Source organism: Pleurodeles waltl, chromosome 3_1 (assembly GCF_031143425.1).
Source record: "Pleurodeles waltl isolate 20211129_DDA chromosome 3_1, aPleWal1.hap1.20221129, whole genome shotgun sequence".
NCBI classification, from domain to species: domain Eukaryota; kingdom Metazoa; phylum Chordata; class Amphibia; order Caudata; family Salamandridae; genus Pleurodeles; species Pleurodeles waltl.
This window is the reverse complement of record NC_090440.1, coordinates 723,508,120-723,580,208: the sequence shown is the minus strand read 5'-3', so window position 1 is coordinate 723,580,208 and position 72,089 is coordinate 723,508,120.

The window sequence follows — 72,089 nt, the reverse complement described above, 5'->3', positions numbered from 1 at the left end:
TCTGGAAGCAACAATGACTGCTGCATCTGGGGAAAGGTCCCCTGCCTTCAATGCTCAGGAGTTGGAAAAACTAGTAGACGGGGTCCTCCACCAGTACACGCTACCCTACGGTCCTCCAGACCAACAGGTAAGTACACAGGGAACACGTTGTATGGGCTAGGCCTGGGTGGAGAGGGCTGGTTGTAAGAGGGAAGGGGGCTGAGTTCAGGGAACATGAATGCATGTGAATGCATGTGCCACATGGCAAGGGTAGGGAGGGGGGACACTTACATTGACGGTGAAGTTGGTAATGACTTCTCTTCTTCCCTTGTGCATGTCATGTAGGTCAGCGCCCACCAGAAGAAGGACATTTGGCGTGCCATCGCCAAGGAAGTCCGGACCCTGGGGGCCCACCAGAGACGGGGCACCCACTGCCAGAAGGGATGGGAGGACATTCGTCATGACACACCATGACACACACAAATGCAATAATCATGCACTTATGCCCCTGCGGGATCACGAAAGACCGTCACCACACCGGAGGGTCCAGAAAACTCCACTCCACCCACAGAAGAGGCCCACAGTGACGATAGCAGCTCTGCCCTACTGGATCCTGATGACCAGCCCGGACCATCGTGGGCCTCGGGACAGTCGGTTCCCCTTGCACAGGCACAGCCCAACACTGACCTTCCCCCCTCTGGTAACACCAGCACAGCACCCACCCAGCGGGCCCATACCTCCGTACCCAAGACATGTCAATCAGCGGTGTGTCCACCACTACAGGGAACCCAGGATAACCCACCACCCCAACAACAACAGGGACCTGGGGGCAGTGGTAGTGGGCACACGGTCCAGGGGACAGAGGCACAGGAACACAGGGGAACTGGGAGGGCTGCAGTGCGACAGGGGGCAGACAGGCCAAGGGAACCCACTCTCCACGAGGCCCTATCCTCCATCATGGGAGCATACCACCACTCCCAGGAGACGATGGCAACGGTCCTGGCCAAGTTTCAGGAGACCCAGCGCCTGCAGGACGAGCAGTATGTGGGGTTCAGGGAGGAGGTCAGGACCATCAGCTCCGCCTTGGGCACCATCGTAGGGGTGCTGAAGGACATACAAAAGACCTTGAGGGACACTGTGGCACTCCAAGGGGCCCCTGACACTAGCATGGACGATGAACTGCCCACCACCTCCACCGGCGCTAGTGGACAGGACGCCCCACCACAGGACCACCACACCGGCACCCCACCCCCTGCAGACGGACAACCACCACGCAAGCGGTCCTGGAGATCCAGGAACAGGACAGAGCAAGATGGCAAGACCCCCGCCAGGAAATGAGACCACTCTGATTGTCCTCCCACTGTCCCACTTTGTTACCCTGTCCATACTTTAACTGCCCCAGCTCCACTTCCTATGCCCATATGGGCAGTGCACCTGTGTGACCAATGGACTGGACTCTGCCATGGACATTTCTCCACTGTCCCCCATCACCATAGTACAACCCCCCTCCATTTTTGAGCACTTCAATAAACACCCTTGAACCACAAAAAAATCTGTAGTCAGTCTGTGATTTGGTAAAATGTATTATCAATGACAGTGTCAAAATGTGTTTCTAGTTGTAAAGCCAACATACCTATGTCACACATCACAAGTCCTTGAAGGATGCAAGCAGATAACACATGTTGGTAACCACACCTGTGAAACCGTAATGGAAAGGTACAACTCAGTTACCAAATAATGCTATGAATTTACACACAGGATAGAGGAAGACGTGTGACAGTGAATGTAATGGTAAAAATGGAAATGTTCTCACCTGTGTGTCACTGGAAATATTGCTGTATGACTGACTCCCTGTTGTCGTTGTCTTCATCCTCAGCTTCCTCCTCATCACTGTCCACAGGCTCCACAGCTGCCACAACACCGTCATCTGGACCATCCTCCTGCAGAAAAGGCACCTGGCATTGCAAAGCAAGATTGTGAAGCATCGAGCAGGAGATGATGATCTGGCACACCTTCTTCGGTGAGTAAAATAGGGAACCACCTGTCATATGGAGGCACCTGAACCTGGCCTTAAGGAGGCCGAAGGTGCGTTCGATCACCCTCCTCATCCGCCCATGGGCCTCATTGTAGCGTTCCCCTGCCCTGGTCCTGGGATTCCTCACTGGGGTCAGTAGCCAGGACAGGTTGGGGTAACCAGAGTCCCCCAATAGCCACACCCGGTGCCTCTGGAGTTGACCCATCATATAAGGGATGCTGCTATTCCGCAGGATGTAGGCGTCATGCACTGAGCCAGGGAACATAGCATTTACCTGGGAGATGTACTGGTCTGCCAAACATACCATCAGTACATTCATGGAATGATAACTCTTCCGGTTTCTGTACACCTGTTCACTCCTGTGGGGGGGGACCAGAGCTACATGGGTCCCATCAATAGCACCTATGATGTTGGGGATATGTCCAAGGGCATAGAAGTCACCTTTCACTGTAGCCAAATCCTCCACCTCAGGGAAAATTATGTATCTCCTTACGTGTTTCAGCAGGGCAGCCAACACTCTGGACAACACGTTGAAAAACATAGGCTGGGACATCCCAGATGCCATGGCCACTGTCATCTGAAAAGACCCACTTGCAAGGAAATGGAGCACTGACAGCACCTGAACGTCAGTCATTGCCCAGGAGGGCCCAAGTATCATCACTGGTCAGGAGACCACCACTGGAGTCATTGCCCAGGAGGGCACAAGTATCGTCACTGGTCAGGAGACCACCGCCAGAGCCGGAGTCATTGCCCAGGAGGGCCCAAGTATCGTCACTGGTCAGGAGACCACCGCCGGAGTCATTGCCCAGGAGGGCACAAGTATAGTCATTGCCCAGGAGGGCACAAGTATCATCATTGGTCAGGAGACCACCGCCAGAGTCATTGCCCAGGAGGGCGCAAATATCGTCACTGGTCAGGAGACCACCGCCATTGGCATTGGCCAGGAGGGCCCCGGCAGTCACAGCCCCGCTGGGCAATGAGGGATCGTCATGCCACACACCAATGCCCAGTCCAGAGACCGCCATGGCAAAGCACTGCTGAACAGTCCAGGAACCGCCATGGCAAAGCACCGCTGAACAGTCCAGAGACCGCCATGGCAAAGCACCGCTGAACAGTCCAGGAACCGCCATGGCAAAGCACCGCTGAACAGTCCAGAGACCGCCATGGCAAAGCACAGCTCAACAGTCCAGAGACCGCCATGGCAAAGCACTGCTGCATAGTCCAGGAACCGCCATGGCAAAGCACTGCTGAACAGGGCATGCACCGCTGAACAGGGTAAGCACTGCTGAAGAAGGAAAAGACCGCAACATCAAGCATCGTTATCCCATGTGTAGCTGGGACAGTGACGGGACAGGAACTGTCACGGGGAGACTAATCCAGTCTGGGCACCATTCCCCCTCCAGAACCAGTGGAGAGATCCATCCACTCCATCTGTCCTTCACAGGATGAAGCACTCTGGGCACCAGTCCCCCTCCAGAACCAGTGGAGGCTGTTATCTACTTGTGAGACTGGCTTTGTACTCCCCAGGATTGGTCAGTGGGCAACCCACCCATTGTAAAGACTTGTGAGACTCTGGCTTTGCACTCCCCAGGATTGGTCAGTGGGCAACCCACCCACTGTAAGGACTTGTGAGACTGTGGCTTTGCACTCCCCAGGATTGGTCAGTGGGCAATCCACCCACTGTAATGACTTGTGAGACTGTGGCTTTGCACTCCCCAGGATACATCAATGGGCATGGAGCCCTGTCGTGGATGTGGCGTGGTGCTGTAATCCAGCTGAGGTGGCCCCCCTTACCTTCCCCCTGAGGTGCCTTTTGTTTTTCTCTCTGATGCCCCGGCAGTGTTCTTTCCGTTTGTGGACAGGTATCTTGTGTGGGCCTCGCCCATGCATTTTTGGACTTGTGGTGCATGGACATTGAGATGTGCATATCTGCACTGCTTCTCGTAATGTATATACCTTTGTATGAGCCTATATATATCTGTATATATTTAACACATGTATATTGATACATTACAATGTTTGAACTGATTTCGTTTTGTCTTTGCATTCTTCCATGGGGGTTGTGGGTTGTTACTGTGATGTTTGTAAATGCATTGGTGTGTGTGTTGTAACATGCGAGGGTGGGGGTGTTTTGTGTGTGTCCCCCTAACTTTTGCCTCCCCCCTCCCCTATGTCGTAGGTGCAGTACTCACCGTTGTCTTCACCGCCGCCGGTCTTCGTAGATGAGTAGGAAGAGAAGGGCAGGTAGGATTTGTAATTCCGGCTCCATGTTGTCCTCCTTCCTCGTGGGATGTGTTAAGGTGAGCGTTTTCCCATTGCTGGTACTGTTTCCGCGTGTTTTTATTCACGGTGAATCCGCCCCGGAAAAGGTGGCGGATTGGCGGGTTGTGATATTATGGGCGGTACATTGTCTTCCGCCTGTCTGTTGGTGGTCACCGCCGCGCTGCTTGTCTGTACCGCCGTGGCGGGCGGAGTGTTAAAGTGGCTGTCTTTGTTGCCGGTTTCCGCCAGGGTCATGATTCCCTTTTTTGTCCGCCGGCCTGTTTGCACGCACATTTAACAACGTCCGCCAGGGTTGTAATGACCCCCTATGTGTTTAGGTTGGTATATGTTGTCCTCCATGTGTCCCATCTTATAAGGGGGATGGGGGGTTGATGTTTAGAGTGTTTAGTTAAATTTGATAAGTAAGTTTAGCTTAGGTTAGTTAGGGCCTGTTGTGGGTAATGTGTAGTTAGGATAGGTTAGTTAAGGTTTTTCCCCCAGGTTGTGTCTTCCTTTTTACTTTTTTACTGTTAAAAAAATATTTAGGTACTTCTTTACAGTATGTGTCAAATGCTTGGGGATCAGGGCCTTGCCATGGCTGAACAGTGTCTCTTTAGTATTTGCATTTGTGTCCCATCCTGCAACCAATTCCCAATTGAGCTGTTACACTGGCAGCTACACCAGAACTACTTTACTAAGAATCTGACATTCATTGCACCAACCACTCAAAGTTACTATGGATACCAATGTGTTGTTAATTTTTGATGTATGTTTTCAATCTCACATACTTTGGGACCAGATTTGGTATTGAGGACACTTTGGTACGTCTGCCTGCAGCTTGATGTTCAAGTGAAGCCTTATAAGGTGAGTGGTGGTATGATCTCATGTAGAATGGTATACATAACTCACACCTATCATTTGTTACATTGTACAGCCAGGTTACTTATTCCATTCCTGCTGTATGGTGTGTGTGAGGAAAAATTTTGGTCAAATGTCACATACATAAAGATTGTATTGAAGAAAATTTGAAGACAATAATTTTTGGCTTAGACATCCCTTGAGGAAGACTTATTCTGTCCAACACAGCATTATACTGTATAGTTTCTATTTACCTCAGAATTAACCTTCAGGAAGGGCAGATGATTGTACAATCTAGACCACAGTGCACAGTTATCAGCCCACATTCTTTCAGGGCAGTTGTATTGACATTCTGTATTCATTGACATGAGGCAAACCTCACTGATCTCCCTCACGGTTGATGTGTCACATTACACAGAGACAAAGTGGTTGTGTAAGTGCTATTTATTATAGAGTGCTGTAGTGCTATATTTATATTGTCCATGATTGTGAGTCCATTAATGTGACACCTTCCATTGTGATCCTACACAAGTGCAAAAGGACATGTCACTGGACATGCTGGTGTGAAGTGTCAGACAGTGCAGAGGGACATGATTTGCCAATGAGTTAGTGAGCGACAACACAGGGCAGAGTGACAAGATAAACAGTGGGCTGGAGAACAGTGCTTGAGAGAAGCTGTTGCAAGGCTGGCATGTTACAAAGCACAGGACCTTGGTTATAAGTGGCCATGTGGCTGGGACTAGTGCTAGTGATCTGTTCCACGTCTTCATCTTCTGATGTGTGTGTTGTCTCCTCTGCCCTTGGTGGTGGTGGTTGTGAAGGGGCAACACACACCTCAATGTTTGAAGACCTGGAGTCAGACATCCCGGTAGCTGCCAACGGTGGGGCTATTAAGGGCAGTACTGCAGCAAGGAGGAGCTGCTGGTTCTTAAGAATAGTAGCCACATCACTGTGGTAGGCAGCCTGGTCGGCCCTGAGAGGGTCAATATTGCATTCATGCATGTGTTGAAAAGTTTGTTGTTGGAGGTGTTGTGTCAACTCTCTTACAGCTGTACTGGTTTCCTTCACACTTTTTTCAAGTTCTTGCAAGATTGATGTTCGCCCTTGCAAGGCTGCTGCCTGTTCTGCAGTTGACATCATGCACAAACCCACCCCCTCTAGGCTGGCTGCCATATTTTCCATTCTTACCCGCACCTCCTTGGCCAGCTCCCGCTGTACTCCAACTACAGTTCTCTCAAAGCTGGTGCCAGTGTCGTCAGAGTCCTCAGCTGGGTTGGAGCTGGCAGGTCGTACAATGGGGTGGTGGGTGGGTCCTCTGTGATGGCTGTTGTATCTGTGCTCCTCCTTGCAACTAAAGGTGGGGTCTGGAGGGTTCCAAGGACATCTTGGAGGGTCTGCTGGCTGATGTTTGTCAGCTCATCATCCATGTCATCAGGGAAGTCCAGGACAGGCATATCCACAGGAGAGCCATCGCCCTCTGCAATGAGATATTGTACAATTAGTGTGTCTGTGTTGTTGGATTTGTAATGTGACAGGCCTGCCTTCCTATTTGTTGCACATTGTGATCTTGGTTCCTCTTCATTGTTCCTGTCTATAATATTAGCATTCTCCCAGGCCTATGCCCCACCTGCATGTCACATGTAGTGTGCTCAGTTTGGGGACTTGTCAGCATCACATCCTCCAGGTGTTGGTTCTGGCCAAATTGTATATTGCCACCTTCTTGTCCTACTCAACCCTCCGTCTACTACCACTCTCATGGTGAGGCCTTGCACCACTGGCTGTGGGTGTTCTGATGGCACTTACACCACACTTAACAATCTGGAACTGAGCCAGTCTCAGATATTTTACATCCATTATATGTTGCTGAGACCTAGCATATACTATGTATAGCATTGGCATGACACACTACAGATGTCAGCATTGGTAGTGTATAATGTTGATGTTGGGGAATGTGTGCTACATTGGATTGCACTGATGGTCCTAGCAGTGTTCCATTTCCTCTTCTGACTGTGAGGGTGAATTTCACTAGCCAGTGACATATGTCATCCCCTTCAACGCTGTTGTCTGAGAAGTATGACATTTTGGATGTTGCATGGAGTCATTGGAGCTATTGTGACCCAGGCACAGGGTGGACCCTGACATATGCAGCATGGGTTTGACAATAGTGCTGTGTACCTCAGAATGTTTATGGCAATGGCTGCTGTTTGTAGCAACTATGGACATTCACATTTGACAGGATTAGAACATTTTTATTGATTACAGGGGACTTATAACGTTGTTATCCTGAACCCTCTAATTTGGGTGTGTTGGATCCATGGTGACGTTACTGCCATTAGCTACTTGACCTGCACACACAGCAGAGGTGGTAGTGGCAACTGTTCTCAATGTTAAATTCCACTTGCAGATATGGCGTGAGACTGTTAGTTGAGCCCTCGTTCATGTAGGGAGAATAACAGCTGGAGTGTGACAGCAGGCCAGTTTTCCGTTGTACCCCACCCTCCTGGACTGGCTTTACCTTTCCAACATCCTTGGCATGGCAGCATACCCCCATGCAAAGGTTGTTGGTGTAGTGTAGTACTGTGCCCCAGGTTTCCTCTGAACAGCCCATGACCCTGTGCCGTGCCCCTTTACCAATACCACTCCCTGAATATTATGACTTACATGCATTGGGTAGTAGGTATGCCCCCCCCCTGCTTGCAGTTAACATTTGCGCATTTATTTTAATTCCCCATGCCACCTACCCTGCATCTGTGTTGTCTCCTGGTAGTCTGCGCTGACCTGTCCTTGAATCCCTGTGATGATATCCTCAGGGATGATGGCTGCCACCATCTCCTCCATGTGGTCTAGGGCCTCCTGCGGTGCTGGACTCCCACCTCCAGTCTGCAGTGCTGCCTTCCTGTTCCTGGCCATCTTTTCCTTGGTCCTGCGCTTGCAGTCATGCCAGCGTTTCTTGCACTCAATGACTGTTCTCCGTACTTCTGCCACACTGTTTATCGTGTCAACAATTTGTTGCCATATTGCCTCTCTCCTACTAATTGGCAACTTTGAGGTGACAAAAAGTTGGTGCTGGTGTTCCGTCACCTCTTTCACCAGAATGTCCTGCTCCTCTGCACTGAAGAGACACTTTCTTTTCTTCTTCTCCCTCTCCTGAGTCTTGTGTAGGTCCTCCTGGCTGGTTCCTGTTCTGTTGTCATCTTCCTGGGGTCTGTCCAAGCATCTGGGATCCATTTTGGCTCTCCTTAGCACATTTTGCTCTGTTCGAACCGCTTTTTGACACTATTGCGTCAAAAAAAGGCGTGTGTCCGGTTTGCAACATTATAAACCGGCTCACAGTCATTTTCGCTGTGTTAACGTCGTTGTTCTTTACGACGTGACGCATTGGTTTGAGTAAAGAAAAATGACTCACACCTGTGGTTTTCGCCGCCGTACATCAAAGTACAAATTTTACACCTGAGCGCTGCAAATAAATGGCATTAGCCGGCATTAATTTTTTTGACGCAAAACTGCGTTGGCGCAGTTTTGCGTCAAAAAGTATAAATATGGCCCACAATTTGCCAAAACTCCTTGAGCTGTTTTGAAGTTGTGCATGACATATCAGGAAAGACCTTGATAATCTGTCCTTCCCTGAATTTAATGCCTCTCTGTTTGACAGCACAGTTCAACACTTTCTCTTGCACCCTGTAATCCTCAAACACAATGCACCTGTATTATCATAAGGTCCTCCGTGTTTCTTGGTAGAAGATGGGTGCAAATCAAGTCCTCAATAAACACAATTGCCGAGGCTGCCTTTCTCTCCTCCCTAGTTTCCCAAAAGACATGCGATTATACCTTCTTGAACAGTTTTTTTTATCCTTTAGCTATTGCTTCAAAGAGGCAAGTTCTTTTTGTAAACTTGAGTTTGTTTTACCAAACACATTTTGGGTATCTCAGATCTAAAATTAGAGCAGTCCTTCCTTCTAGCAATGTCCCCAGGGGTTCATTTTTTTTCCATCTCTGGCATCAAGACGCCCAAAGTGTGTGCCAAAGAATTTTGAGAAATTTGTACTTCCTGCACCTCTGACAGAATCTTCAACAATAATGATTCAGTCGTAGTTTCAGCTGAGCAACATTCAGCACCCTCATACACCAGCCGCAGTAGATGAGAGAGGCGTTTTAGAGGAGGGCCGGATACTACAGCGATTTCCACATCCAAGCTGCTTCCTACATTCTCAAGTTTTGGAGACTGTGTAACTGATTTGACTGCGTTTCCCCAATTACTGAGCTACTGCCTTCTTTAGTCACCGGTATTACATCAGTATTGGATGTAGACAGAAGCCGTGGAAGATTTGCCTGCCTTACTAAAAACTGGGAAAAGTGTTTTGCCTCCAACAGAAGTTTGCTTTGATGGACCGAGAGCAAAAGATAACATCAGTGACCCTGTTGCTCTCCGGCAGGCTACACCGCATCTGGCAGGTCCCTCAATCCCTTATTTTTGTCTGTTCTCCTGGGTTTCCTCTACATTTCTACCTTCCAGGCATCCCGCAGTTAGGGGGAGCCTCCCAATTGAATTTGCTGAACTGGGAGTGAAGAATTCACATTGCTCTGCACAGGGTGCAACTCTTAACTCTCCTCCATGCCCAGCTCCAGATTGTGATAAATTAATGAAGGAGCTGAACGTTCAGGGGCCAAAGAAGGACTGCCAAGAATCGCAGCTGGTATCGCAGCCATTTCTTTTCTACTTTCACTCTTATTAGAAAGGTTTAGCATTTCTGATTAAACTGGAAGGGTGTGCTTCTTTCCCGAAAGAGGTCGGAGCTCCTTCTTAACAAGTTGGTCCAAAAGTTTCCATGGTATAACCCCGGAATTAAATGCAGACTTAAGCCTCGACATACTCAAAGGGTTTGTGAACCAAAGTGCTGGTACAGAAGTAAATACCTAAAATAGAAAACAGCCGTAGTCTGATATTGTGTCTTACCTGAGTAGTCCATCAGGGTCTCCCAGCTCCCCAGGGGACCTCAGCTGTTTCCGCCAAGCAGATTACTTAGTATCAGGCAGCATCTCCTCAGCTCAAGTCCTCGCAAGACCCTTTGCCCTCCAGAATCCAAGCCGGCTCCTGTCTTTCTACACAGATGCTGTAGTAATTTACTAGGTGTTTCCCCAAGGATAGAGAATCCAGAGTGAAGAAGCGTCAGGCTGCACTTCCATCTTAAGGAGAAAGAAGGGAAAAACTTAAAATTGTCCGATCTCCATTCACCCCTGATAACGCGTCCAGCCCTTATAAATTACCTGTACCTGGACACGTTGGAGGTCGGTGAATCTTTTAACCGAGTCGGGCTCTCCTCATCCTAAAATAGTTGAGTCACTCAGATCAATAATCAATAACTATTGTAGTCGGTAATCAATACTCAATTAATAGATCAATATAGCACATCAGAAATCAATAACAGTTGGTATTTCGGCGCACCATGACCTTTCAGTCATGAATAACCACACCAGTTTATTAAAAGTTAGTGAATTTATTTCCCTATATTAACAAAGCTAGCACGATGTATATATGTCTCAAAACCAATTGATATATGTATATGAACATTACTAGCTGTCCATAACGGCGGAAGAAACGCAATCTACGTAAAATCTGAATAATGATACACTCTGTTATCGCAATGCAAATCACCAATATGACTAACTGTATTTGACTAATTGCATACATTGGTCAGCATAACAAGATTTCAATTTAGCATGGTACATTGAATGAATACCTCGACTAACCTCTAATTAGCATCGGCATGTGGGGCTTCATGCAAAACAAATTTAGTCAACACAAATTTGGAAAACTTCTAGCTAGGACCCTATCAAAATTAGCAGTTGGTACCTAAAAGGAAAAACACAATGCATAATACATTTATCCTTTCATATTTACCAAATACAATCAGCATTCAAGAAAAGTCTTCGTCCTTCAGGTACCGGTTGATCAGCATGGGGCAAATTTCAAAGGGGCAAAGTTAAGGGCAAGCTTCCTTGCAGCGGCAAGGAGAATGGGGCAAAGTTACTGCATAGGGTGAGAATTCTTAAAGTCTCTTTCTCTCAGATAGAGAAAAGGGCATCAGGGTGTCGTCCAAAATGGAGTCTGGCATCAGGCTTCAAACTGGCATCGAGGAAAATGGCTGACTTCTCTTTGTCCGGTGGGTTTAAGTAAGAAACATTCCAAATTCTGCAGGGTCTTCCATTGGAGGGTTCATAGGTTGGCTTCAAATTGTCCAATCAAAATTGTCTTTTACTAGCACTCATTTATGCATACACTGTCCTTGGAGCCTTGGAACACAAATTGTAACATGGTTTGCCAATTATTTTACTATCTGTACCTTCATTGTCCGCACCTGCAGAGACTGACCTTGTATCAAAGGGGATGAAACCGGCCTAGTACGAAACCTTGGAGATAAGTGTATCAGTCAGCTCTACTGGAAAAATACAACTTCAAGCAAGAATATATGTTTCATTAGTTCAAGGAAAAAAAAAACACGCAGTTAGAATTTGAAACCAGGCAACTAGGCCAAATCCTGTACTAAATTTAAGCTAAGCAAAACAGTTCTCAAACAAGAAATCATGGCATACATTTGCAATAATGACGGATTACTACATTTTCAATACATCATGATTAATAAAGCTCGTTTACAATGATGGCGAACTACACCGAGGGCACAATTTCCCTCGTACATTTTTTCTTTACTAAAATCACGCTACATTATATGCTTTTGATTACATATGTATGAATATATGTTGGACCCTCTTTTCTGCGTCATCAATCCCTCCTCTGATGACTAATTATGTCATCACATCAAATCTACCCACAAATTTTATTCCATTAAAATTCTGTATAGTAATTTGGCACTTCAGTCAATTCCCTTTTTCTTTTAGTCCCTTTTGATTTTTCTCTATATATTTCTACCATTTTGGCTTGTTCTTTTTCTTCTCTTCTCCTTTCGCGTCTTGTTTTCCATATTTTGATACCTTTCCATATTCCCCAAGAGCCTAATAAACAAATGAATATTATCAATATTCCCTTCACTATTTTTAGTAACAATCTGTTCCAAACGTTGCTGAGCCAATTTCCCACAGAAGCAAATCCTTTTCCAACTTTCTCCCAAACTCCTGGTTCTTTCAATTCCTTTAAATCTACACTTTCTTTAGTTAAATTTGTAAGCATCGTTCTAATTTTCCCACTGCTGTCTGGTATATATGTACAACAGTGACGTGTACCAAGCATTTTGCAAACGCCGCCATCCTTTGCTAAAAGAATGTCTAAGGCAAGCCGATTTTGAAGAGTCATAGCTCTTTCTGCAGCAAGTTCAGCATCCATCAGGATTATAGCTCCTGAAAACTTAGTCAGCATGTTATCCACAATAGTAGACAACTTTCGTATTTTGATTGAATTCAATATGACTCCTACTGAAGGAATCAATGCTCCAAATATATCTCCTACCACACCAGAAGCTGTCTCTCTTTTCTGAACATGATGTGATTCAGACAGCTTTGGAAATTTCGTTAAGTCGTCCAGTTGGTAAATCTTTGGGAACACTATTCCCAAATAACATCTCCCATACCATCCTTTAGGAAGACGGTAATAGGCGTTAAGTCCACAAATATAATATATTCCAGGAAAAACTGGGTCTTGTCCATTCAGCATGAACGTCCACTTGGGTTGAAACAAAAACGTATGTTTGCATTCACTCGTTCCCACAAAAACTGTCATAGTATGATTTATGTCTATGTATACAAAATCTCCCTACGTGTAATGTATCTAAAGCTATTTTCCCTTGTGTCTTTATTGCGGCAAAAGCATAGTTATCTACGGATGTTCTTTTGTGTAATTCCCTTTCTAATTCCTCCTTCATTTCTTTCCTCCTATCATCAGTGCGGTCTAAGAAATTTATTTCTACTGGTGAAAGCAGGCATGTAAGGTTCTCTCTATGTGCGTGAGCTGTGTGAAAAGGTGACATTGGTTCGAATAATTCCCTCATTAATTTGGCATAATAATCTCTAGCTATTTTTCTTAGGTGCCCTATTATGGGGACATATGCAAAAGTAACATCATAATTAGTGTAAAAATAATAAATGTACGTTTGACCATAAAATCTGAAAGCTATTATACTACATGTAATTCCATACGTAAGAGGCATGCTGTGATACGTTACCCCTTCCACTACTGAGGTAGGTATTTGTGTACACACATAACAATCTTTCGCATCCATGGTCTCAACATACTCACTCAGTAAGCAATAGAAAATGTTAGATGAAAGTTCCTTCTTATCATGCAAGTGTCTCTCGTCTTGCTCGAGTCTCTTCAGAGCTGTTAGTTCAGTAACGATAATAAGTTTAGAAGTAGAAGCATCATTCGTCTCACTCTCATTTTTACCATGCATTCCAAGAACTATTGCTACAATGATTAGTATGCATGCGGTTATTAAACCTATACACATGTATTTACAACACTTCATTTTACGCCCCGTGTAGTGAAGCTAGTCATGATCTGTATATAATCAGAAGGTTGAAGACACTTTATCAAAGCAGATTTGCAGATATTTACAAAGCTGAACGAGTTCAATGTTCACACAGTTTTCTTTAGCAGCTTAGTCTCTTATCGGTTAGCAGAGTTGTCTCAAAATCGGTTTCAAAGTCAATCAAGTTAGCAATGTCTTAGCCGGTTGAAAAGTAAATCAGGTGATCAATGTCTTCAATCAACAGAGTCCATAAAGTTTTTATTTCCAAAATGAAGTTCTGCCTCTTCGTTCTCAAGACTGAGGGATACGAATTCGTCTGACCAATCGTTATTGGCTACGTATGCCCACTCCGGACCGGAATACCTCCTGCTCGGTATCCTTTTTCTTTTCAATTTTGCATCTCTCTTTGATTCTTTCTCACTGGTACTTTCCTCTTTGGCCAAGTCCTTTTCTTCACTTGGTGTTGGTACTACGACAGACACTTCCTTTCTTTTCTCTTTCACTCTTGGCCCTTCACTGTCGTTCAACGTTTCTCTAATTCTTAATTTTACTGGCGATATGCTTGGTCTTCTTTTTGCACTGTGTCCACTTGATGGACCTGCAATCTCTTCTGAAGGAGTTTGAGCAGTTTCGTTCTGTTCTGTCTTGTCCCCTCCTTCTGGGGAATCAATCAGATTTTCCTTTTCTTTTCCTGTATCGTCTGCTTCTGGGAAAGCCCTCCTCTGATCAGACTCTCCTGCTTCTTCACCTGTTTCAAGCTCTTTGTCACCGTTACTTTCTTCAGGCTCTTTGTTACTTTCAGCTGTTTCAGGCTCTTTGTCACCTTCCGGACCTTCGTCACTCTCCGAGGCTCTTCCTTGGTCTTCCCCAAATGAATCATTTGCTTCGTCCTCAGAGAATATTTCTCCTTCCTCTATTTCTACCTGTTCGCTTCTAGTTCTTTTTCGCTCTGTCTCAGCGCTTGGTACTTTGTTATCAGGTACTGGCAACTTCAGCGCTTCAACTTCCTCGTCTGTAGGACACAATACCCTCTTTGTGTGACTGGCGTGAATCCAGTTGGGAACTCCCGCACACTTCACAGCGGTGGTAGTCGTCAAAATCACTTGAAAAGGTCCTTTCCAACGGGGTTCCAAACACGACTTCCTCACGTGCTTCTTTATCACTGCCCAGTCACCTGCTTTCAGGGCGTGTCCTGGACCTTGGATCGGTGGCACGGTGGTTGCCTCCACCTGGTGAGAAAAAGAGCGAACCACATCAGCTAGACCTTTGCAGTAGTCTAACACCATATCATCTGTAATATTCAAAAGCGCATTTGCAGGAACTGCTGGAAGTCTCATAGCTCTGCCCATGAGAATCTCGTGTGGGGACAGTCCAGTCTTTCTGTCAGGGGTGTTTCTCATTGACATTAGTACCAAAGGCAATGCGTCAGGCCATTTCAAGTTTGTTGATGCGCATATTTTCGCCATTCTTGATTTCAATGTGCCATTCATTTGCTCCACTAGACCTGATGCTTCAGGGCGGTAGCTACAATGCAGCTTTTGCTCAATGTTCAGTGCTGCACAAAGCAATTTTATTACTTCATTATTGAAGTGACTTCCCCTATCTGATTCTAAAGAGATCGGGAATCCAAAACGTGGTATTAACTCTCTCAAGAGTAGTTTTGCAACTGTGAGACTGTCATTTCTGCGTGTAGGGTATGCTTCAATCCAGTGACTAAAAATGCACACAACCACCAACACATACTTCAATCCTCCATGCACAGGCATCTCAATGAAGTCCATTTGCATCCTGCTGAATGGACCCCCTGCTCTTCCAATGTGGCTCAAATTTACTACGGTTCCCTTCCCTACGTTCATCTGTTGGCAAATGACGCAACGGTGGCAAACTGCTTCAGCAACTTGACGGAATTTGGGGTTAAACCAATCAGTTTTAAACAATCTAATCATGGCATCCCTCCCAAGATGAGCTTGTCCATGGTAAAATCTGGCTATCTGTGTCAAAAGGCTGTTTGGAAGAACGAATTTCCCTTCACTTGAAACCCATAATTCATCTAGTCTCTTTACACATTGTGATTTGGTCCACGAGAGTTTCTCATCCTCACTGACATCATTCTGTAAGGATTTCAATTCGTCCATCGTATCTACCACCTTTAGAGCAAATATTTTGCTTGGTTCGAGTTCTGGTTCACTTATCAAATTCCATTCATCCCTAAGCAATATACAGTTCAATGCGCAAAACCTTGCGACTTGATCCACATATCCATTTCCCAGAGAAACATAATCTTGTCCCTTCGAGTGTGCACTGCATTTTACCACTGCTACTTCTCCTGGCAGTTGGATGGCATGTAAAAATTCTCTTATTCTTTCACCATTTTTCACTGGTGATCCTGAAGAGGTCATGAAGCCTCTCTGTGACCACAATTGTCCGAAATCATGCACAATTCCAAACCCGTACTGGCTATCAGTGTAAATGGTAACTTTCATTAATGCAGAGAGTTGGCAAGCTCTAGTAAGGGCTACCAATTCTGCTACCTGTGCAGAGTAAACTCCTGGAAGCCAAGATGCTTCCAAAACACCTGTTACTGTACATACAGCGTACCCTGCTTTCAATATACCCAGTGCATCTCTTAAACATGAACCATCAACAAAAATAATTTGATCATTTTCTTCCAATCGGGTATCTTTGATATCAGGTCTTGGTATGGTGCAAAATTCAGTCACTTGAAGACAGTCGTGCTCGATGTCTTCAGCGTTCTCAATTTCGGCATTTTCACTGGGAAACAAGGTTGCTGGATTCAACGTAGTGCACCTTTTCAGCTGCACATTAGGTGATCCCAGAATTATTGTTCCATACCTTGTGAGCCTAGCACCAGTCATGTGCTGTGCTCGGGAACGTGTCAAAAGTATCTCGACTGAGTGAGGGACCATGACTGTTAAAGGGTGTCCCATCACTATTCCTTCACTCTGAGTGAGGCTGATACCAACTGCGGCTACGGCGCGCAAGCACCCTGGCAGTGCTGCTGCGACCGGATCTAAAGTAGCTGAAAAATATGCTACTGGTCTGTTTACGCCACCATGGGCTTGGGTCAAGACAGACAAGGAACATGCATCACGTTCATGACAAAACAATGTGAAAGGCTTTGTGTAATCAGGCATACCTAAAGCTGGAGCCCTGCACATGCATTCTTTCAATTCAATAAAAGCATCCATCTCATCTCCTTTCAGTTCAATTTCATCCAATGCATCCTTCTGGGTCAGTTTCAGTAAAGGTTTTGCTAGAGTTGAGAAGTTGGGAATCCATTGGCGACAGTAGCTCACCATTCCCAAGAACTTCCTCACCTCCCTCCTCGTCTCTGGGGGACTCATTTGGAGTACACTCGTTATCCTTTCCTTCATAATCCTTCGTGACCCTTTCTCTATTTGGTGACCCAAATATTTCACTTTCTTCTGACAGAACTGTAATTTTGAAGGAGACACCTTGTGTCCATTCCTTCCCAAATGGTTCAATAGGGCAATGGTGTCGGCTGTGCAGTCACTTTCTGTCTTGGATGCAATCAGTAAGTCGTCAATGTACTGTACTAGGGTTGACTCCAATGGCAATTCTAACGCTTCCAAATCTTTCTTTAGAATCTGATTGAAAATTGACGGTGACTCCGAAAACCCTTGAGGAATTCGACACCAACTGTAAACTCTGTCTAAGAATTTGAAACAAAAGAGAAATTGGCTGTCCTCATGAAGAGGCACCGAAAAGAATGCTTGTGACAAGTCGATGACTGAGAACCACTCAGCATCACAAGGGACTTGAAACATTATCACAGCTGGATTTGGTACTACAGGGCAACATTTTATTATTATGTCATTTATTTTCCTCAAGTCCTGCACAATTCGGACCTTTCCACTTGCCTTTATTAGTCCCATGATTGGCGAATTACATGGACTGCTTAACACTTCTTTCAGTACCCCCTGCTTTACAAACTCATTAATGAGTTGGGCGACTTTCATGAGGGTGTCTTGTGCCATATGGTACTGTGGGGTCTGGGGAAAGGTTACATTGGGTTTTACGGTCACTTTCACTGGTTCCACTCCTTTCACCAATCCCACCTCTTTCCCGGTCATATCCCACACTTCTTTTCCGACTGTTTCCTGTAACTCAGCAGGAATATCTGCTTCAGTAATCATCGGATAAAGGGTAATCAGGGGATACTCTTCATCGACAGTCTCCATCTCATCCCCTTCTACACTGTCCTCTTCTTCCCCATCACTGCTCGTCTGAATTCTAATTCCATCGTTCGAACACATAATCGAACATCCCAATTTGCACAATAGGTCTCTCCCGAACAGTGATATCGGGCTTGAGTCACATACCACAAAATTATGTGTCCCTTGATAGTTACCAATTCTGACTTGTACTGGATCTGTGATTGGGTTCGTCAGGTACCTGTTTGCTACTCCCACTACTTGAACTGTTCTCCCTGAAAGTGGCAAATTTGGTACTTCAATGCTCCTGACATTGGAAAGTGTAGCTCCTGTGTCAACCAAGAATGAAACGCGATGACCCATAACTCTTCCCTCCACATACGGACCCTTTTGATCAACTTCCAAGGATGCTGCAAGCACAAAATTTCCCTCCTCATCTGAACTTTCACTCTTCCATACATCGTTTATTCCATTCTCGCTGTGTAGTGGGAATTGGTGTACTGTGTCATTTTGACTCATTCCCTGACCCGTGACCTGTTGAGGAAGCATTGCTTGCTGCTGATTCATTGGTGATAAGGGTATTTGCATTTGCTGATTAGGTACCATTGGAAACTGCTGTTGCATTGGCTGCAATTGTGCCATTTGCACACGGGGCATTTGCACCTGTTGCGGTTGCATGGGTTGTAAACCCTGCAGCTGGTTCATATTGTTTTGGAAATTTGGGTTTGGACCTCTCAGTTTCGGTCCTCTCATAGTCTGGAATGCATTGACATCATTGTTTTGCTGACCTACACCTTCCTGCACCATCATTGGGCACTCCCGTTTCCAATGCCCGACAATTCCGCACGTGTGACATGGCATCACCTTCTTTATTGCCTGTATACCATTTGGAATCATAACGGTATTCAAATCAGGACCATTATTCACAAAACCTCCTCGGCCTCTGCCTCTCATCTGCGGCTGAAACATAGCATTTCCCTGCTGCTGCTGCTGCGGCATCTGTTGTTGAAAACCTTGCAAACCTTGTAAACCTGTCTGAGCTGCTCTGAGCTGCATCACCATCACCTTTTCTTTCAATCTTTTCTGTTTGGTCTCAATCTCATCACTGCAGTATTTCGCATAATTCAACACTTTATCGATCGACTTTGACTGCCAACAAATCAAATGCGTTTTAATCATCTGGCTGATTTCGGGTCTCAACCCTTCCACAAACCTGAACACAAAATGGAGCATGTCCTTTGCCTCAATCGTTTCCGTGCCACTGTAATTTTTAAACGCTTTCAACAACCTCTCATAATACGCATGTATAGACTCTTTAACATCTTGGGCTGTTCTGTCAATCCTCTGCCAATCCACATTTTTCGACGCAACCTTGGTTTTCAAGTGCTCGATCTTCTTGTGGTACAAGCTCATTACCGTGGGTGATGGCGCACCTGTGTCCCTGTCTCTCTCTGGTTCACTCGTCGGCCAACCTACAGCCCTTTTACAACCTTCCCACAAATCTGCCGGAACCACAAATTCAAACAAAGTATTCAAGTCTTCCCAGAGACACTTCGCGAGTTTCACAAATCTATCTGTTTGTTGATACCACTCAATCGGCTTCTCTCTCAATTTGGGAAAGTCATCCGTAAAGGATTGAATATCGCACCTGTGCCATGGTACATGTACAAGTTTTCCCCCTGCTGTCTCTCTCATTGGTAACATAGTTATCAGATCGTCATTCTGTTGTTTTTTCTCATTCCGTTCTGGAGTATTTTCTTTCTTTTTGTCCTTTTTCTTAACCCACCTGCTTTCCCACTTGTCTAAACATCTCCAGACCTGTGCACTCTGCAGTATCTCTTTAAGGTGTGTTTTCATCCCTGCAGATCTCATGTGTTCAAAATCTTTTGTCTCAAAGTCTAACCTGTAACTTCTGCTCAGGTGTTTAGTCTTACTTATATCGATCTCGTTTCTGTCTGCAATTTCTTGTAATTTCTTATGTATGCTGCTTACTTCTCTTGTAATCCTAGGGCACATGTATCTTAGTTCTTCCTCTGTGTATGATTCTAATCTGTTCAAACCCATTGTTCCCTCAACCAGTTCATCTGCCTCCATACCCAACCTTATTTTATTCAGGTATTCTTCTCCCTTCCCACTAGATGCACTCTGTGGGGAGTTCAGGCTGTTGCACCATTGTGTTAACTGTTGCGCGTTCAGTCCCATCAGTGTAGCACGGTTTCTGTAATGTTTCAGTCTGTGAACTTAACGGTACTAATAGTGGTGGATGTGACCTTACCACGGTTAACGGAGCACAAATTGGAATTGGACTAAATTCCGACAAGGACCCAGATCCATTTGGCAGTGCCGCTATCGGAGTTGTCTCTGGAGTGGTTTCTATGCATCTTCTCCCTGTCCCGTTCTGTATCATTAAACCTTGGTCGCTTGTGCTTGAATTTGCCTCTATGTACAGTGGTACTGGTGGACCTACAGTGATAGGTAGAGATATTGCGTCTGGATTCTGGGGGTCATTCTGATCGCCGCCCGTCAAGCGGGAACTGCCAGAAGACCGTACCGCGGTCAAAAGACCGCGGCGGTCATTTTGAGTTTCCCGCTGGGCTGGCGGGCGACCGCCCGAAGGCCGCCCGCGTGCCCAGCGGGAAACCCCCTTCCACGGGGATGCTGGCTCCGAATGGAGCCGGCGGAGTGGAAAGGGTGCGATGGGTGCAGTTGCACCCGTCGCGATTTTCAGTGTCTGCTATGCAGACACTGAAAATCTTTGTGGGGCCCTGTTAGGGGGCCCCTGCAGTGCCCATGCCATTGGCATGGGCACTGCAGGGGCCCCCAGGGGCCCCACGACACCCGTTCCCGCCAGCCAGGTTCTGGCGGTCAAAACCGCCAGAACTAGGCTGGCGGGAAGGGGGTCGGAATACCCATGGAAAACCGGCGGGAAACCGCCGGCTTCCCTTTTCTGACCGCGGCTTTACCGCCGCGGTCAGAATTGGCCTGGATGCACCGCCAGCCTGTTGGCGGTGCATCCGCGGTCCCCGGCCCTGGCGGTCTATGACCGCCAGGGTCGGAATGACCCCCTCTGTCTGTTCCCCGAATTCTGTGGCATGTTAATCCCCACATTGTGGTTCATCATTGCTGGCATACCTAACTGGCTTTCTATTACTCGCACTTCTTGTGTCTGCTTTTGGGGCATCGAGAACTGTGTTGATTCAGCTTGAATCAATGTCGGTCTCTGATAGTTTTGTCCTCCCTGCGCCATTGAATCAGAAGTCGTTCCCATGTTATGCTCATTACAACAGTGCCTTTGAACCTGTGGCTGATAGTTATCAGCAGGTTTTAATGTCGGCACGTCTGGGTATATCCTCTGAATCTGTGGTATTTGTGGTGAGAAAGGCATGTCGGAGCTGCTCGGCCTCTGAGATATTCTCAAATTTGGTGTTACATTACCCTGTATTGGTTCTGGAGGGGCAGTACTAATGCTTGAGCCTTTTTCGCTTTCCACGTATGGTGGTGGGCGATCATTCAGCAATTATATAATGAACTCTTCATCATCTGACTCGTCTCCCCTTTTCGAGTTTCTATCGCTCTCTCTCTCTCTGGACTGACTCCTGTTTGTCTTATAGGTGGCTTTCCTTCCTTCCGTCTCTGCTTCATCAGTAATCGCTGGAAACAATTTAATCCCCTGCAATACGTCTGATCTCCAAACCTTTTGTGTGCTGTCCCATCTAGCATCCACTAGTGTCTTTTCTACTTTTCTTATTCTTGTCTCAAATTTCTTTTGTTGTTGGTTTCTAGCTATTAGCTCCCAAATTGCTAGTGCCTCAAACTGTGCTGGTCTTGGAGGTACTTTCATATCGTATAGCGCAAATCTCAGATTTTCTAAAACTCTTAGATTAAACGACCCGTGGATAGGGAACGCTACACTTCCATGTTTCTCTGTTAATTTGCACCATTGTTTTAACCATAGGCATGGCACTACACCCTTTTCTTCAATGACAATGTAAGCTGGTGTACCCTCAGGCGGTGTTTCTTCTCCTACATTTGCTTTAATATAAACATCTCCTATCATGGCACTCTTAAATGCTTTGAAAAATTTAATCTTTCCGTCTTTTGTTTTTCTAAAATATGTAATCAATAAGCGACTTTAATTCCCGGAATACTCTTCGCTTGCCTTTCCCCTTCCAATTGCGCTTCACGGACTGTGTCCAATTCGTGCGCGACCCTTCTCACCAACCGACCTATCCCAGCGCGGCTCCTAGTGACGGCACACTCACACACTGCGGCTGACAAATTCCCGCGGCTTGTCCTCTTTTCATTCGGCTTCACTCATAAACTAATTTCTGCAATATAACGCGAGCACTTAACCAAAAGAATAAAACAGATCTGTCGGTTTACTACAGGAAGGGTAATACAATCGCTTCAGAAACCTTAGGGATTTTTCACTAGCCTCGGCAGTTATTCCATCTTTCTCGGTTTCCCACTTTCGCAAGCAAAATTTGACCCGCAAACTTTACTCTCAACTGATCAATGAACTATTCTAGTGCACTTTAGAATTCGTCAAATCTCAAAGTCGAAGTTTTCTTTCACTCCGCAACATTCATACCGACTTGTTGACCACCCCCGATCCACCTATTAAACCTGACCAGATCACAACATCAAACAAGTGTCACATACACTTTTCAACATACTCCAGAGTCTCTTGACCTCGCAGGGCCCGTCTCAACATCAACAACCACGTGGACAATTTTTTTCTGCTCAAAGCGCTACACACACGTGAAGTTCGACAACTTCCCTACTCTCACACCTTTCGAGTAACACTCCTCTAATATCTTTTAACCCCCCTTAAAATCCTCACAAACTTCTCAATTAATCTGCGGCGATAAGCTGTGCAAGCGCGAAACCCTAACTTCACTCATACTGTCACTAGAAACGCTGAGACCATTCTCATACCTCCATGTTCCTCATTCACAAGCTCCGAGATTCCGGGAAAGTCATTGGGGACTTAGGGCATCATCATCCCTCCAACTTGTTTTATCAAAGAAAATTCTGACTTGACTCTGTCTTTTGTTCGGATGGGGTCCCAAAGGGCTAAACCATCCTCTGCTACCATCTACTGATAACGCGTCCAGCCCTTATAAATTACCTGTACCTGGACACGTTGGAGGTCGGTGAATCTTTTAACCGAGTCGGGCTCTCCTCATCCTAAAATAGTCGAGTCACTCAGATCAATAATCAATAACTATTGTAGGCGGTAATCAATCCTCAATTAATAGATCAATATAGCACATCAGAAATCAATAACAGTTGGTATTTCGGCGCACCATGACCTTTCAGTCATGAATAACCACACCAGTTTAATAAAAGTTAGTGAATTTATTTCCCTATATTAACAAAGCTAGCACGATGTATATATGTCTCAAAACCAATTGATGTATGTATATGAACATTACTAGCTGTCCATAACGGCGGAAGAAACGCAATCTACGTAAAATCTGAATAATGATACACTCTGTTATCGCAATGCAAATCACCAATTTGACTAACTGTATTTGACTAATTGCATACATTGGTCAGCATAACAAGATTTCAATTTAGCATGGTACATTGAATGAATACCTCGACTAACCTCTAATTAGCATCGGCATGTGGGGCTTCATGCAAAACGAATTTAGTCAACACAAATTTGGAAATCTTCTAGCTAGGACCCTATCAAAATTAGCAGTTGGTACCTAAAAGGAAAAACACAATGCATAATACATTTATCCTTTCATATTTACCAAATACAATCAGCATTCAAGAAAAGTCTTCGTCCTTCAGGTACCGGTTGATCAGCATGGGGCAAATTTCAAAGGGGCAAAGTGAAGGGCAAGCTTCCTTGCAGCGGCAAGGAGAATGGGGCAAAGTTACTGCATGGGCAAGACGGGGGCAAATCAAAGTTAAAGTCTCTAGGGTGAGAATTCTTAAAGTCTCTTTCTCTCAGATAGAGAAAAGGGCATCAGGGTGTCGTCCAAAATGGAGTCTGGCATCAGGCTTCAAACTGGCATCGAGGAAAATGGCTGACTTCTCTTTGTCCGGTGGGTTTAAGTAAGAAACATTCCAAATTCTGCAGGGTCTTCCATTGGAGGGTTCATAGGTTGGCTTCAAATTGTCCAATCAAAATTGTCTTTTACTAGCACTCATTTATACATACACTGTCCTTGGAGCCTTGGAACACAAATTGTAACATGGTTTGCCAATTATTTTACTATCTGTACCTTCATTGTCCGCACCTGCAGAGACTGACCTTGTATCAAAGGGGATGAAACCGGCCTAGTACGAAACCTTGGAGATAAGTGTATCAGTCAGCTCTACTGGAAAAATACAACTTCAAGCAAGAATATATGTTTCATTAGTTCAAGGAAAAAAAAAACACGCAGTTAGAATTTGAAACCAGGCAACTAGGCCAAATCCTGTACTAAATTTCAGCTAAGCAAAACAGTTCTCAAACAAGAAATCATGGCATACATTTGCAATAATGACGGATTACTACATTTTCAATACATCATGATTAATAAAGCTCGTTTACAATGATGGCGAACTACCCCGAGGGCACAATTTCCCTCGTACATTTTTTCTTTACTAAAATCACGCTACATTATATGCTTTTGATTACATGATATGTATGAATATATGTTGGACCCTCTTTTCTGCGTCATCACCCCTCATGACACACAGGCTTGGGAAGAGTTTCACCTGCTATAGCCAGTTGACGAACGTCGAGCACAGAGCGCCATGTTGGAAGGGAGAAGTCATATATCATGCTACGGGACCCCACATGAGCCCACCGAGTCTGTCTCCTATTTTTTAAAATATTTTTTTAAGATCCTGATATCCTTGACAAAATATTTTTGTATCACAACGTTTTTATTCAATATTTTCTCCAAACACCATAAACATTTTGCTTTATTCATGGGATTAAGCTTTTTCTAATACAATTGAATCCTACAACTGACAAGTAGACGTAAAATGATTAAAATCACAGATGAGAAATGTACTGTGTAATTGTTATGTGGTAACTTTGAGGTATTTACCCTGCCACTTTTTATTTTAACTCATGGCTTGCTGGGTCTTCTGATTTCCCCTACTACGTCCAGAGCTGTTTCTTCCCTAAGTGAGGCATTTGTCTTCACCTGCGCTGCAACCAGGGGAGAGGTGCTGTGAAGGGTGGAAGAGTGCCTCTTCAGGGCGCTTAGAGAGTGAAGTGGTCGATCAAGTAGAAACCATGGCAAATTGAGAGGACTGTATGCTCAGTCGAGATGCTAAGTTAGCTCCCTTACAGAAGTAGAAGTTGCTTTCTCCCGTCTCTTGATTATGCCTTTAATGTATTTATTGTGGCTGTCCTGGGGCAGGTGATGGAAGGTTTTCAGTACATTAATAAGAACATTTTTAAACGTGGTAATGTTAAGACAAGCCAAGGCATAGTTAATTTAGTGTTGGTAATAAATGTTTATTGCTGACTATGTTTGATGGACATTAACTGAGCTAGAAGTTACTACAAGTTACCTATTAGTAAGGCACGTTTTGTATTTTTACAATTTTGAGTGGTTTGTGGTATCTCGTTCACCCTTTTTGTGAAAAATGTGTTATAACAACTGCTTTTTTTTACAGTATTTGAATATTTCTAAAATTTTGTATTGAAACCAAACGGTACACGAAATAAGAGAACAGGTGAGGAAGGCAGTAATGAAAGAGGAGGAAGATTTTTAACTTGTATATTTGTGATAGCATATTTGTAACAAAAATAGTAAATTATGGTCTGATTCACAAAGCACTTTTGTGAGTAGATGTAGCACACACTTTCTTTCAGTACACTTAATCGTGAGTTCCCAGGAGTAAGACACGCTCACAGAAAAGTATTTGTTAATCAGGCAGCAGAGTACATAGACATGACTACATTAAAAGACATCATGAAATGTGACTTGTGGCTCTCCGTGTCATTCATAACCATCTCCACGTACAGTTGCCACAACTAAGTATGTCTGAGGATGCGAAACATACTTATGGAGTAAAGCTGTGTCACTCTTTTTTTACGAGGACTGTAAACAAGAAAACACTACTACCCACTTTTCAATAAGATATTTGAATTCTGTACTTTTTTCACAACTCTACGCTTGAAAATGTTCAATCACCTACACAAATATTCTTATTCCGAATAAAATATTAAGATGTTAATTTCACTGCGAAGAATTATTATGTATTGTGTGTGTTGTGGATTTCTGTTTCTTATGGTCTTAGTTGTACACATAAGCGGAATGGCCAGTCCCTGAACCCAACCTCTCCTGAAGAGTGGAGCCTGCTCTATGTGTGGCATGTGTTCTAAGACCAAAGAGCCGTGAGGTAAGATTTGTCCATCTGTCAGAGGACAGAAGTACCACAAGTAACAGACAGAACATCTTCTCCACCGATAGAACCCTACATGGATTGCACTTATTTTTCCAGTCTGTGTGTCACAATAAGTTCACAGATGGTGGATGAGCGACCACAAAACTGAAGACACAGGAGAAGCAGTTATTTTTTAAAGTTTTTATGGGCTGTGAAAATGTCATAAATCAGCAGATCTGTTGCCTTGTCTTGTTCGTGCCCTACTCCCCCCTCATTTCAAAGTGGTAAACTGCTGGATGACCCATGTCCCAAGGCTGAACATCAGCTACATGAAAGCCTATGCCGTAGTCCATCTACCAAAGGACCGTGCCAGGGACATTGATTTTTTTGCAGAATGAAATTCCTTGTTGGGGGTTTACTTTTGCAACACAAAAATTAATACTGACCGACTGCCATGAAATGGTGGACGGCCTACATTTCAGTTTTACCGAAAATCCTTCTGCAGCATCAGCAAGAGCACTTTCGGTAAGATCATCCCCGCCTCCATGTATGGCTGTCTGTTACACTTTTAATGACCTTGTAAGAATCTCCTAAAATGTTTTGTAGTGCAGTGGATCTTCTGCAAATCAGCTCGGTTCTGCACCGCCAGACCTGAATTTCCTCTGCCTTCCCATGTTGTTGACACAAGAGCTTCAGCTGGTTGTGGTGTTGGAGATCCAACCGCTCAACGCCTACAGCTTTGCTAATTTGTTCATGGGCTTTTATGAGAAGTAGGTAAGCTGGTCACACAATTTTGAAAGATCTTCTCAACATGTCAGGATTTGGCTCCTTTTTATTGATGATGTATTCATTACACAGATTATACAGATCTGACCTCAAAGCCTAGCATGGTGATTTGTTGACCACTATCTGCACTGATTTCCTTACTGTCAAGGTATCAGTTGGAGGAAATAGTGTAGAAACAAATAGGTTCATTAAACCTACAGCACGGAATAGCCTTCTTGATGCTCATAGTACGCATTCTGAGAGACGTAAAGGGGAATCTGTTGCTGCTGGATTTTGGCTCTGTGCACTGGACTCTGCTAACCTAACCAGGCCCCAGTGCATGTGCTATGACTACAAAAACATGTTGAAATTGCCTATACTTCTAATTGGCATATTTAACTTAGCTTTAAGTCCCTAGTGTGTGCTACAAAGTGTATCCAGGGCATACAAGTTAAATGTCATTAGTGGACCGCAGCACATATTATGCCACAACAACACTGATAAGGTAAAACATGACTGCAGGCCTGCCAACAGTACCCTGGATGTGCCGGTTTCAACTCCATAATTGACCTGTAAGAATAAGCCCTTTTGACAGGCCCACATCCTCCTTTCAAATAATAATAAGCCATCATCTAAGATAGCCTTAATGCCCAATTAGGTACTACTAAAGGGGTAAGCCTATATAACCCTATAAAGCCTAGGCAATTTCGCAACATTGTATAACAAGCTTTACAATGCAATGGGTCTCGCATTTGCTCGAAGTAGAGCTATCAGTGTTGTAAACTCCTAACCAGACTTTTCTTGCCACCATGAGCATCAGCGATAAGGTGAGACACAAAAGGAAAAAGAAGTTCGCTTGCAGTCAAACTAATCAGCAAGAGTGCAATCAGACATGTAACAGGGGAGATAGCCAATGCGGTTACAAAACCTCCCCAAGGAGGGACAAACGTGAAGCATTTACCAATGTCATCAAAGGATTTTTGAAGGGCAAGCCCATGAACAAGTGATAGTAATGGGTGTGTAGTGGGCTTGGTTAAAAGCCCAGATACATACCAACACGTTGGAAAAGCAGCGCTTGCGCACTGCTATGCTCGGCCTAAAAAGGCACAGCTTAACGTAGTTAATAAGGCAAGCTGCAAATTTCACTGAAATCGATTTTAGGTTCATGCATACTCAAACCTGATAGCAGTGTACAGAAATACAGCTTCCTTTTTAAAAAAATCTAAAATTACGGATTTAGACTTTTTTTCATGTGTTGACAATTGAGACCTATGTAGGAAGCTACCAAGAATGCCTAGTATCTCCAAAGTACGGTGGAAATTTCAGTATGGATAGTCGGACTACGCCCATACATTAGGCTGAACAGGATTGTAACATATTTTCAGGAGCACACGAATGAACAATCTCATTGAATGAAAACACTGGGCCAGATGTAGGAAACTGTTTGCGACTCGCAAACGGCAAAATTTGCCGTTTGCGAGTCGCAAAACGCAGTTTCCTATGCAGAAATGCATTTTGCGAGTCGGAACCGACTCGCAAAATGCATTTCCGACTCGCAAATAGGAAGGGGTGTTCCCTTCCTATTTGCGACTCGCAGTGGGATGCAATACCATTTGCGACCGCGTACGCGGTCGCAAATGGCATCGCAGTTACCATCCACTTCAAGTGGATGGTAACCCACTCGCAAATTGGAAGGGGTCCCCATGGGACCCCTTCCAGTTTGTGACTGGACCCACAAATATTTTTTCAGGGCAGGGAGTGGTCCAAGGGACCACTCCCTGCCCTGAAAAAATACCGAAACTAAAGGTTTCGTTTTTTTTTTAAGTGCAGCTCGTTTTCCTGTAAGGAAAACGGGCTACACTTAAAAAAAAAAAAACTGCTTTATTGATCAAGCAGTCACGAACATGGAGGTCTGCTGACGACAGCAGGCCTCCATGTTAGCGAGTGCCTATACTCGCTATGGGGCCGCAATTTGCGACCCACCTCATGAATATTCATGAGGTGGGTCATTGCGACCCCATAGCGAGTCGCAGTCGGTGTCTGAGACACCGTACTGCATAGCAATTTGCGACTTGCAAATTGCGAGTCGCAGGGACTCGCAATTTGCAAGTCGCAAATTGCCGTTTTGCTACATCTGGCCCACTGTCACTAATGAGATAAATACATCACATGTGGTAGGATCCAGGAAAATCACCGTTTAGCATTTTAAAGAAGTTGTAAGTTTTGCGAAAACGTAAAAGTAACACACTGAGGCCCATATTTATACTTTTTTAGCGCCGCATTTGCATCATTTTTTGACGCAAAAGCAGCGCAAACTTACAAAATACAATTGTATTTTGTAAGTTTGCGCCGATTTTGCGTCAAAAAATGACGCAAACGTGGCGCTAAAAAAGTATACATCAGGCCCTGAATTTGATATGAAACCCTCCCATAAATACCAATCGACAAGACTAGGAATGTGCTTACTATAGAAACAAGCACTGCCAAGGGCCAGATGTTTTTCACATTTCAACAGTATGTGCAGAAATTATTTCTAATTATAAAAAGAAAAAATATATTGAGTTCACATAACATACTTGCATAGTACATGATCTCTCGTACAATTGGTGGATTGCTTTGTATTGTGTGTCTGAGCATGTAATTCTGGGACTTTGTATTTTGTACCTTGTGTGTTGTATATCACGGAGACTGCACTTGGGGCTGCTGTCTTTTAGCTTTATGAATCTGCAGTCTTCCTAGTGCAGCTAATAGTCTTGTTTGTACGTTCGATTTTTGCAGCCTGCGCTGAATATCACGCAATACGTATTCTTCACTCAAAGTTACCTGTACAGAGCCCCAGAAATGCGAGTTCCAGTTTCCCTTTTGGAACAGGGTGACATCCAAGTCAAAACAAACAGAAATAGCAAATTAGTATTGCATTTATCATTATGTGATATTTATTCCCTTCTACTTTCATACACGTCAGACATTCAGTAGCCTTTTTTTGCCTTCTACTAGGCTACTCAGCTCGCTCTAGTCTCTTGGGTTTAGGATCGCTTTCAATCGGGCAACATTAAAGAAGCTGCTGGGGGTCACTATATAATCTAGTAAAGGAGTGTAGTGGGGAATTCACAGGCAATATGCAACTGTAGAGGATCTCGAAGACAGGGAGCGGAGGAATCCCACTCAGAAAACGAGTGAAACAAGACACGATGGGAGGTAGTGGTGGGTGGGAATGGCACAGGGAGATTAAGTGAACTGGGAGCAGTGCCCAGGCCAAAGGTGAACCGGAAACTGAACAGTCACAGATGACACGAGCAGCTGGGAGCAGCCATGGACGCCGAATGAGCAAGAATCAATGGCAAAGAAAAACCAGCACCGAGAGGTTAAACAAGTGGGAGGAGTTTGGTGCATGGAACAAGCACCCTCGGAACTTTTCTGATATTTGATCTCACAGGAAACAAAGAAATGCTCTAAGTAGGATCCCGGGGTCACACCGCGTAAGGTGTGATTGTAAATAAATAATACCATCAACGAAAGTCAATCAAAGTAACCAGTGTGTTTCTCCAATGAACAAAAAAAATGCTTGTGGTTGAAAACATCAGCTGCACCTGTTTGCTTCGGAAAGCTAACAAACACCATTCCAAATACACAAGCCAAGGCAATCTAAACAAGCATTTGCAATGCAACGGGTCTCGCGTTTGCTCATGTTAGAGCTGATAGCGTTGTAAACTCCTAACACGACTTTTCACCTATCGGCAAAAGTGCATTTATGTACGTAACCCGAAAAAGTGCAATTAACTATGTAAAGCGCTTGTCTTCTGCCAAGCGAAATCGCGCTAGTAAATTAGAGAAAAAGTAGTCCATGAGCCAGACAGAAAGCAGAGAGCCTCGCATGTTTTCTGTACTTGGTCGATGCGCTGGAGGAGGGCTAGCCACCGGAAAAGGCATGACGTATGCATGCCTTCGACTAACGAAAGCAAGCAGATTTTATTAGGCAAGCCCACGAACCAATCAAAAACACTGACGTGACTTCGACAGGGCTCCGAGCCCTTTTCTAAACACTAAAGCATCTCGCTGCGATACGCATGCGTGAGCGCATGCAACGCAGGCTCGACCATAAAAAGAGTTAGAGCTATTAGCAGTTGTAAACTCCCAACTGGACTTTTCTTGCCACATTAAATGGAAAAAAAGAGGGCTATTGCGCTGCTACAGTTCACTTGCAGTGAAACCTATCGGAAAAAGTGCAATTATCTACGTACCCGGCAAAAGTGCAATTACTATGTAACAGGGTCGATGTCATGCAAAACGCTCGACTTCTGCCAAACAAGATCACGCTGCGAAAAAAGATAAAAAGTAGTCCACAAACCAAACGGAAAACAGCAAGCCTTGTATGTTTTCAGTACTTGGTTGCTGCGCTCGAGGAGGGCTAACCACCGGAAAAGGCATGACGTATGCATGCCTTCCACTAATGAAAGCAAGCAGATTTTAAAAGGCAAGCCCACGAACCAATGAAAGACACCGATGTGACGTGGGCGGGGCTCCGAGCCCTTTTCTAACTATTAAAGCATCTCGCAAGCGGCCGGCTCTACTCTAGAAAGAGGAGCTCTAGCGGCATCCCGCTAGAGCTCCCCTTTTTATACAATGTTAATGCCCAATAATGCAGGGTGCATGATATCTAGAAGAAGGGCATGTAAAAAAAAGTTTCATGTAAAACATGTACGTACAGTGGGAAGGCCTTAAAAGTTATGACACAGTAGCAGCAGTAGACGTTCCATAAGAAATCATTGGGAGTGAACATTTAAATTAAACAATGCTGTCTTTGCTTAAGAAGCAGCTAAAATGTGAAATTTGTGACTATTTAAAGTATTTGTTAGAAAACCCAATTAGTTGGTAAAGTAGTAAATGTCTTACAAAAGGCACCTTTAAAATGTCACCCTTGAACATCCTAAAGCCTCTGAAAGTATGAGCTTCCAACTATCATTCAGGATCTGAATAGCTCCTCAATGAGGACTGAACTTGCTGACCCAAAGGCCTTGGGTGTGGGGATGTGTTCTGTTTCTCTGACATGATGACTATCTAGGCAGTGCTGAGGAACTAATTCTCTTCAAAATAACCTACCTTGTCACAGGCAGATTTATATAACACCTGGGTCTGCCCTCCTCTTCTGTCCTGTGAACCACCCAGACACCTACCCAGTGGAAGAGCTGCCTCCAGAATTGGTTTGAGTGACTGCAGTGGAGGGGCTGCTAATTTCCCTGGTCACACCTCTAGGGTGAGCACTGGAGCTCTGCAGAAGAGAAGACAGGTTCAACCATCTTGATTTTAGGTAAAGAGGGGCACTGTGGGATTGTTTGCAGTGGGGCAAACAGGATCTTCTGCAAAAGTGGGTAGAGTTACTCCTGGGAACTTTTTCCCTATTGGTTGGGTAGGGGCCAGGAGTCACTTTTACTGACTTGCTACTGCCAGGTATATATGTGGCACCCCTGGGCACCTTCTTCAGATCGCTACTGAACCTGTGGAAGATAGAAGAAGTACGATACTTGTTGTTGAGACCTGTGAGGAGATCTCCAAGGGCTGGACCTGCACCCACTTCTACCCAGGACTAAAAAGTGGACTCCAAGGGTCAGTTGGCTAGCCTCCTTTTAAGATGTAGGCACACAAAAGCTACAAAAACACTTTCCTGGTTTCAACTGGGCCTGCCATGGATCCTGCTGGTAGCTTCTGTTGGACTGAGTCCTGACCCCGAAGTCCTGTTCCTGATATTCTGGAACCCTAGACTGGTGTCAGAATGTACCCCTCCTGCCTAACCCTAAAAGTAGTGACTTACAAACGTTTTGCTAAATTTCTTCCTGGAGAACCATTGTGGGGCCAGGACCAACCTGTCAGCTAATCTGCCAAGTATGCATTGTTAGTAACCTTGACTTTGCCACAGCTTCAGCTACATTCTTCTCCCTGGCAGCAAATCTGATTTTGCAGGCTGGTCACTGACCGGCATCTGACGACCTCAAGCCCTCTTCGACTATAGCATGCAGCCGTGTTCTGCTGAGGTAATCTGACTTCCAGAAAAGAGTCTAAGTTCAAAGGTAGAAATATTCACTGGGATTGACAACAAGCAGAATCTGATTGACATCAATGACTTCCTGGGCACAACATCTGGCCTTTTCCTGCTTTGAGCTTTTCCTGCCTTCATCAACGGCTTTACCATGTCCTTGTGCTTCATCAGCCCATCATCGGCAAGCTCCTCTTCAGATCCAGCCAGCAGCCTTGCCTTGCTGAGGACTCTACTTTCTTGAAAATCTGGAGATGACCCTTTGATCAGGTCCAACTTGGTCCTTGTACCCGACCTGTGTTCCATCGCCGTCAGCCTCAACCTTTACCCTTGTCCTGGTCTAGCGCAATCAGTTGCCCGCGGTTGGAGCTTTGCACTTTTTTTGTGCAATTGTTATTTTAACACTTTAAGAATTCATAGCTCCATTTCCTCTTATCAGATTTTTGTTGTTTTGGGTTAAAATGTCTTTTTTAAAAAATAAATTGAAGTTGGATTTGTACTGTGCTTTTTACTTTTTAAATATTTAGACACTTATAAATGCTTTGCACATTTTCTAAAATTAAGCTTGTCTGACACTGCTACAGCTAACACGGGGTTGAGTTTAGGTTTAAATTACTCTGGCTCTTAAATTGTTTTTGGGGCAATATCTGTGCCTCTGAACCCCCTGCCATATCCTCACTGTCATTAGGAGAAGCTCCCCCTGTTCCCTTATACTTTGCCATATCATTTTTCAGGGCATAGGTTTATAGTCCTGGCATCCTATAATAGCACCCGCAACAAATATTGTAAGTTGCTGGCAGCCAGTCAGTTTGCTTGGATTTTCGGAGGAGCCACCAATCCCTCAACGGATGATGGGAGATATGCAGTTATTAATCCTTTGAACGCTGATTAGCAACTTTTTTTTTTTAATGAAAATATCTGAACAGATGTACACCAAGAAAATGCACTGTTTAGAGCAAAATTCTAGTTTCCTGGGTAGTTTGGTTTAATGCTATTCAGAGTTTTTCCTGTAATCGAGGCAGTTTTCTTAAAAGATTAAAGAGAACAATATTTTTTTCTGATCCTATCATTTACATCCTAAAACCCCGGTTGGATCTGCATGAAACTTGGAATGCTGAAATTTTAGCTGATTAATGAAAAGGCTCTGACATTAATAGCAAACCAAAAACTGCATCTTCAGATGAAAGTGAGGCTTAACTATACACGGTTACTAAATAGGACTGTATGAAACATAGGTATGTATAATTACACCGTGGTGGTCACTACTGTGTATTTATAGTTAGGTCAAAGTTTCCACAGAAGGAGAGTTTTGTTTCTCTGTTACCTTTGACATCGTTTGACAAATCTGCATGAAACTTTTCAAACAAAGGTTGGTCCATCTCAGCTGCTTCATGGAAAGTTTTGCCTGATCTGCCGAGTGATATCCAAGGAAAGGAGGGGTCCCAAAAGTGCAATTTCGCATGTCAATTCTCATTAGAAACATTGCTCTCCGATACAGAATAATGGCTGAACGTATTTAGAAGCTTACTCTGAAACAGTGCATTCTTTGATTCAGTGATCAGCCATTTTAAGAAATTAGCATTTAAAGAGGGTCTCGGATTTGGCATGAAGAAGTTAAAACGTTAGGTACATATGGACTGTTGATGTCCAGGTAGGCTCAAACTGGGCAATTAAAATGAGATTAGTTAATCCTGATTGGACAAAACATGAACTATCTGTTGTGGTTGCCATTACATGACCCATTGGCATGGTCCTTGTACCCTACAAAACTTTGAAAGGGGGCAGACTGAAAACACCCTGATGACCCAGTGGAATGTGGGAGGGCCCCAAAATATTGCATTGGGAGGAATCCTATAGAAATCAAAATGGGAAATGGAACTTGTGTGATCCCCTTTTTCTCTTGGCCTCCTCCTGTAAGATCTGCACAAAACATGTATGTAGAATTAGATGTCAATGTATTTTTATTTTGGAAACTCTTGAGCAGAAATGTTGATTGGAGCCAAAGTTAATAAGAATACAAAAAATGCTTTCCTATGGAAACTTTGACCTAGCCATAACTACACTGGTGTAATCTTCAGGGAAAACCCTTGTGTGGTAAGTGGCAGGACCTGTCCTCAACACATCTACATCAAGTGGTGACTGACCGTGGTGACTGATTGTGGCATTTTCCATGCCCGGTACAAGCCCTGCTTTCTGCTACATACTGGATTTCAGTTCTGAGTGCCTCTGTGGCCTTTTGACTCTTGGCCAGGCCCTTCCTGCTACACCCACATGCCTATGGGATAATGAGCATGAATCCCATTAAAAATCAGTAGCATTGGCCTGTATTCTGGTCCTGCATTTCAATCCTGAGTGCCTGAGCTCCGATTCTAGCTTCAACTGATCACCATTACTATTCAGTTTCAGCTGTTATTGGGTTTTAATGGTTAAAATGTCCCATCTACTAAAATGTATTATGAAAAATTCTCTGTTTTAACAAAGTTTACCAACATAACCATAAGTGTCCTTTCACAAATTTATTTCAGTGATTTGTATCACGTTTGTGTTGGTTTGTTAGGACATACTTCAGCCCTTTGGAGAAGCTTTAATTTGTATCCACTGAGAAAGCCTTTCACTCTGACTATGGAACAGTCCTGTTGCTAGGGAACCAGCTGTGCATGACTTTTAGCTGAGAGACACAGGTTTGGGTATAGGACCCTCACCCAGCATAGTACCCACAGAATGAAGAGTCAACTGCATAACTCCTTTGATCATGTACATTGCACCGTGGACTTAATTGTTTTTGGAAATTCGCAAATCATATAATGGATCCATGAGTCTAAAATGGTGCCCACAATGTGTGGTAACCCATGCTTTTTTGGAATCTACAGTGTTGCTTTTGGAAACTTATATGCTGCTGTAGGATTTTCTTTTTTAAATTTAGTGACCCCCATACATTCTTAAAAGGTTTGAGGATTGATACCCGAGCCCTCTTATACGTGAAGATACACATATTTTCCCCTGTCATTACAAATGGGAATATTTGTGCTAATCAGGTGAGTAAAATGATGAACATGTTATCCACTGGTCCTTCTAATGAATCCCGTATTCTGTGTTGAAAAGTAAGTTTTAGTTTTCTTTTCTGTTTGTGAGGGTTGTACCGGTCATTCTGTTATCTCTATATTGTCTTTGCAGTCAGAGGATGCCCCACCTTCGCCCAGTAACCTACAATTTGTGCTTACAAAACATTATCAAGAACGTTCTTCAGATCCATTCAATTGTGTTGTGGTGCGTGGAACGTAAAATATAAGCCACGGCTAGCAAAATTGATTAAAACACACAAAAGGGGATGTGAGGCTGCTTGTAATAAGTCCAGCTGCTGGCAGTAGCTCAGGGGAGTACTCCAACCCATTGTTCTTTTGCTCACCATGCCACCTTAGTTTGGAACCAGCTGTATGCAAATTAGTCTTGACCCTGCTCCTCATGGGAACAGTTCAGCCTGAATTGCCAAGTCAGGTACTCCCTGAACCAGAACACAAGCAACGCAGGACCGCTTTTGCCCTAGTTATGGGCTCATCAGCCAGGTACAGATTGGTTTCATTGGAACAGTTTGCATGGGACCCATGTCTGAACATACCCATGCCACTTAGGGTGGTACACCAAACACACAAAAGATGATGGAAGGCTGCTTGCAATAATTCTAACCACTGGCAGTAGCTCGGGTAGCACTTTAATCTATTGTTCTTTTGCTCACCATGCCACCTCACCAAACATCAAAAGGTGCTTATTCTGAGAAAAGCTGTACTTTAATGCAAAATTGTATTTATTGCATTCTGTATGTTTTTTTATGTAGTGGATAGCAAATTTCTTATTGATCCTAAATCTGAAAATGCAACTTTTTTGATCCCCTCTTTGCACTGTCCCCATTTACAGGTATGCATAAAGCAATGCATACCAAAACTCCCCACAGCCCATATGTTACTTTCAAGAACTCATCCCAGTCCATAACCTCAACTTCAAATTCCACTTCTTTGAAAAGCTTGACCCATCATGATAAACTATTCCTGTTGAAATGCCTCTTTCTCAAATCAACTCTCTTGATTTTGGTTAGATCACCCTCATCTTAGATGAACCCTAATCTGGACACCCAAATTCTGTCCAACAGAATACCAATCTCAAACCTAGCTTGATTTAGCAAAGCTATAGAATGCTGTGTATCTGTACAGCTAGCCAACTTTGTCAACAAGAATAACCTCCTCTAGACAAACCAATACGGTTTCAGGCATGGATTCAGTATTGAGACAGCTACTGTCAAGGTACTTAATGACATCTACTGCACTGTTGACAAGGATGACTCCTGTCTCTTGGCCTATTTAACTTGTCACCAGAGTTTGACACAGTCGATCACCCTAGTCTATTAAAATGACTTGAGCACAGAATGGACTTTCACAACCAAGTCTTAAGTTTGTTTGCATCCTACATTTGTAATCCTAGATATCTGGTCAAAAGAGGCAAGACATCCTCATCGTCCTCTATGTACTGTGTGTGTACACATCTCCATCGCAGCCCTCCTGCAATTTAATCTGTACCCATAGAGCTCTTATTGGACTTTCAGAAAGTGTTTGACATATCTATACCTCAAATAGCTTATGGTGCTCAGCTTTACATGAAGATTTCATGCCTGAAAGACATCAACATCATGAGGGCATGCCTTCTAAAATTCCTGCAAGGATTTCAATCACCTTCATCCACCGAAATATAAATAAAACACACAAACAGGACAAATCACACTAAACTCTCTCTCTCTCTCAATAACTTCTCTCCTGTCACCTACTGGAAAATCTCTGAGTCTGTTCATCTACCGTTCCCTGTCCCTTATCACACAACATTAACTAGTTAAAATTAGCCAATTACTTCTTTGAGACCCAGAATAAATAATTAATCTACTAACAACCAATTGTAGGAGGCTGGCCTGGCTTATAGTGGGTACCTAGTGGTACTCACACTTCTGCCAGGTCCAGTTATCCCTTATTAGCAGATTAGAGGTGTTCTAGCAGCTTAGACTGATAGAGGTAGTTATAGCAGAGCAGCTTAGGCTGAACTAGGAGACATGCAAAGCTCCTACTATACCACTTATATCACTTAGCACTACATCATAAGAAAACACAATACTCAGAGTTACTAAAAATAAAGGTACTTTATTTTAGTGACAATATGCCAAAAGTATCTCAGAGGATATACTCCCTTAGGAGGTAAGTAAAATACACAAAATATACACACACAAACCAAAATCAGGTAAGTAACAGTTAGAAAAGTAGTGCAAACAGTGTAGAACACAATAGAATGCAATAGGGAAAAATAGGCCTCAGGCAAGTGGAATGCAAACCACGAATGGACCCCAGTCCTAGTGTAGTGTGTAAAGGGTCGCTGGGAGTGTAAGAAAACACTAAGGGTGTCCAAGATACCCCACCCCAAGACCCTGAAAAGTAGGAGTAAAGTTACCCTACTACCCCAGAAAGACAGTAAAGTCGAGGTAGGGTATTCTGCAAGGACAACAACTCACTGCAAAGCACTGAAGACGGATTCCTGGACCTGAGGACCTGTAAAGGAAGGTGACCAAGTCCAAGAGTCACACAAGTGTCCAGGGGGGGCAGGAGCCCACTAAACCCCGGATGAAGGTGCAAAAGGGCTGCCTCTGGGTGAAAGAAGCCAAAGATTCTGCAACAACCGAAGGTGCCAGGAACTTCTCCTTTGGTCAGAAGATGTCCTACGGCGTGCTGGAGGATGCAGAGTTGTTTCCATGCAGAAAGACCGCAAACAAGCCTTGCTAGCTGCAAGAGTCGTAGTTAAGGTTTTGGGTGCTGTCAGGGCCCAGGAAGGACCAGGAGGTCGTCCTTTGAAGGAGGAGACAGAGGGGGCATTCAACAATACAGAGAGCCCACGCAGAAGCAGGCAGCACCTGCAGAAGCACCAGAACAGGCACTCAGAAGATCTGATGATGACAGTCGACTCAGAACAACAAAGGAGGGTCCCACGATGTCGGAGTCCAACTCAGCGAGTTGGGCAATGCAGGACGGAGTGCTGGGGACCTGGGCTAGGCTGTGCACAAAGGAAGTCTTGCAAAAGTGCACAGAAGCCCGAGCAGCTGCAGTTCACACAGTACACAGGATTACTGTCTGGCGTGGGGAGGCAAGGACTTACCTCCACCAAATTTGGACAGAAGGGCCACTGGACTGTCAAAGACACTTGGACCCAGCTCCTGTGTTCTGGGGACCATGCTCGTCAGGATGAAGGGGAACCCAGAGGACCAGTGATGCAGAAGTTTGGTGTCTGCGTTGGCGGGGGAAGATTCCGTCGACCCACGTGAAATTTCTTCTTGGCTTCCAGTGCAGGGTGAAGGCAGACAGCCCTCAGAGCATGCACCACCAGGAAACAGTCGAGAAAGCCGGCAGGATGAGGCGCTACAATGTTGCTGGTAGTCTTCTTGCTACTTTGTTGCAGTTTTGCAGGTGTCCTGGAGCAGTCAGCGGTCGATCCTTGGCAGAAGTCGAAGAGGGAAGTGCAGAGGAACTCTGGTGAGCTCTTGCATTCGTTATCTGGTGAGATACCCACAGGAGAGACCCTAAATAGCCCTCAGAGGAGGATTGGCTACAGAGAGAGGTAAACACCTATCAGGAGGGGTCTCTGGCATCACCTGCTGACATTGGCCACTCAGAGCTGTCCATTGTGCCCTCACACCTCTGCATCCAAGATGGCAGAGGTCTGGGGCACACTGGAGGAGCTCTGGGCACCTCCCGTGGGAGGTGCTGATCAGGGGAGTGGTCACTCCCCTTTCCTTTGTCCAGTTTCGCACCAGAGCAGGGCTGGGGGGATCCCTGAACTGGTGTAGACTGGCTTATGCAAGGAGGGCACCATCTTTGCCCTTCAAAGCATTTCCAGAGGCCAGGAGAGGCTACTCCTCCCAGGCACTTCACACTTATTTCAAAAGGGAGAGGGTGTAACACCCTCTCTCAGAGGAAATGCTTTGTTCTGCCTTCCTGGGACCAGGCTGCCCATGCCCCAGGGAGGCAGAAACCTTTCTGAGGGTTGGCAGCAGCGGTAGCTGCAGAGAAAACCCCGGGAAGTTGGTTTGGCAGTACCCGGGCTCTATGCTGGAGACCCGGGGGTGCATGGAATTGTCACCCCCCAATACCAGAATGGTATTGGGGAGTGACAATTCCATGATCCTAGACATGTTACATGGCCATGTTCGGAGTTACCATTGTGACACTACATATAGGTATTGACCTATATGTAGTGCACACATGTAATGGTGTCCCCGCACTCACAAAGTCCGGGGAATTTGCCCTGAACAATGTGGCCAGGGTGCCTACACACTAAGTAACTCTGCACCTAACCTTCACCAAGTGAGGGTTAGACATATAGGTGACTTATACGTTACTTAAGTGCAGTTTAAAATGGCTGTGAAATAACGTGGAAGTTATTTCACTCAGGCTGCAGTGGCAGCCCTGTGGAAAAATTGTCTGAGCTCCCTATGGGTGGCAAAAGAAATGCTGCAGCCCATAGGGATCTCCTGGAACCCCAATACCCTTGGTACCTAGGTACCATATACTAGGGAATTATAAGGGTGTTCCAGTGTGCCAATAAGAATTGGTAAAATTAGTCACTAGCCTGCAGTGACAATTGTAAAAGCAGAGAGAGCATAAACACTGAGGTTCTGGTTAGCAGAGCCTCAGTGTTACAGTTAGGCACCACACAGGAAACACATATAGGCCACAAACTTATGAGCACTGGGGTCCTGGCTAGCAGGATCCCAGTGACACATATCAAACATACTGACAACATAGGGTTTTCACTATGAGCACTGGGCCCTGGCTAGCAGGACCCCAGTTAGACAGTAAAAACACCCTGACATATACTCACAAACAGGCCAAAAGTGGGGGTAACAAGGCTAGAAAGAGGCTACCTTCCTACACCAATCAACTAAGAACTGCAGCTCAGTACTTAATTATCTTCCATATTGACTATAGCAATGCAGTTCTAAAAGATCGCACGAAGGCTTCTCTTGCCCACATCAAAGTGATCTTCCTTGCAACTGCCTGCCTGGTCTCTTCAAGAAATTTGATCAATGACTCCAGTCCAGAGGGAGCTCAATTTGCTTCATACTTAAGCCAGAATTCAATTCAGAGTCACATTTCTCACCCCCAAGGCCATCGTCTTGTTAGAAATTGGGGTATTAGTTGAGGGTGTGAGTATCTACCTCAAATAATACCCACAATCCTTGTCAGGGTGAAGCCTTAAAGTCACTAAAATAATCTGAGCCTAACTCCCAGGCAGCTCTGGTACACAGCAGACAGGCTTAAGTTAGAGGCAATGTCTAAGGTATTTATGCAGTATTCGAAGTGTGGGTCGGATATCGGGACCAGATTTGACCTGGTGAAAAGTTTACCTTAGGACTGAGGGTCTGATTATGTGTTGGGCGGTTGAACTGCCAAAACTCCAGTAAGGCAGTGGTGAGGCTGCCGTCAAGGTGGCGGCCTCACCACTGTCGTATTACGATGTTTCCACTGGGCTGACCAGCAGAAACATCATATTAAGATGTTTCCACCGGTCTGCCCAGTGGAAACAGTGTGGTGGCATTTGCCTCGGCTCTCCAAGTTGAGATCAGCGCGGCGGTGCCGAACTCAGCACCTCTGTGGCTGAACATGACTATGACCGCTGCCAACCCGTCAGCATCCCTGATCCCAGTGAAGGCAACTGTCTCTGGGTCGTCCCACCACCAGGATCGTAATCTGGCAGTCGGACCACCAGGATTGCGGTGGTCAAACCACAAATTTGGCAGTCCATGGTCCCCCAATCTAATAATTAGGCCCTTAGTCTCTGGAACAGAAGTAAAAAATCCTCAGCAGGTCAAGGCAGTTGGCTGTGGCAGAAGAGGGTTCCAAAACATTTGAATTTCACTCCCTGAGTAGGTCCCTCATCAGCCAGCTTCTTTTTGTGCTTTCACAAAGTCAAGTTTTCTACCTTTGGACTTAGTCACTTTTTTGGTGCTTGAATTCTCCCAGCGGGGAAAAGGCTACAGGCTGTAGCCAAAGAGGTATCGCCAAGGCTGAATACTGCCTCCTCAGTGTCTCACTGAGTCAGATTTGCCACTGCAGAGAAGAACATAGTGGAAAAATCTGAATCTATGGCCCTGGAGCAAAGAACCTTTGTTGGATCGGCTTGGCAGGTTGCCCCTTGACCCCTGCCAGATCTCAGAGCAAAAAGTTGGCAAAAAGTTTCACATTGCAGGAAACATGAGAAGGTATACATTTGACACCTGCCAAGGATCCAGGACCTTAGAGACAGCAGGGTCCATGGCAGGTACAGTTGGAACTGGCCATCTGGAAATGCAGGATAAAGGCCTCTTGAAGCTTGTTGTATTCCTGTAAATGAAACAGGAGTTCAGCTTTATGACCTTTGGAGTCCACCTCTTTGTCCAAGATACACGAAAGAGAGCAATTTCAATTTTCAGGTCATCTCAGGTCAGAGGTAGCTCTGGGTGACAGTTGGAAACTCTTGCAAATGGGCTTCTTGAGGTTTTTGGCAGGTAATAGGCAACTTCGTTAAAAGTGCATGTTCTTACAATTCTAGTTTTACCAATGAATTTGGTTTGAAATACATATTTTGAAAAGTACAAGCATGATTTCTGCAGATGTATCCACAGCTAATGTGGCAATATTAAATTTCACATTGCATCCCAATGCTTTTCTATTGAACAACTAACCCTTGCACAGTGAAAATAAAGGGGTTATTTTGACAAGTCAAATTTCCAGTAAAACCTGCATCACTGCACTACACAAGACAGGCCTGCAGTCATGTATGGTCTCTCCCTGTAGTGAGTGGTACAATGTGTGCTACAGTCCACTAGCGACATTTAACTTACAGGCCCTTGGTACACTTTAGGTACCATATAGACTGATAAGTAAATTATAGATGCCAATAAGTGGTATGCCGGCCTCATCATGTTGAAAGGGGAAGCACAGGCACTTTATGGCTAGTTAGCAGGGTACATACAACAAGACAAAAATGTAGAGGGCACTCCATGCAAACGTGATGCTGTGGCGGTTATTTAACTATGGAGACATTTTCCTTTTCCTTACAGGAGCTTCATTGTTCAACATTGCACAGGACGGCGTCACTTGCACGTTTGGTTTGTCATAGAGGACTGGGTACATTTTTGAGTGGAAGAGTGAAGCATGCAAGCACTTAAAACGTCTGGCTTCTCATGCGGAGAATTCAATAACTTGTTAGGCCATACATATAATATAGAGCATAAGGTAGTAGTGACCAACGTAGATAATAATGAGTGGACAAAGCTACTCAATCTAAAGAAAAAGACTAAAAGAACTGATTCACATGCACAATTTATGTTGGAGTTCCTTAGGGCTGGGTCAGTCCCTTAAGGACTGGCCGGGTGAGGAACTTTCCAGCGTTATTTGTGGAGATATGTAAATTCTTAGAAAAATGGTCCCAAAGTGCAAATAGATGTGCGAGATATTGAATGATTTTGATTTTGGAGACCACCAAAGAAATGATGGTCTTTTTAAATCAGGAAACCTTGAAGTTGGAAGAGAATGAAGTTACAGAGCAAAAATGCACTGCATGAAGGAAAAAAGAAATTGTAGGAAATCAATTCGGAGCTCCATGACTTTGAAGAATATCCGATCAAAAAAGACAGCCAAGTTAAAAAAGGATATAAGGTGGTACACACATGAGAAAGTTTACCCATGCCTGACATCAAATTACTACCAAGGGTGGAATCAGGACCAAGGACATTGTGGTCCTTATGTAAGGAAAAAGAAAACCATATACACTTTTGTTGACACATATTCTACTGATTCAGAAGGGGACAGTTCAGAGATATCAGATATACCTGGGTATAATCAAACATCAGCTAGAGCCATTCAGATAGAGAGCTATCCCTGCTCTTCCTCCTTTCCCTTCCTTTTTTATCTTGAGGTTGGAGCAGAGGAAACAATTGGTTCCAGAGACAGGACAGAGGGAGGATCCATCACCAAGACTCTCAACATCACTATTTGAAGACACGGAACCAATAATATTGGAGATGCTGAAGATACCAAAGGTGGAGTCCAATGAGGCTATTACGATCTTTAACCTGTCATCTGATAGGATTGGTAACAAAGAATTTGCATTGCTGACCAGAGGACTCTCCTTTGTCCAGAGTGCTAGAAACAATGTTTTCCGGTTACATCACGATGTTTTCTCCCTTTTCATAAATATAAGGTTAAAAAAATGTTCATGTGCAATACCACAGAGAGCCAAGAGATCAATTGCTTGGGTTGTAAAGCCAAGTCCAAATTTACTCCTAGCCTTGATAGGATGGGTTCAGAAATAGCTGTATTCGAAAGAACACAGCTGGAAGACCTCAACAATATCACCAAATTAATTCCCCCTATAACTTTGAATTTGACAAAACAAAAGGCTGTCGCCCTTAAAACCTTACAAGAAAACTGAGCAATTACAGTGAAACCATGCAAAAATGTTAGAGGTCTCAGAGCACTACAAAAGGGCATATGCAATAGTATTTCACAGTTTAAAGAATCATATTGCTCAAGTGATGTTGAGAGATTTGAAGAAAAAGGATGTTTGTAAAAAGGAATTTGAATTCCTAAACAAAGACAAACCAGTTATTCCAGTATTGTATGGAGTCCCAAATATTCATAAAATATGGAAGACCCAATTATGTCCTCATTCAATTCTATCATGGAATCTCTGTCCAAATATATGGACAACTTTCTTTGTCCCGTGAGCAAGTACCTTGCCTCCTACATTAGGGACACAGGGGACGTGATCTCTAAAAATGAGAATGTGCCCTTCAATCCCCATTGAGAAGTCCTTGTGACAATAGATATTGAGGTGCTTTACAGCGACATCCCTCGGATGGAGGCATTAGGGGCAGTAGAAGCCCTCATGGAGAAAACACCTGGGGATAGACCAAACAAGTTCATTATGGAATGTATGGAAATAGTGCTCTTTAATACTTTTTTTTCAATTCAATGGAACATCAACCAGAAAATCAAGGGGGCCAGAATGGGGGCCTCTTGGCCCCCACATAGTGAATATCTATAATGAAGCAGCAGTCATCTTTGAGAATATTCAGTACTGGACGCAATTTATAGATGACATATTCTATGTATGGTCTGTGGAAGAAGAAGATCTTCATGAATTCATTTTGTCTCTAAATTCCAGCAATGGGAACTTGAAATTCACTCTGAAATACAGTAGGGAGAAGGTGGGGTTCTTGGGTATATGGATCTCAGGTGTGTTGGGCTACATAGAGGTAACATTTTATAGGAAACCCACTGCGAGAAATACTTTTCTTCAGCATGCAAGCTTCCATTCCAACAGCCAAAAAATTCCATCCCCTTTGGATAATTCCTAAGGATTAGACAAAACTGTTCTACAATGGAAGCATTCATACACATGAAGAGGATTTTAACAAGAGGTTTCTTCACAGAGGATACCCAAGACATCTAGCCAGGCAATCCTTCAAAAGAGCTAAATATTATATGGGATGGTTTCAAAAGAAGACCACAAGAAAGGATGACAGGCTAGTATGCATTACCAAGCATTCCAATATAAACTATGAAGTGAAAATCATTTTTGAGCACAATTGGAAAATACTTGTGGAAAGAGGAAGATATAAGATTGAAAAAACCCATCTTTGCGTTCTGGTTTAATGCAAACCTCAGGGACAAATTGGAGGCAACCAGATTGAGACAAAATGCACGATATAGGCAAGGTACTATGGAAGGTACCACACTGGTAAATTTCATGCTCGTAATACAGCTATAGTAACTGGGCACTGGGAACATAGAGGACATACCATCTTTCTTAAAGATATGAGCAACTGTAGAAGTTGTAATGTCATTTGTCTTAATGTGTGTCTCTGTGGCCTAGGCTACATTAGAAAAACAGGCAGAGAGTTTGGAACTTGCTATAGCAAGCATATCCCATCCACCAGGAACAAACAATTGCAGACACCACTAGTCCAACATTGTCTTGAGGCACAACACTCTGAGAATTATCTCAAATGGCTCCTACTAGAGAAAGTCAAACAATGAGATTATGAGAAATATGAGTCCTATTAATACCAACTAGACAGAAAACTATTTTTGCCATCCATATGTGAGGTTATGGACTAGCACATATAGTAAATAATACTACACTAGGTTACTAGATAGTTTCTTGGTATGTTTGTCGTCTTTTTCACCTTCTATTATTAGTCTCATATCAATAGTTTTGTATCATAACATCATATTGGGAGCTTACTAGACAGTTTGTGAATGCCACTTTTTTATTCATTATTTCTTTATCATAGAACTCTGGTAGTATTAGAAAGTTCTATGATATTGCTTGAGAAATAAATGAGATCAGTATGTAACTTTCTGCAGTTGATAGATTAACAAAGCATTTAACCCGGGCTCAGATGGAACCCTTAGTCATGGTGCACATAATACCCTAAGTAACCTTCCCATGTTTGACATCCCCAGAGTAAGAGACTAATAAAGTACATTACTAGGATTTAAATAGAACGCCCAGTTATGGCACTCACTACACCAGTATATCACTGTGAAGACTGGTTCTCCGTTCTAGTGTACCATGCACGAATTGCCAGAAGTATATACAGAACTCCCCTGCAGAATAAGGGTCCAGAAATTGGTTGCGGCGGACTGGAGGATAAGCTATTTTGGTTTCTTGTGGTCCGTAAGTAGTAATATTGAACACATTCCAGCATCAGGTTCTCTTAGGAACATGCTTTTAACATTTATGTTCCCTTATTTGGTTTAAAAAGAGGTGTGTAAATAATGTCCAACATGGTGCCCAAAAGAGTTGAAATACCGAAAAACATGTCTTCTGCAATATCACTAAAGCAGATCAGGTGTGCTATATACATAAGAGGACAAGAAAATGGTGGGAACATTAGCATCCAGCTTTTCAGGGATGGCAGGAGTATATGACCATCCGTGATACTCTCAAGGAGACCTAATAAAATGTAAGGGCAATGCGTCCGCAGGGTAAGGATTGTTGGCTGTTGTGATATGAATAGATATTGACACAAGCTTAGTGGCTATAAATGATTTAATCATCTGTAAGATTGGACATGACCTCAGCCAGCTATTCCTGGGCAGTCGAATCCGGCTCTATGACAACAGATATTGTGACAACAAGTACAATGCATTACAACATATCCTCCTCTCTTCGTACCACTCTATAACCCAACAAATAGCAAAGAAAAAGAGAAATAAAAACAAATATTAATGTTGTATCGAACAACCTGAAAATGGTAAACAAATTTATCTCACAAAGTCCTGCAAGTCCAAAGGAAGACGTCTTTGAATTTGGGGTCTTGAAGAACTTAAATTGTCAGAATTGTTTCCCTGTGAAACATCTCCCTGTGCACTTCTGGTAATCACCTCTGCAGAACAATCAGTGTTTGGTTCCTCGGAATTTGGAGGATTTGATATCATGTCATTGTCTTCCATCATCATAAGACCATCACAAACATCTCCTCGTATGCCACATTCACACACACCATTCTTTTTACCAAAACTCGCTACTCTCCTAATATTCCACTTTTCTCCATTGTTTAATTCCACATGCCACTTAAAAACCTACTTGACATGGAAAGGTCCTCAAAACATATTCAACCCTCCTGTGCTTCTTCCACACTTAATCTTCACCCAATCACCAGGTACAACCTTATCTTTCTGTCCACCTTCCTCTGTTGCACATACGGGTACATTTTCATTCCCCTTTAACATGGCAGTCAACCAAGACAGTGTCAATTTAGTGTTTGGCTTCCTACCACGCATGAGCCAAAAAGGAGAATCGGACACTGTGGCATTCACCATTGTCCGAAATGCCCATATTAAGTCATCCACAACCTTTCTCAGACATGCCCTCTTAGCCATGGTCAATTGGAAGGCTCCCTTAACCATCCTGTTAGCCCTTCCCACAATTCAATTTCCTTGAGGATTGTATAATGTCGTATGTGAGTGTTTCACACCACACTTACTCAAAAATTGTCTCCTAAGATGCAAAGTCAGTTGTGTACCATTGTCCGTTTTAAGACATTCAGGATATCCCTCATCATTACAAATTTCAGATAAAATCTTTATCGTGGATGCGGTTGTCACTACAGACATAAACTTCACAATCAACCACTTTGTACATCAACTAAGAACAAAGCAAACCTTTGACTGTGTTTCAGTCCAGCCATGGGAACAATGAAGTTTACACACACCGTGTGCCAAGCCTTACCAGGATCTTGTATATTTTCTCTCCCAGATTGTTTGCCCACCTTCAACCTTTTTTCACTCTCTATGCATTCAGCACAGCTTTCCACCCAATTCAACATGTCATCATCCAATCCATGGCACCAAAATTCCACTCTTAGGCGTTTCTTTCTCATAGTCTGCCCCAGACGACCTTCATGAGCTATATAAAATAGTTTTTTTTCCTTACTTCATTCGGTGGTACTATCCTATCACCTCGCATAAAAATACTATCACCTATTATAGACAGTTCCTCTAACACTTTGCCAAATGACCTTAAAACTTTGCGTAAGGTACTTTCTCTCGTTCCTCCCATCAAAATCATTCTGAACACTCCTTTCAAAACGTTATCTTGTCTCATAGCTTCAGTCCACTGCTTTTCACTCAAAGCCCCTAATGACCACTGTACTACATTCCCCACACATGCAAAAGTACCCTCCATCACAGTCCTCATTACAGACTCTTTATCACAGGATTTCCACTCCATTGGCAAATGTGACAGGCAATCTGCCTGAACATTTTTCCAACCTGATATGTATTCTAAAACATAGTCATATTCCTGCAGCCTAGTTGCTAACCAGGCAAGTCTTGGTGAACCCGTGCCCGCTCCCTCAGAAGATAACATTGTCATCAAAGGTTTGTGATCTGAACACAACCTCACCTGTGTTCCCCAAACTAATGTTCGAAAACATTCCATGGCCCATGCTGCAGCTAATGCCTCTCTCTCAATAACAGAGTAATTGTGTTCCGAGTTTGTCATAGACCAAGGATTTTCTTTTGATATCAAATGGTGTTAATATACCAGCATCACACACTTCCCTTTTTATGTCATCAAAACTATTTTTTGCGCACCGGACTAGGAGAATTTGACACCTTTCCTTATCAATACCTTGAAGTTCTTCTTGGTGGCAAAGTCTTTTGCAAATTTCAAATAATACTTGATCAGTCCTAAAAAAGGACCACAACTGATCCTTATCCTGGGGTGCTGGAGATAACCTTATAGCATCTAAAATATTTTTTTAGATTTAACGCCCTCTTCTGATAATGTATGTCAAGATAGTCAATTTCCTCGACCATGAATACGCATTTTTCTTTTCTCAAATTTATCCCTGCTTGTGAAATCCTGTCTAAGAGTTACTTCAGTGTGAAGTTATGAGACTCCACGGAATCTCCAATAACTAAAACATCATCATGAAAGTAAATTACGTTTTCCTGACCTCGAAATACATTTTACATCACTATTTGAAAGACGCTTGCAGCTGAACACAACCCAAAAGGCATCCTGGTAAACTGAAAAGTACCTTCGATAGTTATGAATGCTGTGAGGGTATTCGAATCTTCATGAAAACTTGACTTGATGACACGCATGCCTCAAGTCCAACTTAGTGAAAAAAAATCCACCCTTTAGCAACATTAACCGCTCATTTATATTAGGTAAAGGAAATTATCCGCAAATTATCCGCAACCACACTTTGATTGAGACTCCTCAAATCAATACAAAATCTCAAATTTCCATCTGCTTTGCACGTTATAACCACTGGAGAAATCCAATTTGAAGTCTCTACAGGTTCTATTACACCACCATCCAACATTTCTTACAACATTTTTTTACTCCTTCTCTAACCATTATGGGTATTCTACTAACTTTGTGTGGTATAGGGGATTGCTTCTGGCTTTAACTTGATTTTGTGTGAGTATCCTATTAACTTCTCCAACTGTTTCCAAACACGTTATCTGCACTCCTGATAATATCTTCCAACGTTACCTCCTGTACCACCATAATTGGACTAAAGCATGTGGATTAATCACTCTGTGTAGATCATATTGGTGAAACCAACCTAGACTGGGTATACCTGACTTCCCCTTGATAGCCGCCAGTCAGTTTTAAACATTTCTTTCCGGACAATGGTATATAATGACCCTAAATCCACCAACAATGTGATTGCCCTTCCCGCACCAGAAATTGTGCTGTAGCCCTTTGTGCACTGTTAGTATCTTGAATACATAAAACCCTATCTGTACCCAGACTTGTGGTTTCATCAAGAACATCTGTCAATTCTGCTACATTCCCTTTCGCTGAACTGCAACACATTTTCACAAAATGCCTGTTCAATCCACATTTTCTTCACTCCTTCCTTACTGCAAAACAGCTCTTTGCCCCTGTAACATGACTAAAACTGCCACACCTACCCCACACTTTATTGGTTGCTCTCGTAAACTGACCACTCCTGCCTGTTCTACCAGCCACAAATCCAACTTTATTTACAACAGCAGCTGAATTATTCGACTGCTGTCCAACACTCATCACATCGCCTTTCGTTTCCCTTGCATCCATTTCTTTCATACAATATTCTGATTCTTCTACTAGTTTAGCTATCTCTATGGCATCTTTTAAAGTGTTTTTTTTGCCTCCCATAGCCTTTCCTGTATTTTGTGACTCCTACATTGCACAATGAGCTGATCCTGTATAATTTTGTCAGCCATAGGACCAATCTGACATTTCACTGATAATTCCCACAGCCTAGAAACAAAATAATCAACTGATTCACCTGAACACTGCTGTTGGGTATAGAAGTTATGACACCTCATAACTACATTTCTGCCTTTTGCAAATTTGATTTCCAATTACTTCCTTGTCTCAACATACACATCAAAATCAGGTTGACCCTCCTCTTTCCCTAATGCATTCAGTAATATTGCTTTTTTTCTATTGGGAGGAAAACCCTGGCCATCTAATGCATCAAGGTAATTGTCAAATACATCTAACCATTCATCCCATTCAATAGCTGGCTCTCCTGGGTGAGTCAAAAATAGAGATGGTGATGTAATAGAGGAACGCATATCCATATTATGCATCTGTTAATAATTTATAACTGTTAAACTGTAACAAGGATCAAACACAATGACTGTACATTAATTGTTCTCATACAAACACACTGCTATAAGGTCTTTTCTCTACTTTGCCACGGTGCATATTCCCTTCCTCTACGTGAAAATCACGTGGGTATCGCTAGACTAGTGATAGATGTTCTCCTGCTCCAAGGTAACAAAGACAAAAGCATGCGCTGTAGAAAAAAAAATATGAAGCTGGTCTCAAAGGAATCACTACGAGCAAGTAAGTATGCTAAAACAGTTCTCACGTTGTTCTGCTGCCGAAGTAGTTGCTTAGACACTCCACCATCAAAGTTAAAGTGTTTGTTGGGTTGTGTGTTCGTACGCTGCTTCCCTATCTGCTTCTCCGTTAATTTAATTATTACACAGTCATTCCATCAGCAAGCGACTCCACTGAGTATTTTTTAAAAACTCCTTCTCAAGCGCGTGACTCCACAGTATATTCATTTCATAAATATCCACTCTCCTTGAAAACAAGTTGTAGGTTGTACATCTAAACTATGGAAAAGAGTGGTCAGAAATGGTTCAAAGGTGTTTTTCTTCAATTTTAGGGTCTTCCGCTGGTATAACTAAACATAATTGAGGCCTTGTTTGGACTACAGGAGAAAATGAGTGATGGACTGAACCTCGGGAAATGATAAAAACTATATAGGTAAAATATATTATGACCCCAGATAACAAGCCTGTAGGCACATGAGGCAGATGGAGACTATGGCTGATGTCATGTATATCTTTTGTCCACTAAGAGTTCACCAGTCATAGATGCCCTTGTTACGGCAACATTTGTATGGAAACTGGGTATAAAAACTATAAATAAGCAGACCTAAGTGACTGGCCGGAGTGTAGCTTTGTGAATGAGATTAGATGGGGAAGGATAAGAGAGCACCTAATTGGTTTAGCATGTATACATGATTGGCTTGGCTTTCTTTTTCTTTTTTCTTGTATTTACTTTTTCTGCAGTACTATACGACTCATATTTTTATTCCTTGCTTGAAATAAGTGTTGGGCTCAGGACAAAAAGGTGTTGTGAGGGACTTTGTGGCTCAGAACACATGCTGCACTGTGCATGTGTCTTTCACTTTCAATTACGTTGTGTTCCAATGCAATGGGTTCTGACAATGTATACAATACAATAAACATATAAAGGGCATGGCCACCTCCCTGAAAGTGTCCCAGCGCTAGCAACCTTAGCTTGTACACATGCTAGGAGACCCAAATGGGTATTTATAAAACAAATAGGTCTTAAAGAGTCTACAGAAGATCTGTTTGCAAAGAGTGAAGCAGAGCTAGGAAAGCAAGGAACTCCAAAGTTTGGTGGTTAAATAGGAGAAGGACTGACCACCTTGTATAACCCTACTGATCCTGGTGACCAAGAGTAGTCTTTGTTCGTTGGACCGGGGTGATCTAGCCAACCACTTCCTTAGATAACCAGGGACTCTCTGCTCAAAGGTTCTGAAAGAAAACATGAGGACTTTAAATTTAATGTGATTACTGATTTAATGAAGTCTCCATAGAGAGGCTGGGCTGAGACATGAGAAAGAATCTTCTGGATCAACTGGTGCATTTTGATTGATCTGTAAGCGACGGAGGAGGTACTGAGGTAGGCCCAAATAGAGTCTGATAGCATAATGTAAGTTTGATGCTGTCAACACATGAATTACAAATTTTCGGCAGTCCAGTGGAATCATGTGCAACACTTTTCTAATCGTTATCAACATGAGGAAGCAGTTGGCAGACACTGCTTTAATCTGGGTTCAATTGAAAGAGAAGAATCAAATTTAACCCCTAGATTTCTTACCACCGAAGCTGGGGAAGGGGGAGACCTCAATGCCGGTGGCCACTGGTTGCCAGCATCTAGGTAATCCATGGACCCCAAAAAAAACACAACTGTTTAATCCAAATTCAGTCTGAGGCAGTTTGCACTCGTCCAATCACCGACTGTCCTCAGGCAGTATTTAAACGAGGCCAATGTGCTCAACTCCTTTTCCTTAAATGCAATAATCAGCTGTGTATCATCAGCCTAGGCGATAATGCTTATGCCCCATGCCTCCACTAACGTGGCCAAGGGAGGAAGATATGTATATATTAAAAGGGTACGGCTCAAAGCCTAACTCTGAGGAACCCCACAAATGAGGGGTTTATGTGAGGATGTAAAAGGAGGGCTGAAAACCTTTTGAGAGCAGTCCTCTAGATAATAATTCAACCATGCCCAAGCAGAATCTTGAATACCCAAATCCCCGAGTCGATACAAGAGGATGGAGCGGGAGACTGAATCAAAGGCCACTGACAATTCAAGAAGGACAATCCTAGTCACTGAGCCTTGATCAAGGTTGACTCTAATGAAGTCAGCAACCTCTAAAAGGGCAGGTTCCGTGCTATATTCTGTCCAGAAGCCTGACTGGGTATCATGGAATAAATTATTACTTTCCAAGAAGGTGGAAATTTGGCCATTACCCCATTTTCCAGCATTTTAATTGCCACAGTGAGTAGGGAGATCGGAGGGAAATTGATAAGCACCTGAGAGTCAGCAGTGGATTTCTTTAAGTGTGGGAGCAACATTGCCTCCTTCCAGTTCTGAGGCACCATGGCTGCCTCTAATGAAACATTCAACAGTTTGAGGAAAACGGGAGCAGTAAGAGGTGCCACCCGCTTCAGAATGTCAGGAGGACAGGGATCAGTTGCAGACCCCGATTTGCATGCAGCCAAAGAAGCAAACACATCAGAAAATGTAAGAGGAGCAAACCTCTCCAAAATGGGTCCTTAAGGAGGGTCCTTATCAGTCATCTGACCGGGCACCACATGGGCAGGAAATTTCTCATAAATCAATTGAATTTTGTTGAAGAAGGAATCCGCGAGTTCTTCACTCAGTATTGCAGAGGAAGTCATAACATTTTGTAGAGCACGTGGGTGCCACAAAGGAACTCGCCATCTTGAAAAGTTCATGAGGTTTGGTGGTTGCTGTGGTGATAGAAGCTGCAATAAACTCTTTCCGTGCTTAGTGCACTGCAATGTGCAGATTATTAAGTGCTGCTTTGTACACGGCTTTTGCATCCTCATCATAAAATTTCCTTCATCTTTGTTTGAGTTTTTTGCAGTTAGCTCTTTTCTTTTTTAATGAATTGTAAAACCAGGGGGCAGAAGTGTGGCTTTCCTTTGGGACACTAATCTGACAGGAGTGATGAGGTTCAGTGCAGCAGATAGCCAATTGTTGACCCTAGGCGAGTCAGTGCATACTGCTCCAGTAAGTTCCAAAGGCGTGCTTTGCAGTGCCTCTAATAACTGAGAATCTGACAGATGCTTCCAAGGTCTGGCACTTTTTTTAACTGAAGGCTGCACGTTCTTACAACATGCCCAGCGAGCCTGAATGAGACTAAAAGATGGTCTGACCATGTAACTTTAAAGGTATGCATCAGCTGGATATTCAATGAGTGAGAGAAGATCAAATCCAAAGTGAGACCAGCAGAATGAGTCAGACCCACCACATGCTGGACAAGATTAAAGCCCACAAGTGTCTTCAGGAATTATTTGTCCATACCGCAGCTAAGATCATCAATATGAAGATTAAGGCCCTCATTAAAACCCTGGCGGTGAGTGATAAAGTGGTGGTAATACCGCCAATAGGCTGGCTGTAAGTACCGCCAAATTATGACCAATGGTGGTGATAACTCCCATAGACAGCCAATGTACCACACCAAAAGCCAGGGAGGGAAACAACACTCACCACAGCGGTAGCCGCCAACAGCCAGGCAGAAGACAAAGTACCGCCCACCATATGAAGACACATGAATCCTCCACCTTTTCCGGGGTGGTACCAATGCCATCAAAAGCCTAATGGAAACAGAGCTCAGAAGAGAAAGGACTTACCATCGGAGACACAGGGAAGAACTGCGCCGCCATGGAACCCAAAACTCAAGTCTTCTCAATGATCTTCTATGTTATGCTCCACCTGGAACACCAACGCTGATGAAGTCGACAATGGTGAGCACAACCACCTAGCACACAAGGGAGGGAGGGATGAAAACGAGAGTGACGCACACACGCACAACACACACCATTCACACACACACCATACACACAACCAGCTGCACACTTAAACCAATGGCACACAACACACAGCACAATAAAACAAGGAGCAGATTTCGGAAGTACTGACAATGTATTAGCATAGCAAACCCACCACACAAACCAAATATATACAAATGTTCATAAAGGGCCAATGCCCAGTCCAAAGTCATAAGGGCACAGAAGGCCACAGGGCACAGTCCAAGGCCCATCTTGTTTACTGACACATCTGGAGAGAACACTGCAGGGGCATCAGTTTGCAAGTGGACAGGCACCTCAGGGGGATGCGGGGCACCTCAGCTGAATGCGGGAAATTACCCACTGGTTCTGGAGGGGGCTTCATGCCCATTTCTCAGTACTGGGGAGTGCAAGGTCACGGTCTCTAAGCTGGGGAACATGTCCACTGGTTCTGGAGGGGGCTCCATGCCCATTATCCTTTGCTGGGGAGTGCAAGGTCACAGTCTCTCAGGTGGGAAACATGCCCACTTGTGCAGCAGTCCCTGGCGGGTGGCCTACATGTCCTCTGCTGGCGCTGATAACTGTACTGCCTCAGCTGGTAGGGAGGGCTGCTCTGTGGCAACAGGTGATGGTGCCTCTTGGCCTGCCTCTGCTGGTGCTGATAGCTGCACTGCCTCAGCTGGTGGGGAGTGCTGCTCTGTGGCAACAGGTGATGGTGCCTCCTAGCCTGCCTCTGCTGGCGGTGAGGGGTCCGTGACCACAGGTGGTGGTTTCACCCTCCCAGCCTCTGATGGAGTTGAGGGCTTCATTCCCTCCATGGCAGGAGGTGTGGGCTCCTTCCCCTTCCTGGCTGTAGTTGTTGTGGGCTCCTTCCTCTTCCTGGCTGTAGGTTTTGTGGGCTCCTTCCCCTTTCGGGCTATAGGTGTTGTGGGCTGCTTCCCCTTCGTGGCTGTAGTTGTTGTGGGCTCCTTCCCTTTCCTGGCTGTAGTTGTTGTGGGCTCCTTCCTCTTCCTGGCTGTAGGTGTTGTGGGCTCCTTCCCCTTTCGGGCTGTAGGTGTTGTGGGCTGCTTCCCCTTCGTGGCTGTAGTTGTTGTGGGCTCCTTCCCTCAAAGTCCTGCCTCCACGACTAGGAGGTGCCTCGACTGTCCCTGTGGACTGTTTGGCTGAGGGTCTGGGCTGGCTGGTTGGCACCCTGGTTCTATGGGCAGGACAGGGCAGGACAAGGGAAGAGGTCAAGTTGGGCAAGGAAAAGCTTTTTAGGGATGGTTGGGCGGGAGGAGGGATGGGAGTGGAGGTTGAGGGAGTGGTTGTTGGTGGTGTACATCTGCTGGACCTGTGGTGCAGGTGCATGGGCAGTGTGCGTGTATGAGGTGGATGGCTGTCGGGTGTCTGAGTGCTTGCATTTGTGTCCTTGGGCGGGACGGACACAGTGGGAAAGGACACAGGAGACAAGTGGATGGATGTTGTGGAGGTGTCTGCTAGTGAGGTGTGTCTGTGATGCTTGGTGTGGTGATGGGAGTGGATGTTGAGGTAGTGCATACAGGTGTGAGTGTCAGTCAGTCAATTTATAAAGCGCGCTATTCACCCATCAGGTTCTCAAGGCGCTGGGGGGGGGTGCTACTGGTCGAATAGCCATGTCTTGAGTCGTTTTCTGAAGGTCAGAAGGTCTTGGGTCTGGCGTTGTTGGAGCGGTAGGGAGTTCCAGGTCTTGGCGGCGAGGTGAGAGAAGGATCTTCCTCCAGTGGTGGTGCGGTGAATGGGGGGGACGGAGGCGAGGGCGAGGCTGGCAGAGCGGAGCAGGCAGATGGGGGTGTGGAAGGTGAGTTTGTCTTTGAGGTAGGCCGGACCTGTGTTGTGGAGGGCTTTGTGTGCGTGGGTGAGTAGTTTGAAGGTAATCCTTGTCGATACGGGTAGCCAGTGTGGTTCTCTGAGGTGGGCAGAGATGTGGTTGTGGCGTGGGATGTCAAGGATGAGTCGGGCGGAGGCGTTTTGGATACGTTACATTTTCTTTTGTAGTTTGGACGTGGTTCCTGCATAGAGTGCATTGCAGAAGTCCAGTCGGCTGCTGACTAGGGTGTGGTTTTTCTGGTTTTGACGAGAATCCACTTGAAGATCTTGCGGAGCATGCAGAGGGTGTTGTAACAGGAAGAGGAGACTGCGTTAACCTGCTGAGTCATGTTGAGTGCTGAGTCGAGGATAATGCCCAGGTTCCGTACTTGGGTGGTAGGGGTGGGGGCGGCTCCAAGGGAGGTAGGCCACCAGGAGTCGTTCCAGGCGGAGTGGTTGTTGCCCAGGATGAGGACCTCTGTTTTGTCTGTGTTTAGCTTGAGGCGGCTTGATTCCATCCAGTTGGCGATGGCGTGAAGTCCCTTGTGGAGGTTGTTTCTTGCTGTTTTGGGGTCTTTCGTGAGGGAGATGATAAGCTGGGTGTCGTCTGCGTAGGATACTATGTTGATGTGGTGGGATCGTGCAACGTTGGCGAGTGGAGCCATGTAGTGTGGATGTGACTGGGTGGGAGAAGGAGGACGAGGAGGGGGAGACAGTGGAGGTAGTGGATATGGTTGTGTCTGCAACTGTATGGTGTTTGCGTGAGTGCTTGTGTAATGAAGTTTTGTGCTTGTGTCTGCCTGTGCAACTCTTGTGTGTTGTCTTGTGTGCATGCTCATCTGTATGTGTTCCTGGGATGGGTTGAGGAGAATGGGAGTTGGAGGGGGATGGTAGAAACAGGGACAATGGCTGCCATCAGTGAGGAGGCCAGAGCTTGAATCAATCTCTGTTGGGTCGCTAATCCACCGTGATTGCCATCTGGGATGCCAGCCCCTGAATGGCATCACAATGGTTGATTGCCCTACAGAGATGGTTCTCAGGAGGTCAATAGGCTCCTCACTCAGGGCAGCAGGGCTGACTGGGGCAGGCCTGGGGTGCCTGGGGCGAAGGAGATGCCCACCATCCTGAGTGAGCAGGCACGGGCAACTCGCTGAGGGGCTACTGGGAGGTCGGTGCTGGTACGGAGTGGCGGCTGTACCTGCAGCTGGGGTGGTCACAGAGGTGTCCGCCACCACCAGAGAGCTCCCATCGGAGGATGTATCTGAGTCTGTGTTGTCTCTTCCAGTCTCCGCCGTGGCGCTCCCCTCGCCCTTCGTCTCACTGGTTCCCTCGGTGTCAGTGGACTCTGCCTCCTGGGTCCTGTGGGATGCAGCTCCCTCTGTCACCGGTGCCCCTGCTCCTCCGCCAGATGATGCTAATGCACACAAGGACAGGATGACAAAACAAGATAGGGGGTGGAGACAAAGGATACACTTGGTCAATGACCACTATTGGCATGCACATCACAGTCACACTCAGGGAACAGGCTTAAGCACTATGCATTGCACTACCTGTGATATGGCTAGTCACTAAAGCAAGATGAGGACCACACACCTTCAACTCCAGCACACCTGGGACCCACAAAGCCCTGCCTGAAATGGACTTCTAAGAAGCTACGTTACCTGTATTTGCCATGCACCCATTACCTTTCAGTTTACCCATGCTGCAATGTCTTGCCCGGCCTTAGGGACACCCACTAACACACATCCACCACCCGTATACCACCCCACTAGCCAAAATATGTATTGATACCCACTGTACTCACCCCCTTGTGGCTGCCGTGATGCCCTCAAGTGCCAATCCAGCTCAGGGTAGGCCACTACCAGTATGCAGGCCATCAGGGGGGTCAGGGTCTGACGGGCACTCCTTCCTCATTGGGAGGCCATCCTCAGCTGGACCTCCGTGGTCTTCTGTGCCCAGCATCTCAGGTCCTCCTATCGTTTCTGACAGTGGGTGCTCCACCTGCCATAGACCCCCAGGGTCCGCACGTCCTTGGCGAAGGCATGCTATATTCCTTTCTTTTGATGGGCGCTCACCTGGAGATGCAATACAGACAGGAGAACACCATTAGACAAACTGTCCAGCCTGTCACACAAATGGCCCACCATACCCGTTTCCATCACCATTGGTAAACACATAGCCCAGCGCACAACATACATCCTGCCACTAGACATTCCCGCCACCCCTCTCCCCCTTACACGATGCTTGTGCACCCATCTCCATGCATCCTTCCCACATGCATTGTGCCCAAAGTGTACTCACATGTTGGTCTGGAGGCCAATGCAGCTGTCCGTACTGGGGTACGACCCCATCCACTAGTCACTCCAACTCCTCTGAAGTGAAGGCTGGGGCCCTTTCCCCGGTAACACGGGCCATGGTGACACAGGTCACAGCAGCACACGCAGTGTAGGTGTTCTCCTGTTGAAGGTCAGAAAACAAGTGAGGAATCGGGTAGAAAATTGCAGTCACGTCCATGACGGTTCACACCATCACTGCGGGCGTAGATCCCCATTGGCCACTTTACTCCATAGAGCCCCATATTATCCAATGATGAATTGCACGGCGGTGCAAGACCTTCTTTCGCCACAACGCCCAACATCAGTGGAATTACCACACTTCCACCTGTCCCTACATACAGGACAGGCGGTCGCCATTTCGGGGGGGGGGGCAACAGGCCTATCGACTATTTCTGCGTCACAGATTAGATTGGCACATACTTCGCCATTTACACTGTCCCAATACATAAGTGCACCATATGGACTGCAGTTGTGGTTTTGTTGTTCCAATTGTGACAGCTTACTTACTCTTGGGTCCCTTAGATACCTACCACTGCGGATGAATAGGAGGTGGAGACATAACCCCGTGTACAGACCTCTAGTGGACTTGGATATACTGGAGGACAGGCACATAATGCTGACCTATAGACTGGACAGGGGCACAATCACAGAGCTTTGTGCCCAGTTGGAGCCTGACCTGATACCAGCTGTCCATCATCCCACTGGAATCCCCCTCTTGTACAAGTTCTATCAGTGCTCCATTTCCTGGCAACTGGGTCTTTCCTAGTGACAGTGGGCTTGGCAGCAGGCATGTCAAAGCCAGTGTTTTCAATCATGCTGGCAAGAGTTTTGTCTGCCCTTGTGAAACACATATACAGCTACGTTTCTTCCCCCAGGTAGAAGATTTGGCCACTGTGAAGGCCAGATTCTATGCAATGGGACATATTGCCAATATTATTGGTGCGATTGATGGGACACATATTGCGTTTGTTCCTCCCGCCAGAATGAACAGGTGTTCAGGAATCGTAAGAGTTTCCACTCAATGAATGTACAAATAGTGTGCAAATCGGACCAATACATCTCCCACGTCAATGCTAAGTATCCTGATTCTGTGCAAAATGCCTCTGTTCTGAGGAATAGCAGCATCCCAAATGTGATGGCCCAACTACAGAGGCACAGGGTGTGGCTAATAGGTGAGCCTTGGTCCCCACCCACTGTACGTTAGAGTATTCCTCTGGTGTCAACCCCATAGGATTGTGTGTGGATAAATGTTGTCCCTCAATAATTGTAGGTGACTCTGGCTACCCAAACCTATCGTGGCTGTTAGGAATGCCAGAACAAGGGCTGAAGAACGTTATAATGAGGCACATGGGCGAACCAGATGGATCAACAAGAGGACCTTGGGCCTCCTGAAGGCCAGGTTCAGGTGCCTTCATCTGACAGGTGGATCCCTGTGCTACTCACCGAGAAGGTCTGCCAGATAGTAGTGGCATGTTGCATGTTGCACAACCTGGCCCTCAGACTCCATGTACCTTTTCTGCAGGAGGAGACTGGGGATGCCCCTGTGTCAGCAGTGGACCCTGAGGACAGTGAGGATGAAGAGGCTGAGGATGAGGATAAGGACAACAGAACATCAGTAATCTGTTAGTACTTCCAATGACAAACAGGTGAGATGGTGCAGATTAACATTTCTATGACTATTGGTGTATTCTGTGTGGCTGTGGCATGATGGCATTCACTTACTTTTACCTCTACTTACTGTCACCTATGGTTTGTCATTTTGCAGATGTTGGTGATACAACAACTGTATACTGATGTGCTGATTACAGCCAGCTTCAGGCCATTATTTCTATGCTCTCACGATGTACAGTACATTTGCAATGGATGTAACTGTTCCAGGAATACACATTTTCAACACATGACTTACAAGTAGTCGAGTTGTGTCCAAGGGTGTTTATTGTAGTGCTAAAAAAATTGAAGGGAATGTGCAAAGGAATGGGGTGATGATGGAGAAAAGTCAAGGGTATTGTTCCAGTCTGTTTGTAGCACAGATGCAGTGTCCAAGGGGCCATAAGAAGGGGAGCAATGTCAGTTGAAAGTGGACAAGGTGACAGTGTGGGACATAAGGGGGACAATCAGGAGAGTCTAATTTCCTGGTGGTGGTCTTGGCAAGCGTCTCTGGCTTCTGTCTGGGTCGCAGGGAATGTTTGCAGAGTGGTTCACCTTCTGCAGGGGGAGGGATGCTGGTGGCTTGTGGGTCCTGTGGTGGAACCTCCTGCCCACTAGCGGAAGTGGAGGGCTGGTCAATGGACTGGCTAGTGGTAGGGGCCGGCTGGTGTGCTGTCATCTCCCTCATGATGTTGGCCATGTCTGCCAGCACCCTAGCAATGGAGATCCGGGTGGTGTTGATGGCTTGCAAGTCCTCCCTGATACCCTGATACTGTCCACCCTGCAGCCGCCTGTTCTCCTGCACGTTGTCAAGGATCTGGCCCATCATGTCCTGGGAATGTTGGTAGGCTCCCAGGATCTCGGAGAGTGCCTCCTGGAGAGTCGGTTCCCTGGTCCTGTCCTTCCCCTGGTGTACAGCAGTCCTCCCAGTGTCCCTGTTAGCCTGTGCCTCTGTCCCCTGAATTGTCTTGAGGGTGAGGTGTGGCCTGGGGCCCCTGTACAGGTGGGCACACTGCTGATTGATGAGTCCTGGGGACAGAGGTGTGGGTACGCTGGGTGGGTGCTGTGGTGTTGGATCCTGATGGAGGAAGCTCTGTGGTGGTCTGTGATTAGGCCTCGGTGACATGCTGTCTAGTGGTCCCTGATGGGCCAGGTTGGTCATCCAGATCCAGAAGTCCAGAGTTACTGTCATCACTGGGGGCATCTTCTGTGGGGGACTGGATAGTTGTGGCACCTCCTCTCCACTGACATTGGCTGGGGCACCTGTGGGGATGTGAGTGATGTATCATGCTTCACGTGTATGACATATTGTACATCCTTGGCTTCCCCTCTATGGTTGCTGTTGCCCTGTCACCTTTTGTTTGTATACGGTGATGGGAGGGCTGTCCATGGATTGGTATAGCATGCATGGGTTGGCACTGGGGTTAGTCATATGTGTAGGAATGTAGTGGAGTGATGGGAGTGATGGTGAGGGTGTAAGATGGCGTGCAGGTATGGAGGGTGATAGGTAGTAAACTTTGCTTACCAGTGTCCAGTCTTCTGGTTACTCAGCGAGTCCCTCAGGATGCAGTAATGCCAGTACGTTCTCCTCCCATGCTGTGAGCTGTGGAGGAGGAGGTGGGGTCCACCGACAGTCCTCTGTATGGTGAGCTGATGCCTTGCTGCAACGGAATGTACCTTCCCCCATAGGTTGTTCCACCTCTTCCTGATGTCGTCCCTTGTTTTTGGGTGCTGTGCCACGGAATTCACCCTGTCCACGATTCTCCACCATAGCTCCATCTTCTGGGCAATGAAAATTTGCTGTACCTGTGCTGCAAACATCTACCCTGACAATTTCCTCCACCATGACCATTAGCTCCTCCTCAGTGAAACGGGTGTGCCTTTGTAGTGCCATGGGTGTTGTATGTTGTGTGTTGGTGAGAGTGTGTTGGGTGATGTGGTGGGGTGTGTGATATGGGGTGCATGAGGGATGTATGGGTGTCAGTTCTCTCTGTGATGTTGGTGACTAACTCCTGCAGTCTTTTGGTGTTGGCAAAGGGTTGTGGGTGATGTGGGTGTGTGTTTTATAGTGCTGAGGGTGTGTGGGTGTGGTGTGTGTATGAATATCAGGTGTGTGTCTTTAGTATTTGCCAATGTGGTCTTGTTTTGTTTGTGGGAGTCCATTCTGAGCGCGGTGGTATGTACCGCCAATGGTTTAGCACAGTTGAATGTATGCCGTGGTGATTGGTGTGTCATAATGTGGTGGGTGTTGTTTTGTTGGCATAACGGTATGGGTGTTGGTACTGCCACTTTAGCACTGACCTTTGGGCTGGCGGATTTGTGTGTGTGGCACTATTCTGTTGGATTGGTGTATGTGGGTCATAATATGGATAAAGGATATCCGCCAACATGGCGGTACGGTGGCAGCCGTCAGCATGGCAGTAAGCGGGATTTACAGCCAGTGTCATAATGAGGGCTTAAGTCTTCCAATAGCAGAATTTATGAGTGCAGAATAAATAGATGACCAGTAAGGTCCACCAAATGATGAAGTGCACCAGAGTTACTATTAGGGTGTTCTGTATACTAGGAGCCCTGATGCTGAAAAAGAAGTATTGATGGAGATTGTGATAGAGGGGCTCTCAATAGCCTTCAAACTAGGAGGTTGGGAAATGGAGTAATGATAGGAGTCTGTGCACTATCACCAGTCCCCGCCCTGCTTATCTGATCTATTAATATCCTGGATTCTAAAGCCGGCCGATATAGAAAGAGCTCTATCAGGGGCAGAACAAGCCGAGAGCCATGTTTCTGTCAGAAAAAGTAAATCACATTTATTTTCCATGAGTAGCTTATTCATTTCAAACAAGTCTTTGGGAAGGGAGCAGCAGGTAATTAGAGCCACTGAGAACCCAAGGCCTGCGGGAGTCATCCGTGAAGGAGGGAATCTCAACTGATTAGGGTTATCAATAACAATATTTTTAATACATGAGGAAAAAGTGATGAAATATATGTGAACCAATGATGAATAAACAGTAAATAAAATATGTGTAACAATAATAGTCATGAATTGTCAGTATTTGTTTTTGGTCGGACCAGAGTGCATCAAATCTATAATAGAAGAAATACAGGTCAAGTGGGACTTTGTGTTTTGTCTATGTTCTCAGTTTACCCCTGAGCCCAGACAAAGTAAATAAAGCATGGGGGGGCAACTACTACGTGATCAGCACTGTGACTGCTGGGGCTGCTTTTACATCTGAGTCCTCACCTACCATTGACTCTGTGGACTTTGTCTCTCCTGTGGCTATTCAGGTAATGAATACTATTAGGGAGAGTGAAGCTGTTGGTCTACCCTCACCTCTCTCTTCTTTATTTGTGCTTTCAGTCATGCTTTCTGTGGGGATCACCCCATTCAAATATTGTTCTTCTTCAAGATTCTGAAATAATTATGACTAATGCTGCAGTTGGGGGCAGGAGCAATACACCTTCAGACACCCTGCTTGGATCCGTCTGTATTTCCAGACATGTTGGAGTCAAGTCTTTGTGATAATACTTTTGGGAGGGTGACTACTCACTGTTTGAGTTTGACTGATGCTGTGGATTTTGCTGATACTGGTGCAAGGGTCATGGACAAGAAGATGTTGGACCACCTGAAAACAGCAATGTGGACGAGGCTGATGGGTTTGGACAGCCTGAAGATACAGGATCCTCTATTACTGCTGCAGCTAATAGGGCCCTCTTTAATCCTTTCTCACACACGAGTGACCTTGGTTGCAGATAAAAGTAGCAGTAACATGAAGGAAACTACACTACAACAATAGGTGGCAAAAATTTACAGGAGAAAAGAAAAGCTGGGGGGGTCTCTTAGGAGTCCAGCGCTGAAGAGGCTTCATAATAACACAAAATCAGACACTTGGAAGGCCACTGGCAGAGTCAGTACAATCAAAGGGCATCCATAGACCTTACAGATTACAGTGACCATGCAGACCATACAGAGTAAGCAGTGTGGCAACTCTCATCTGATAGTATGTAGTTCAAATGAGATCTTGTAGTCAAGGTCTTCCAGAACAGATGAATACCTCTCCTATGGTGCTGATGCAATTGGGAGAGACACAATTTACCTTAGGGTCACAATGCAGCAGGCTCCCCTGAAACCTCACTTGTTTTCAACTTCCACCCTAGCCAACCTCACAGAGTTGAAACATCTAATTATTATGCTGAGACATTTGTCCATTTGTAGTTCAATTGTTTCAAAGGTTTTTCCATGACCTGGCGGACTGGCATTATCAGATTTAATGGACCCATCAGCCCCCCCTCGCCTTAGGGCCCAAACCCTCTGACTCTGAGTCTAGACCACACCATATTCCCATTTGTGTTGTACATTTTCTGCTTCAACAGGCTATCTATATCAAAGCCCACCCATCTGCTCCTGTAACAGTGGACTCTGTCTTCTTTTTTGTACGATGTGATTTCTGTAAATTAACTATGGAACACATTTGAAGGCTTAAGAAAATGATTGATCCACAAAAAGCGGCTGGTGTTCAGGTTTATAAGAACCTGCCTGCCTGGAAGTCCAGAGAGATGAGAAGATGAGGATTTGCTTCACTGAAAAGGAAGAAAAGGATATTGTCTAGCTGTGGCTGAAATGGGAAGGGGGAGGGATGATAAATTAGTGGTTGACCTTAGGACATATGGCTCTAACTTAAAGTGCTTAGTAGATTATTTTGATTCTCTTTTTGCAAGGGTTGTACAGTATTTAACCTCTCCCTCTTCTTTACCTTTTTTTATATCCCCTTTCTTACGTTAAGATAATCTTCAGCTGTACTGGGATGGGGATCTCTTTCTATCTTAAAGACCCCTTTGGCTTTCAGACCCTTTTTTTCTTCTTTTCTCCTCTTCTTTCTTTTTCACCTTCTAAATGCATTTGATGATGGTTCATGGGAGCAAGGGGTGTCCCGTCTCCTGACCGCCAAGGGGAGGGAATTATTTTCTTCCTTTTATCAGGGTGGGGAGTGGGAACTAGGGAAATATCTGGGGGTGGGTCTGCGCAGTGTTTCTTTGTAAGCTATGCCACGGATATCTGTTGGGTTGGTATGAGGTATTAAAAAGGGGATGAATTCAAGTTGTCATTAGACTCTATTTTGTTTTAAGAAACATTTGAAGCATTGATTTGTCTCAAATGTGGAGGAGTTGCAAGGGGGAGGGTATTACTTGGCCTACAGTGTTTTCTGTTCATATGTCTTGCTATGACACAGCTTAAGGTAATGTGTTGGAAAGTTGCCGGACCAAATTGCCTGTTGAAGCGACGGCTAGTTAAAGAAGAGTTTGGAGCTTATAAACCTCATATTCTATGCCTAGCTGAAACTCACAATGCTTATAAAGACCAGGCAGTTTCACAGCAATTAGGCTATAAAATCATTGTATGTACGACACAACAAGATTCAATCCTTGAGGTTGTAATATTGAGTCTTCTGGCTTTGAATTTTAAAATTGCGTGGACTGCATCTGATTTGCAGGGTAGATGGGCTATTACTCAGGTTATGGTTAACTCTAATACCTATACTTTGTGTACTGTATATGGACTCAGAGTTGAGATGCTCAACTTCTTAAACTATGACCTGTCTAGTTGGACTGGAAAAATATTGATATTAGGTGTCTTCAACTGCATTATGACCTATACGCGGATACAACAAATAGGGTCGCTATTTCACGTATGCATAACACTATGTAGGCTATCAAGGATATCAGCATCTACATGGCTCCTCTTGCCAACATCCTCCGCCTCCACGACATCACCATAATTTCATACGCTCATTACACTCAGCTCATCATCTCCCTTACCAGGAACCCAGCCACCGCCAAGATTGACCTGTATGCCGGACTCCTCGACATCGCCAAATGGATGACAACAAGCCACCTCAAATTGAACTCTAACAAAACAGAGACCATCATCTTCGGCCCCAACAAAACAGCATGGAACGACTCCTGGTGGCCCACCACCCTCGGACCACCCCCAACACCCACCACCCACGCATGCAACCTTGGCATCGTACTGGACTCATCTCTTTCCATAACCCAGCAAATCAACGCCATATCATTCTCCTGCTTCAACACCCTTTGTATGCTACGCAAGACTTTCAAATGGATTCCTTTAGAAACAAGAAGAACAGTCACCCACACCCTCATTAGCAGCAGACTGGACTACGGCAATGCCCTCTACGCAGGGACCACAGCCAAGCTTCAAAGAAAACTCCAGCGAATCCAGAACGCAGCCACACATCTCATCCTCAACCTCCCTCTCCACGAACACATATCCACCCACCTCAGATCCCTACACTGGTTGCCCATCAACAAAAGGATCATTTTCAAAGTCCTCGTCCACGCTCACAAAGCCCTCCACGACACTGGACCGGCCTACCTCAACGAACGAGTAAACTTCCACATACCAACTCGACAGCTCTGCTCCACCGACCTCGCCCTCGCTACAGTCCCCCACATCCAACGCACCACCTCCGGAAGAAGATCCTTCTCCCACCTCGCCGCCAAGACCTGGAACTCCCTCCCCACCAACCTACGCAGGACCCAGAACCTCCTAACCTTCAGAAAGCACCTATAAACATGGCTTTGAGCAGTAACCGCCCCCCCTCCCAGTGCCTTGAGACCCTACCGGGTGAGCAGTGCCCTTAAGAAATTATTTGATTGATTGATTGAAGGATACAGCCAGAGAACACAGCCTTGCTGATCTCTGGAGAACCTCACATCGACTATCTCTGGCTATACCTACTATTCTGCTACTCAAAGCCTTTACTCCAGGTTTGACATGATGTTTACTGCTCAGACCTTAATTAATTAATCTTAATTTGAGCTTTGTCCGAAGATTACCTTAGACCAAAACACCTTATTAACATTATACAGTGGTGACCTGATGCAGGAGCTGCAAAGGTTGACTATGACACCGCCCTCTATGCCAGCACCACGATGAAGAACATCAGGAAACTAAAATGCATCCAAAATGCCGCTGCCAGACTCGTCCTGAACCTCCCCCACCAGGAACTCATTTCCCAACACCTGAGACTCCTCAATTGGCTCCCAGTGGAGAAGCGAATCAACTTCAAACTACTCACCCACACCTACAAGGCCCTTCACAACACCGGACCGGCCTACCTGAATCATCGCATCTCTTTCCAGAACCCTGCCAGACCCTTCTGATCTTCCCAGCAGGCATTTGCCACCCTTCCCCTCATCCGGAAAACTACCATCAGAGGAAGATCTTTCACCTACCTCGCATCCATGTTCTGGAATAACATACCCACGCACCTCAGACAAAGCCCATCACTCACCATCTTCAGGAAGAACCTCAAGATATGGATCTATGAATGAGGCCCAGACCCACCACCAGCGCCTTGAGACCCTCATGGTTCAGTAATTGAGCTTTATAAAAATTGATTGATTGATTGATTTCCTAGGTCCTTATTGTTGGACTCCGAATAAATTAAAAGTGAATATTGAGTATGCTGCATTTATTGCATTAAATACGGACTCTGCATTCCCCATGTTGTTTTGGATATCTTAAACCGTGTGTATGGCGGGGCTACTGAGCGCTTTACAAATTTAGAACTATGGAGGTGGGAGCAGAGGCACTCCCAGGCAGTCCTTGAGAATAGTCCTAATGAATCCAAGATAAGAGCCAAGCTGATTAATTGCTGAGGTAGCTTGGACTGTGTACAAAGTGCTAAAGCTGCTGCTGCCCATCTCCACGGGCAGGTGAGATTTATTTGAGAACGGGAACAATCTGGGAAGGCTTTTGCATATAAAATTACTAAGAACAGGCATCAAAATGTGGTCCAATGTATCCAGGATAGTCAAGGTAATAAATATTATGATCCTCAGGAAATTCTCTGCCAGTTGAGTTCTCGGCCTGTTTTAGCAAGAATTATATACAGAAACTTGTGATCTTGTCTTGCAGATAATTGAAGAATATATTCACGCAGCTAGTGTGCCAAGCCTTGATCCTATTACAGCTCAGGCATTGGAGGAACCAATTACTATTGAGGAGATTGAGGCCCATATTTATACTTTTTTGGGCATGTGTGTCATTTTTTTGACGCAAAATCAGCACAAACTTACAAAATACAATAGAATTTTGTAAGTTTGCGCCAATTTTGCATCAAAAAATGACGCAAACGCAGCGCAAAAAAAGTATAAATATGGGCCTGAGTGCGCTACCAGGTCACTTGCCTCTGGTAAGGCCGCAGGTGATAATTGCTACCTATAGTTTTTTATAAAATCTTTAGAAATAAGTTGGCACATATGCTCCTCTCTGTTACTCAATATGCTGAACAAGCAGGTGATATACCTGACTCCGGGGCCCATGCTAATATTGTGGTATTTCTTAATAAGGGCAAATCTGCAGAAGAGAGAGGATCTTATCTCCCAATATCTGTGATTAGTGCTGATGCCAACATCTATGATAAAATATTAGCTACCTGGTTGGCCGCCCACATTAAAGAGCTTGTATCCCCATAGCAGCATGTTTTTATTGTGGGAAAATATACTAACATCCATATTAATGCTGCCATAGTGATATTTGACACTTCTAAATTTTTTGGGATACAGGTTGGTTTGATCTTACTCGATGATTAAAAGGCATTAAATAGGGTTTTGTGGTCACGTAGATAGCTAACTCTGTAGGCCATGGGCATTGGGAGCCAGTTTATAAGACAGATTCAGAATTTATATCATAGCCAAATGGCTCACTTAATATTAGCAGGGATTATTTCTTCTCCATTAAGGATTACTCATGGTACCAGACAGGGTGTTCACTGTCTCCTCTTATATTTGCTCTTTACTTGGAGCCCTATTTAAGGAATATATTTCAGAAGGCAGGGATTGTACCAGTTTTGATACATGGCCATGATATTAAAATAGATGCCTGTGCTGATGGTATCACCATATATTCAGCTGAACCCCTTCAATCCATCAGGCTAATTATCACTAAAGCTGCAAGATTTGGGGCTTTTTCTGGGTATCGTCTAAATACACAAAAAACTCAAATAATTGTCAATTTCACAATGGCATGAGAGAGCCGAGTGTGGTCCCAAATGCTACTTATTTAGGCATTACAATGACCTCATCAGTTAATCGTATTATCAAGACAAATTATGAACAACTTCAGTCTCAATGTGCTTCCAAGATGAGGTTTTGGAATAAGCTCCCAATAAGCACAATTTGTCAATTTAATAGCGTGAAAATGAATATCTTGCCCAAGTATTTATATATTTTTAGTTTTTTCCCCCTAACGGTCCCCTATTTTTTTTCCGACATATGAAGGGAGTGGTGGTTAGCTTCCGGTGGGGGTATAAAAGGGCTAGAAGGTCGATCCATCTGCTGAAATTTCACCCTTTCAAAGATGGTTGAGCGCCTCCTGATTTTAAGAGTTATTTCCGGACTGCTTTTGGATCTCATCTGCGATGCCTCCTGATCAATTATCAGCAGGGTTGTAATGCTTTCGCCTATCGGATTGTATTTTGTAAGTTTGCTCTGTTTTTGTGTCAAAAAGCAGCGCAAATTTGGCGCTAATAAGCCTGGGAAAAGCAAGTGGTTGCAGGCTCATGATTTTCTGCTGCGGAAAAATGTCAGGAAAACGTCACTGTCCGAACTCTGCCTTTCTTCACAGGCCATGGTTTCTGTCTTCGTATGATTTATAGTATACGTCTCCATCTCAAGTATCTGTAGCGCTGTAATAACAAGGTATAGTGTGCTATCAAATATGCCATGCAGGCATATATCAATAGCTTACTGTGCTTTTTGTTGTGTATGGTAACTCTGCCCAGCAGTACTTACAAATATTCGTAAAATGAATATAAATATCTGGGCGGAGCCTACCTTTTTCTCCCTAGAAATTGGAACTTCATAAAAGAAAATCTGATTAGTTTAGAGGTTTTGCGAGTGCAAACGTTAAAACTATTTAATGCATTACTCCGTTCCTTAGAGGGATGAAGCATAAACATTTTGATGAGGCTACCATTTATTCAGTAGAAAAGAGTTGCAAATAAAAAAACAAGCTTTGCAGATCTGCTTTGTAAATAATAATTTTGAAGGGTATAGACGAATGAAAGTTGCACACCCCAAACCTGTAGAGGATGAGGCGCCCTCCCCCAAAACCCTCTCGAGATTATGATGCGTGATTTGTAAAACCAAGCCTTGTGCTCAGCAGGCCCAGGGGAAGTGGTGGGTCTAGGGCTTTCTGGGAATGGATAAGCTTGGTAGAGCTAAGTTGTCTCTAGGGTTCATCCATGTGAAGAAGCCTCTTGGTGGCATAAGTGCTAGACATTTAAATCAACAGTAAACATTGGCATTTCTAACTGCCTACTCAAAAGTCTGTTCTGGATCGCTAACAGTATACATTTCCAGTATTCACTGTCCTCGATTGTCCATGCTAAAAAATGGTGTGGCGTTTACGATGCCAAATTTAATTGAAGACCGCATAATGAGTATGTCAAGCTAGGAGTGGAAGAATATGAATCTTCATCAGGGCAATTGGGCAACATTGGAAAAATGTACCTTTCGTGAAAAGTGGTAAAGATTGTTGACTTTACCTAATGTGAAATTTTGCAAGAAGGCCCTTCCCTATGAGTTTTTCTCCATTCATGCAGAACAATATCACCAAATTTGACATTTCCTTCCAAATCCAATATGGCCCCCATCCAATGGAGTACAAATACATCACATCCTGGGAAGGACTTCCTGCCATTCGGGCTGGCTTCTGCACGAAGGGTGTTCACAAATCTGTTGAACCCGTTAGTGACTATTACACATTTTGAAGGTGTTCAACTGTTCCCCTATCTGGATACCTGGCTAATTGCCTCTTGTTTTTTCAAGGCCCAGTTAAGTTTCCCCAGGTGACTATGCTATTACTGTAGGAGAATGGTATGCTGATCAATCGGAAGACATCCCAGGTCAGCCATCTCAGGATCTTCTCTTCATTGGGGCCTGCTTCAAGATGGACTTGAGGGAGGTCTTTGTGTTGGAAGAGGGTTGTGTTCATTTTTGTCCCATTTATCCTCTCTCCTTCTTTGCCCTTTAGCATCTGCGAGCAAATAGCTCCACAATCAGGGGTAAA